At 44.8% G+C, this 70,821-nt stretch overlaps 14 protein-coding genes across 14 annotated transcripts; 6 read left to right on the forward strand and 8 right to left on the reverse strand.

Moving 5' to 3' along the window:
• Window positions 1-11,215: 11,215 nt before the first annotated feature.
• On the reverse strand, window positions 11,216-11,596 carry LOC309543939 (histone H2B 1.1; the record flags this gene model as incomplete). The annotated part of the gene is made up of 1 exon (XM_082276345.1): window positions 11,216-11,596. One exon carries the CDS (start codon window positions 11,594-11,596, stop codon window positions 11,216-11,218), a length of 381 nt encoding a protein of 126 aa, XP_082132471.1.
• A 324-nt stretch (window positions 11,597-11,920) lies between these two features.
• Window positions 11,921-12,313, forward strand: LOC309543943 (histone H2A type 1-like; the record flags this gene model as incomplete). Its single annotated transcript, XM_082276349.1, has 1 exon — window positions 11,921-12,313. The coding sequence occupies one exon, from the start codon at window positions 11,921-11,923 to the stop codon at window positions 12,311-12,313; it is 393 nt and encodes a 130-aa protein (XP_082132475.1).
• A 1,396-nt stretch (window positions 12,314-13,709) lies between these two features.
• LOC309543927 (histone H4) lies at window positions 13,710-14,021 on the reverse strand (the record flags this gene model as incomplete). Its single annotated transcript, XM_082276335.1, has 1 exon — window positions 13,710-14,021. The coding sequence occupies one exon, from the start codon at window positions 14,019-14,021 to the stop codon at window positions 13,710-13,712; it is 312 nt and encodes a 103-aa protein (XP_082132461.1).
• Window positions 14,022-17,372: 3,351 nt separating this feature from the next.
• LOC309543942 (histone H3.2-like) lies at window positions 17,373-17,791 on the forward strand (the record flags this gene model as incomplete). Its single annotated transcript, XM_082276348.1, has 1 exon — window positions 17,373-17,791. Exon 1 carries the CDS (start codon window positions 17,381-17,383, stop codon window positions 17,789-17,791), a length of 411 nt encoding a protein of 136 aa, XP_082132474.1. The 5' UTR covers window positions 17,373-17,380.
• Window positions 17,792-20,775: 2,984 nt separating this feature from the next.
• LOC309543931 (histone H1B-like) lies at window positions 20,776-21,420 on the reverse strand (the record flags this gene model as incomplete). Its single annotated transcript, XM_082276339.1, has 1 exon — window positions 20,776-21,420. The coding sequence occupies one exon, from the start codon at window positions 21,418-21,420 to the stop codon at window positions 20,776-20,778; it is 645 nt and encodes a 214-aa protein (XP_082132465.1).
• A 2,136-nt stretch (window positions 21,421-23,556) lies between these two features.
• Window positions 23,557-23,937, reverse strand: LOC309543934 (histone H2B 1.1; the record flags this gene model as incomplete). Its single annotated transcript, XM_082276342.1, has 1 exon — window positions 23,557-23,937. The coding sequence occupies one exon, from the start codon at window positions 23,935-23,937 to the stop codon at window positions 23,557-23,559; it is 381 nt and encodes a 126-aa protein (XP_082132468.1).
• A 324-nt stretch (window positions 23,938-24,261) lies between these two features.
• Window positions 24,262-24,654, forward strand: LOC309543933 (histone H2A type 1-like; the record flags this gene model as incomplete). The annotated part of the gene is made up of 1 exon (XM_082276341.1): window positions 24,262-24,654. One exon carries the CDS (start codon window positions 24,262-24,264, stop codon window positions 24,652-24,654), a length of 393 nt encoding a protein of 130 aa, XP_082132467.1.
• Window positions 24,655-26,053: 1,399 nt separating this feature from the next.
• LOC309543937 (histone H4) lies at window positions 26,054-26,365 on the reverse strand (the record flags this gene model as incomplete). Its single annotated transcript, XM_082276343.1, has 1 exon — window positions 26,054-26,365. One exon carries the CDS (start codon window positions 26,363-26,365, stop codon window positions 26,054-26,056), a length of 312 nt encoding a protein of 103 aa, XP_082132469.1.
• Window positions 26,366-29,314: 2,949 nt separating this feature from the next.
• LOC309543932 (histone H3.2) lies at window positions 29,315-29,733 on the forward strand (the record flags this gene model as incomplete). The annotated part of the gene is made up of 1 exon (XM_082276340.1): window positions 29,315-29,733. Exon 1 carries the CDS (start codon window positions 29,323-29,325, stop codon window positions 29,731-29,733), a length of 411 nt encoding a protein of 136 aa, XP_082132466.1. The 5' UTR covers window positions 29,315-29,322.
• A 3,182-nt stretch (window positions 29,734-32,915) lies between these two features.
• LOC309543929 (histone H1B-like) lies at window positions 32,916-33,560 on the reverse strand (the record flags this gene model as incomplete). Its single annotated transcript, XM_082276337.1, has 1 exon — window positions 32,916-33,560. The coding sequence occupies one exon, from the start codon at window positions 33,558-33,560 to the stop codon at window positions 32,916-32,918; it is 645 nt and encodes a 214-aa protein (XP_082132463.1).
• Window positions 33,561-64,322: 30,762 nt separating this feature from the next.
• On the reverse strand, window positions 64,323-64,703 carry LOC309543940 (histone H2B 1.1; the record flags this gene model as incomplete). The annotated part of the gene is made up of 1 exon (XM_082276346.1): window positions 64,323-64,703. One exon carries the CDS (start codon window positions 64,701-64,703, stop codon window positions 64,323-64,325), a length of 381 nt encoding a protein of 126 aa, XP_082132472.1.
• A 324-nt stretch (window positions 64,704-65,027) lies between these two features.
• Window positions 65,028-65,420, forward strand: LOC309543941 (histone H2A type 1-like; the record flags this gene model as incomplete). Its single annotated transcript, XM_082276347.1, has 1 exon — window positions 65,028-65,420. One exon carries the CDS (start codon window positions 65,028-65,030, stop codon window positions 65,418-65,420), a length of 393 nt encoding a protein of 130 aa, XP_082132473.1.
• Window positions 65,421-66,811: 1,391 nt separating this feature from the next.
• Window positions 66,812-67,123, reverse strand: LOC309543938 (histone H4; the record flags this gene model as incomplete). The annotated part of the gene is made up of 1 exon (XM_082276344.1): window positions 66,812-67,123. One exon carries the CDS (start codon window positions 67,121-67,123, stop codon window positions 66,812-66,814), a length of 312 nt encoding a protein of 103 aa, XP_082132470.1.
• Window positions 67,124-70,065: 2,942 nt separating this feature from the next.
• On the forward strand, window positions 70,066-70,484 carry LOC309543928 (histone H3.2; the record flags this gene model as incomplete). The annotated part of the gene is made up of 1 exon (XM_082276336.1): window positions 70,066-70,484. The coding sequence occupies exon 1, from the start codon at window positions 70,074-70,076 to the stop codon at window positions 70,482-70,484; it is 411 nt and encodes a 136-aa protein (XP_082132462.1). The 5' UTR covers window positions 70,066-70,073.
• Window positions 70,485-70,821: the final 337 nt, after the last annotated feature.

A 70,821-nucleotide genomic window follows, 5' to 3' on the forward strand; every position in this document is an offset into this window, starting at 1 on the left:
CAGCCAGTCCCTGTAAGGAGACCACATCCTTCCTTCACACATAAATACAATATAAACAAATATAAATAAATAAATATATAGCACGTTGTTCCCTCACCCGGATCACAATAGGAAACCTACAATCAGATCTCCTAAACATGTATATGCCGCACTCACACATTCTTACAATAAAACATCCTCCACAATCTCCCGCCTTACATTGTTACTTTATCTCAAATCACACCATAGATAAAGGCATAAGCTGCCTGATAGGTAAATGACACAAAATATGTACAAAGTATCAGCTACATACAAATCTGATCACAATATCACCTCGGACAGCACACAGTCCTTTATAGAAGTTAGAAGTAGGAAATTGTCCAATAAAGTCATTTGACATGTTTACTAACATCTACATATCTGCATCTACATGCATTTCTTGTTTTGGATAAAATGTCACTTCTCCTGCAGTGAGATAGTCTCGCGGTCCCACTACTGCTTTATTTTTCTCTGTTCTTGTTATTTTGAATTACCTTTTTATTCACAATAAAATATATTGAGGAGAAAAAAAAGGCCTGCATTCTTGCTTATAAGAAAAAACTGACCTGATGGAAGACTGATGGAAGGGGCGGGGTCACAGCCATTCAATGATCTGCAGAGAATTTAATTTACTTAGACACATTGTTAAAATGTTTCCGATTTCTATTTACAAATAAGAGACTGAAATGAAACAACTGTGTTTATTGATTCGTTGTATATATATTTATCTGGCAGTGTCATGATTACTACAGATTTCTACCAGCCCTTTCACTTTTTGTTTATTTTAGGATGTAGGGGGGAATCCGTAACGGCTACATGTCATGTCTGAAAGATGAAACATTAATTATCGGTCAGTTCCCCGATCATATACAGATCTGATAATGAAACATGTAATACTTTATTTCCCATCATATAGAAAGGTAGAGATCTATGAGAGGAGTCATCTCACTATCATGTTCTGTATGTAGCAGTGGAAGGGGGGGGGGGGGTTTCTGCATTCTGAGATCATATGGAAATGCTTTACACTATTCAATAATCTTCCAATTTTATTTCTGTTTATTCCGTACTAATCAATTAATCTGCCTGAAAATAAAGTGTTACAGATATTTATTGGATACATATCTCATCTGATTATCTCAGTTCTCAGTGTGGGATTTGGTGTTATAATGGGACTGGTTATTTGTCTGTAACGTTTTTCACAATTCAAGCGGGAAGATTTGAAAATGGCTAATTCAGATCTGAGCCAATCAGAACTGTGAGCGGTTTCATTATCAGCCTTCATTGGTCAGCGATGTCTTTATGAGGAATCCAAAGAATTGTATTCGGAGATTTTTCTCCATTTTCAGCCCAGAAAAGATTTGTTCCATAGACTTTTTATAGATCTCTATAACAAACTATCTCTATAACAGAGCAAATTCTGTATTCTGATGTGCAAAATCAAACCTTAAAACAGAACAATAATATTTCAACATATATATTTCCTGGAAGTGAAGGGACAGTCCCGGAAAGAGTGATATTTTCTATGAATAATTTTCAGTGTCGGATTAGCCGATCTGAGATGATTGAGCAGATACAATGTTTCACTTTTCTTGCTTCTATCCTCCATTGTGTTGTGGAATAAAAGCTCCTTTTCAAAAAAGTTTTTTTTCAGCAAAAACATGCCCCCCTTCTCCTGGGCACCCAGTTCTTCCATGACATATTTGGGCATTCAACTCACCTCCCAGTCCTGTGCAGCACCCTCAAATCTTCAGAAGTATGAGATGAACCCCAAAAACTTGGAAAGGTGGATCTCACACGTACCAACACAGACTATCCCCCAATTTAACTGATCCCAAAAGGTTTTTGATTAAATAGCGGAATAGAAAATATGATCCAAAAAATTGTATGTATCTCACACGTACACAACCACACTAGGCCCCGATTACTATTGTTTGTACCCCTAAAAGGCTGGATGAGGAGTAGGGGGAGTATGGAACAGGCAGCACCCTCAAATCTTCAGAAGTATGAGATGAACCCCAAAAACTTGGAAAGGTGGATCTCACACGTACCAAAACAGACTATCCCCCAATTTAACTGATCTCCAAAGGTTTTTGATTAAATAGCGGAATAGAAAATATGATCCAAAAAAGTGTATGTATCTCACACGTACACAACCACACTAGGCCCCAATTACTATTGTTTGTACCCCTAAAACGCTGGATGAGGAGTAGGGGGAGTATGGAACAGGCAGCACCCTCAAATCTTCAGAAGTATGAGATGAACCCCAAAAACTTGGAAAGGTGGATCTCACACGTACCAACACAGACTATCCACCAATTTAGGGGAAAAAAATATATAATAGACAGATAGAGGGAGAGCCGAGACTCAGGAGGATTAGCACAATGTATTTTGGGGTGTCATTTTTGCTATGTGCATACTATGTGTTTGAAATATCTTATAAATCAGGGGTCTTCAAACTATGGCCATCCAGTTGTTTAGGAACTACAATTCCCATCATGCCTAGTCATGTCTGTGAATATCAGAGTTTTACAATGCTTCATGGGACATGTAGTTCCGCAACAGCTGGAGGGCCATCGTTTGAGGATCCCTGTTATAAATGAACAACTTTGTGTAAAAAAAATGCACTTTAATTTTCTTTTCATATTTTCCAAAAACTTGAAAAGAAATTACATGTTCAAAAGACTCATTATGCTTAACAGAATATACGTTTGGGTGTTTACTTTGCTAAATGGGGTAATTTTGTGGGCGTTTCATTTGCACTGGTGCTCAAGGGCCTTCTTTTTTTTTTAAACATACATTTTTATTGAAAGTTTTTCAGATAATACAGTAATAACAAAGTATTGGGTAAGGCCGTGATTACATAAACAGAAGCATTAACATCAGCTTCAAATGTGCAAATACAGGAAAAATTGTCAATGAGCAAAAAAAGGCATGTTGAGAGCCCCTAACATAGGGAACCCCCAACCATAATTGCATTATAGGCATACCAGTAAGAGTAGTACCTCAATAAACCATGGGCGAGGGCGGACCTAGAACCCGAACGGAGTGGGAAGATGAAAAGAGGAGTACCTGTCCCCCCCAATGGGAACACACTGTGAACAGGTAGTCCCCAGCGTCGCTTACTGGACAAAGCGGGCTGCCACTACCCGCCCCCTCACTCCGGGGTCCAGGCCGCCAGCGTGTGGTGAGCCCATTACAAAGCAAATGGTGAGCACCATTTACTACTAGCAGACAATTGGAAACCTCAAAACATGCCAGACTTGTTGATTACAATGAGAATCGCCATCGCAGCCTGGAGGGAACTACATAAACACACAAATGTAGGAGATGCCCATTGTAAACAAAGACTACCTATCCGACTACTAGACATCTTGATCCCATGTCTATCTACCCTAAAATGGAAGGACAGTGACATCCACTGGATTGACGACCTCTTTAGCGACATCGACTGAAACCATTTACTTCCCTCACTCAACAATACCAAATCCCTCGTTCGGAACTATAGACTTACACTCGTATCTCCACGTTCCTGACTAAAAACCCACCAGCACCCATCACTATTCCATACCCAGTATACCAGTTCCTCACAACCCCTCCTGGGTCGATAAAAGGCATCACCTTCTTCTATAACATATTCCATGCCAAAAAAAAAAACTTTTCAAAAATGAAATCCCATGATTAAGTGGGAGGGCGACCTCCAACGACCTTTCTCACCACAACAGTGGACCCACACCTTCCGGCACTCGTACGGGGTGTCGAAATGCACCAACCACTGGGAACTGTCGTAGAAAATTCTCTCCCGCTGGTACCTTACACCATATAGGCTGTCTCAATTCTACCCAGCACACTCCCCGCTCTGCTGGCGAGAGTGTGGCCAGGTTGGCAACTTATACCACATCTTGTGGACATGTAAAAACCTTACAAGCTTCTGGAACCAGGTCTTTGGCCTCATCTCCTCTGTAACACAATCGCCCATTAAGCTAAATCCGGCTTTGGCACTCAATACCCTGGCCATCGATCTGCTTCCTAGTAAGGTCAGATGGGTTGTTTCACACATTTTGCTGGCCGCTAGGGCCACCATTACTAGGAGATGGAAAAAAAAAAGAAGCACCAAACCTATTGGAGGTTGTAGCCTCAGTGACACTCACGTTTGAATTTAAGAAATCACTAGCATTACAGTCCCATTCTCTTAGGACACATACCAAACACTGGGAACCATGGATCACTTGGAATGATAAATGAGTGTTAATTGTTTCTGACTATATCTCTCGAATAACAATACCTTGTATTACTTGTTGTTTATGTAAATTTATTTTTTCTGTTGTGTCTTTTGACACCTTGAATGCATTTCTTGTATCTGCTGTTTAAAACCAATAAAAATCTGTTTGGGGAAAAAAAAGAAGTAAGTGTCGGCCATAAAAGGCCCCAAAAATTAGCTCACATGGTTTGAACTGACAGCAAATAACTTAGTATTTGATGGCTAGAGGTACAGTAGGCATGCACAGTATACAGAAGTAAGTGTTGGCCTGTATAGGCTCCAAAAATTAGCTCACATGGGTTTAACTGACAGACCATTGTTAGACCATGTGTCTGTGGTCAGATGTATCTTGGCACCAACACTGTGTGCCAGAGATATATTCACTTGCCGCTGAACATGGCCATACAGCTCTGGAATGCCCTTTTGCGAGAAATATTTCCTGCTTGGGACCTCCCATTGTGTTGTTCCAATGGCCACAAATTTACAAAAGGCCTCCGAGTCCCACAGTTGATATGGCAGTAGTTTGCGGGCTATCAGTTCCGACAAGCCAGCAGTCAAACGTTGGGCAAGAGGGTTATCCGGCATCATTATTTATTTCCGCTCCAACATTTGGACCACAGAAGCCTGCCTTTTTCCAGAACAACGTGATGACGGCATCATGGAAGGGGGAGTGGAGGGCAAATGTGAGGAGAGATGAGAAGGAGAAGGGGCTGGACGATGAGAGCCTGGAGTGTTGCTTTGTGGGTTCTGATGGTGTTGCTCCCACTGGGCTCGGTTATGGGAGTTCAGGTGCCTTCTTAAGGCGGTGGTCCCTAGGTGAGTGTTGGGCTTACCGCGACTTATGCATGGACTACAAAGGCTGCAGATGACAACACTGTTGTCAGCAACGGACACATTAAAAAAAACCCACACTGCGGAGCCATGTGCCGGCGTCCTGCTAATGCCAGATGTGACTGTACATGGTTGATGGCTCACTCCTGATACATTTGCAGTCTGCTTTCTACCTCTTGTGCAATGCAAATTCTGCCTGCCTCTCCTCCCTATCTGCCGGCCCGTCTCCCCCTCTGAACTCCCTTCCTCTTTCTCTCTTGTGGACTCCCACGTGATGTCCATAGGCTCGTCATCATCCACGTCACCTTCCCCACTACTAACATTCAAGATCTCTGAGTAGGCAGCAACAGCGGGGACCAACCTCCTTGGGCTGATCTGGGTACTGTCGTCAGACTGCTGAGTGGCGGCTGTTGCTACCTCCTCTTCCTGATCCAATGCCAACAATGGCTGTGCATCGCAAACGTCTTGTGATGGATTGGAAAATAATTCCAGTGACTCAAATGGAGGGTATGTGGTGGTGGTGTCTTTGGGGGTGCACACAGCAGAGCGTGAAGAGGGTGCAGATAGAGAGGATGAGGAGGGTGCAGAAGAGGAAGGCTGAGTGACCCACTCAACCAAGTCTGGTGTGTCCTTTGCCGTAATTGCACGCGCCTTTTGAAACTTCACAGTTAGGCTCCGGCCTATTGCTCCTGCCCTACCACTACCACCCCTGCATACGTCTCTGTCTCTTCCTCTGCCTGTCATGTTTTTTAATTACCGTGTGACAAAAGTCTCTAGAGAATTGCATTATATCTGGAAAAAGGTAGATAACACCCCACTTCAATATGTGGTATTGGGGTATCTATCACACCAGTTCTACAAATAATTGGCCAGTAACTGTTGTCACTTTGTGTAGCACAGTCAACACAGCAAGAGAGGACAATTTTTTGCAGGACTAAAGTACACTCTTAGAAAAGTATACTGTTAAAAAACACCCCACTTCAATATGTGGTATTGTGGGGCCACTGGTCTATCACACCAGTTGTTGAAAAAAATGGCCAGGGAGTTTATCGCTGTGTGTATCAGACTTAACTCAGCAAAAGAGGCAATATTGTTGCAGGACACAAATGCACTTGTAAAAGTATACTCAGATAACACCCCACTTCAATATGTGGTATTGGGGGGCCACTGGTCTATCACACCAGTTCTACAAATAATTGGCTAGGGAGTTTGTCACTGTGTGTAGTATTGCTGCAGCAATGCTCAGTCAGCACACCTGTCACAATGCTGCACAGTGCACAATACTACTACTAATCCACTATAATATGCTTTCTACAAAGTATATTATACTGTAGATTAACCCCCTCCCCCACCCCCTTTTTAGTGCACTGCACAGCAATACCAAAAAAATTGCAGCCCTTTAAATGACTGTTGTGGACATTAACAGAGCAATTTGTGTCACTGCTGACGATCTCTAACTGCCCCTACAGCACAGACTGGATACCTGCCCCCAATACTAAAGAGACTGTAATAGACCCTATACCGACATTGCAGCACTTTAAATGACTTTTGTGGACATTAACAGAGCGATTTGTGTCACTGCAGATGACGATCTCTAACTGCCCCTACAGCACAGACTGGATAACATGTCCCTATACTGAAGAAAGACTGGACCTATACCGATATACCAGCCCTGAAAAGGACTATTGTGGACATTAACATAGCAATTTGTGTGACTGCAGCCAATCTCTAACTACCCCTAAAGCAACCCCTGGATACCTGTCCCTAACCTGAAAAGAGACTGTAGAAGGCCTATACGGAAATACCAGCCCTGAAAAGGACTTTTGTGGATCTTCACAGTGCTATATGTGTCTAGCAAACTCTCACTGATGAGCACAGCAGACCTCTCCCTACACTGGCAAAAAGAGGAACGTGAAATGGCCGCCAGGTCAGGTCTATTTATAGGGTAGGGGGACTGTCCATGTGCTGAAATGTTTCAATTGGCTGTCCTGTTCCACCTGACGGCTGTGTCATGGGTCAAAGTTCTCCCCAATGTAAACTAATATGGCCGTCGCAAACTACGCCATGTGTTTGCAAATTTGTCGGGTAGCAACCAAGCAAAATTTGCCGTGAACCGACCGCCGGGCGAACCGCAAGGCCATCTCTATTAAGTGGTTAATGTTAGCAGCAATATACTGTTTGAACCAATAATGTGTTAGTTTATAGACAATATTTGAGCAGCAAACACCACTTGTTGAAGATTTCATTGCTTGGTGGGTGAACCTTCTCGAAAGGGGCAAACTTGATCTTTGGACACATTTGTGTGTGTGTGTGTGTGTGTGTGTGTGTGTGTGGGGGGGTGATTTTTGTATAATTTTCAGGTCATTAATCTCTTTTCTTGTGCTTTTCAGGGGTTTTATTGCTCTAGTTGACTAAATTCAAATGTCCATATTTACTCTGTAGCACTTAAAACCCTAACTAAAAAAAAAACAAAAAAAAAAAAACATAAATTATAATACATTTAAAAAAGAGCACTTTTTTTTTTTTATTTTCCCAGCCTTGTTCCCAGAGACTTTAATGACGTTCGTTGTTCAGCTCCGAAGTTATGTGATGTTCGGAAGTTATGGAACGATGGGGGGGTCCAGGATTGGAGATTATATGTAACTTCACCAATAAATGAGCTAAACATTTCAGTGAAACAATTTTCTACTTCTAACTTATATAAAGGACTGTTATCCGAGGTGATATTATTGTAATCAGATTTGTATGTAGCTGATACTTTGTACATATTTTTGTCATTTACATATCAGGCAGCTCATTGATTTAGCTATGTACAATGATCTGTTGCTTATTCATTAAATAGATACAGATAGACAAAGATTTGACTGGGCTGACCGAGTAGATACAATGTTTCGTTTTTCTTGCTTCTATTCCCCATTGTGTTGCGAGTTAAAAGCTCCACGATCTTCCCAAATACAAAGTAACAAATTTATGGCGGGAGATTGTTGAGAATCTGTTATTGTAACAATGTTTGAGTGAGGCATAAAAGTTTAGTAACCTCTGCCACCTTGTGGTCATTCCAGGTACAACACCTCGGTGTGTGCAGTACAAGGATATGAATAGGAAATGGCTAGAAAGTGGAGATGATCTCCGCAAAAAAATATAGAATATATAGAAATAAATTATTATGACTATTATATATTTATTGAAGCCTCACAAACATGTCACCCACATCTCTGTACAAAGAGCAGGACATACGCAGCATTTATTCCTATTCTTAAATAAGGATATATTTTATTAATGTGATAAATTGTATTATTACTGTCAGATGAAGTGCACTCTAAAGGCAAACACTTTGTCTTCTTATCGCACTCAGACTTGTAATACAGGTGAATAGTAATGAGGGGAAATGTGATCACAGGACATCATTCTCTCATCTCTTTTACTTCCAATCTTTTCTATGCTGATCGTCTACTCACCGCTAAACTCCTCCAACCAAAACCATGCACACCTACATAGAGCTCCAATGTCAGAACACATTGTACTCCATATTTCCAGAAATTATTTCCCCAATTTGCTATTAATAGACCACGCCTATGATGGCTCCGAGTTGCTATATTTAAATCTCCCGCCATAATTCTACTGGCCGTTAGGAAGATTCAGCCGCATTATACCGCTAAAGCCGACATTGTAGAAGTTCTATTCATAGATCTGTTCATCTTCCTCCAAAATGACGTCACTTGTGTCGGTTTTCAGCTTTCAAATATTTTCTCCAAAGCGGTAAAATCCTCGAAGATTACTGCCACAAGCCCGCCAAGTAAACCCAATCTTTTTTTTTTTTTTTTTTTTTTTTTTTTTTTAATTACCAAACCCAACGGATCTTCTCAGAGTCACCCACTTCTATCTAAGAAGGAGCCGGACATACATGTGTGGGAGATCTGATTGTATAATTAGACACCGAAAATTGTGATCCGGGTGGGGGGACAATGTGCTATAATGACACCTGTCCGTCCTAACAGCAATTAAGTTTTTTTTTTTTATATGATTTTAAAGTCTAATATAACACATTGAATTGATGTGAGTTTAGATAAGCAGGTGATCTCCTTGGTGTCCATTGCCCTCCATCCTTTAGATTAGACACATTGTTGGGATATGGGACCCATAATCCAATGATAAGGTGCAGAGAACCGTTTGATGGATCAGTAGATGACTCCCGGGTGACATAGTCGGAGCTCAGCACTAACTGCAATACATTTTGCTGTTTTTAAACATATTTGTGATGATCTGATAGAGACAACATTGATTGATTTTCCTTCCACCTATTCTGGAGCTGTTGTAGGGTCAGGAAAATTCGCATTACCCCAATTCTATTTTTCACATTATATGGGGGAGGGGGTGGGACTACAACAATAAATAGAAGACTTTACTTGCACAAGTAATAGAAATGAAGGAAACAGTGAATTGTACAGAAATCCTCTCTTCATCCATTCCCTGTTCATATTTGGCGCTATTCTTCCTTTACTGCGGTTTCCTCTTTCTTCCTTGGAGATTACACAGAAAACATTCATCTGTCACACATCATAACAATTTCATATTTATACAATATTACTGTAAAAAAAAAAAAAAAAAAAAAAAAAAAAAGGCCTGCATTCTTGCTTATAAGAAAAAGCTGACCTGATGGAAGACTGATGGAAGGGGCGGGGTCACAGACATTCAATACTCTGCAGAGAATTTCACTTACTTAGACACATTGTTAACATTTTTCTGATATCTAGTTACAAAAACTGTGTTTATTGATTATTTGTATATATTTATCTGGCAGTGTTGTGATTACTACAGATTTTTACCAGCCCTTTCACTTTTCCTTTATTTTAGGATGTAGGGGGGAAATCCGTAACGGCTACATGTCATGTCTGAAAAATGAAACATTAATTATCGGCCAGTTCCCCGATCATATACAGATCTGATAATGAAACATGTAATACTTTATTTCCAATCACATAGAAAGGTAGAGATCTATGAGAGAAGTAATCTCACTATCATGTTCTGTATGTAGCAGTGTGTGTGTGTGTGTGTGTGTGTGTGTGTGTGTGTGTGGGGGGGGGGGGGGTAGGGATTCTGCATTTTGAACATATGGAAATGTTTTACATTATTCAATAATCTTTCATTTCTATTTCTGTTTATTCCATATTAATCGAATCTGCCTGAAAATAAAGTGTTAAAGATATTTATTGGATAAATATCTCCTCTGATGATCTCAGTGTGGGATTTGGTGTTATAATGGGGTTGATTATTTCTCTGTAACGTTTTCACAATTCAGGCGGGAAATTTGAAAATAGCTATTTCAGATCTGAGCCAATCAGAACTGTGAGCGGTTTCATTATCAGTCTTATTTAGGCAGCGATGTCTTTATGAGGAATCCAAAGAATTTTATTAGGAGATTTATCTCCGTTTTCAGCCTAGAAAATATTTGTTCCGTAGACTTCTCATAGTTCTCTATAACAAACATCCAATAACAGAGCAACTTCTGTATTCTGATGTGCAAAATCAAACCTTAAAACAGGAAAATAATATTTCTACATATATATTTCCTGGAATTGAAGGGACTGTCCGGGAAAGAGTGATATTTTCTATGAATAATTGTCAGTGTCGGATTAGCCGATCTGAGATGACTGAGCAGATATAATGTTTCACTTTTCTTGCTTCTATCCCCCATTGTGTTGCGGAATAAAAGCTTCATGATCTTCCCAGATAAAGGAACAATGTAAGGCGGGAGATTGCGGAGAATCTCTCATTGTAACAATGCAGCAGAGGTGATTAGAGCAGTTGGGTGTGTGCAGTACAAGGCGAGGAATAGGAAATGTATACAGCCAGAAAGGGGAGACGATCTCCGCAATAAAGAAGGATGAGATTAGAAGGTTTTATTCATTCCCCTTCCAGTCTGACCGACCTACTTCTCATCTCAAGATTATTAATGATGCCATTTTAAATTATCCGAAGAGCTAAAACTTGTAAAAGTAATAAATTGTACGATACATAAAAATTGTATGACAGCTCGGTTGTGTAGTATGTGGGTGGCTCTTAGAAGAGCCTTTGTGTGTTGTTGGGGTGATGGATGGGGGAGGGGTATTACTTGGCGCTGGTGTACTTGGTGACGGCCTTGGTGCCCTCGGAGACGGCGTGCTTGGCCAGCTCTCCGGGCAGGAGGAGGCGGACAGCGGTCTGTATCTCCCGGGAGGTGATGGTGGAGCGCTTGTTGTAATGAGCCAGGCGGGAAGCTTCGCCGGCGATGCGCTCGAAGATGTCATTGACGAAGGAGTTCATGATGCTCATGGCCTTGGAGGAGATGCCGGTGTCGGGGTGGACCTGCTTGAGCACCTTGTAGACGTAGATGGCATAACTCTCCTTCCTACTCTTCCTCCGCTTCTTGCCGTCCTTCTTCTGGCTCTTGGTCACGGCTTTCTTGGAGCCCTTCTTGGGCGCCGGGGCGGACTTGGCTGGTTCAGGCATGATAAGGGATAAGAATGTTTTCTCCGCTCTGAGAAGATAAAGTGTACTGGCGCTGCCCTCATGTGCTGCTTATATAGGCTGTCCTATGCAAATGAGCTGCCTTCCTCCTCACTCTTCTATTGAAAGACATGGTCATGTGATGGGGAGTGACGTCATGCTTTCCTTCCTCGTTTACCGATTGGTCTAGATGCAAACCTAGAGAGCATTGGCTGGCTTCAAACGTGGCCAATCATAGAGCGAGACGTCATATCATTCAAAGTATAACAGGAAAGGGAGCGGCTGCAGCCATTCATATCTCTTTGAGAACTCCAATATCACAGAGACATGTCTGGCCGCGGCAAACAAGGAGGAAAGGTTCGGGCTAAGGCCAAGACCCGATCATCCCGGGCTGGTCTGCAGTTCCCAGTCGGTCGTGTTCACCGTCTGCTCAGGAAGGGTAACTATGCCGAGCGGGTTGGGGCCGGAGCTCCCGTTTATCTGGCCGCCGTCCTCGAGTATCTCACCGCTGAGATCCTCGAGCTGGCCGGTAACGCCGCCCGCGACAACAAGAAGACCCGCATCATCCCCCGACACCTCCAGCTGGCAGTCCGCAACGACGAGGAGCTCAACAAGCTGCTCGGGGGCGTCACCATCGCCCAGGGAGGAGTCCTACCCAACATCCAGGCCGTGCTGCTGCCCAAGAAGACCGAGAGCCACAAGGCCGCCAAGACCAAGTAATCACCACCGGTTCATCCACGTCACCCAACACAACGGCTCTTTTCAGAGCCACCCACCCATCCATACATAGAGCTGCATACATCTACATTGTTATTCGGAGATCTAATTGTAACAATGAAAGATTGCATTTATTTTCCAGGTAGGAAATAAAATACTTACTATGACTAGAAGGTGTGATTCCCCATGGGGGGGAACAATGTCTTAGGATGACACGTGGCAGTAATAAGAAATGATGATAGATGTTTATATTGGAACGCTTTCAGTGTCCCTTTTTATAGAGCAATGTCCTCTCATTACAGGGACTCCTCTTCATTCTCCTCCATCCTTTACTTTAAATCATTCTAGAAATAACAATCCCCCCCCCCCTCCTTCACTCTCACCGCAACACAAATATACATTGTCATGTCATCTCTCATGGAATCTCACAGTTCTGATTGCTGCAATCTTCATGTTTCCCGCCACAATTCTCTTTACACTTCCCATCTACCATCACGATAATACAGCAGCTTCTATTGTGGAACATTCATCAACGGTCCCTTTATTTCACAACGATAATCCATACATTGATAAACGTCCGTTTTGTTGTTTGATACTTCAGAGTCCGCCCTGCTGTAGAGATGATTAGAAAGTCACTGAACACGTGACCTCTACTCTGAGAAAGGAGAGGGAGCGCACACTTTCTTTGTACTCATAGGAAAGACATTAGTGGCTGGCTGTGGGATCTCCCACAACTCTGATTGGCCAATATTTCAAATTTCACCCGCCTGAATTGTGTAAATCGTTACACAAAAATCCATTTCTTTTATACCGCCAAATCCGACCCTGAATACTGAGATCAACTTTGATTGGAAAAACATCAACACTTTAATTTCAATCAGATTAGAGAGGGGTGACCGGATTATTACTGACCAAAAAATGTCCTTTATTGCAAGTGCTCGGAATCCACCGCTATACACAGAACACGACAGTCACATGACTTCTACCTTTCTTTATGATGAGAAAATAGAGTAATGATCATCTAGAAATGTCACTGAGCGATATTTATTGTCCCCTTATCACACCCCGAATTTTTCTATAAAGAAATGTGAGGTGACTGGAAATAATGCCTAAGAAAGGGGTTTATCGGTGTCTCAACAAGCTAGCTGAAAAATAATAAAGTGATCTAACGATATTGTAAGCGGAGAGAATATAAACACTAGATCGCTTCGATCTGTTGTATTCCAAGTAAAATAAAGTTGTACAATCGGATTAATATGTGTTTAGCTAAAAAGCTTTCATTCCGACGTGATAAAAGTTGATCTAAGAGAAATAAATGGTTACAGCTCTTTGTAGGAGAAGGTGGGTGGCCCTGAGAAGGACCTTTGTTAAGGTGAAGTGGGTCGGTGGATGTTGGGGTTTAGCCTCCGAATCCGTAGAGAGTGCGGCCCTGGCGTTTGAGCGCATAGACGACATCCATGGCGGTGACGGTCTTCCTCTTGGCGTGCTCGGTGTAGGTGACGGCATCGCGGATGACATTCTCTAGGAAGACTTTAAGCACTCCGCGGGTCTCCTCATAGATGAGACCGGAGATGCGCTTGACACCCCCTCTGCGGGCCAAACGTCGGATGGCGGGTTTGGTGATGCCCTGGATGTTGTCCCGGAGCACCTTCCTGTGGCGCTTAGCGCCTCCTTTCCCCAGACCCTTTCCTCCTTTACCGCGACCAGACATCTCCAAGCTCTTCGTGTATCAGACGAATGTGAAGTAAAAGCACCCAGCCTCGCTTTATATGCAGCATATGCGGACCTGATGGAGAATAAGGGGGAGGGGTTGGAGGAGGGCGCGTCCAGACGTCACAATAAGTCCGCCTCTCTGTGCTCTCAATCATCCAATCCTCAGCAGTTCCGTGATTTGAATTTCCCGCTCGATGATGCTCTTTGTTCAATAGAAAGAACAACATTTCACTCCTTTTGGGTGACCATTGGATGTTACCTGATCATCATTACTGGTGAGGTCATGTCTCTGACGTCACCCAGGATCCTCCAAATAAATGTCCTCACTACATACTCAGACATCGGAATATTCACATTCAGTGAATAAAATATAATAGTATCCTAATATAAAAAAAGAATATATAAAATAATATATTATGAAGTACATAGAAATCGCAAAAATACCATAAAATGCAGCATTTGTAACACCCCCACCCCACCCAAAACGAGACATAATACCTCCCAGCTTTTAGTAGAGTGCAGATCTCCTAGATAAATGACCCCAACCGGAAAAAAGAAAGAAGAATACCAGAGATGTGAGCGCACTCAAATGTCCATACAACTGCCCTCCCCCTTTTTTTTCCATCAATATGGAAACTAAAATTCTTCTAGCCACCCCAACATTTAGACAATAGTCTTATGAAGAATTATCAGTTTTCCAATATTTTCTAGAAATCCATTTCCTTCCCAATAATTATCACAATCGTTTAGCCGACTTTTTATTACATATTTTGACCAGAGAAGACTTCATAGACCATTAACGCTTCCTGCATATAAAGTTCTCCCCTCAATCCATCCTCCTGTTTATAACAGATGTTCTAACACCTTCCACTGGTGACCTTCCTATCCAGATTACTATATAAAGTCCCCACAATGAACGCTCGGCTCTGGGTTCCTTCAGGTCATACACTGCACGGATAGATTGTGACATCTAGAACCCTTTGCTGATCTCTCACAAGTCATGTTCCCCCAGAGTCCTGGAACAGATGAGATGTCACACAATGTATTATGTCTCCAGAATCCCGGATCTCTCATCATCTTCTATTAGAATGGGATAGGACCCTGCACAGCTGCTGCACATAACCAGAGGGGTACAAACCAATTCCATCCCTCAGTGCTCATACACCAACCAATCTCACCACATCATTGCACTGTATCAGTTAATGTGTTATTCTGCAGCAATACACCCTGGATCAAACATGCCCCATTCTCAGCAATCAGATCTTTTAGCCTACTTGTTTAATTAGAAGTGTACCACTGTATAGACAAATTGATCATTCATTACAGATCGATCTTAGATCCACATAAGATGATAGATAGATAGATAGATAGATAGATAGATAGATAGATAGATAGATAGATAGATAGATAGATAGATAGATAGATAGATAGATAGATAGATAGATAGATAGATAGATAGATAGATAGATAGATAGATAGATAGATAGATAGATAGATAGATAGATAGATAGATAGATAGATAGATAGATAGATAGATAGATAGATAGATAGATAGATAGATAGATAGATAGATAGATAGATAGATAGATAGATAGATAGATAGATAGATAGATAGATAGATAGATAGATAGATAGATAGATAGATAGATAGATAGATAGATAGATAGATAGATAGATAGATAGATAGATAGATAGATAGATAGATAGATAGATAGATAGATAGATAGATAGATAGATAGATAGATAGATAGATAGATAGATAGATAGATAGATAGATAGATAGATAGATAGATAGATAGATAGATAGATAGATAGATAGATAGATAGATAGATAGATAGATAGATAGATATAGATAGATAGACCGAAAATCTATCTATCTATGTGTGAAAGGTGCAGTAGCGGCACACCTATTATAATTATTACACAGGGATTTGATTGAAAGGGGAATTCAGCAATAGGTGTTAGGATTTAATACTGATCCACATGGGACATCTAGAAATAATGATCGCACCGAGCGATCCCTCATCTGCCGACTTCTAAAGGTTTTATCTGACACAAAAAAAACATGCAAAATAATCCGATAAATTTTGCAGTCTGGATGCCATTTCCTCAGATCTTCAGCTATGAATTGTAATTCTGTTATCAAACTGCACACACTAATCCGTTTTATTCTGTTCCTATGGATTCGGAAAGGAAGCCATGAAATTACATTGTATCTCTTCACAGATCCCCGCACGGAAGTCATTCCTCTTTTTACCAGCAGGTGTCAGTGTTTCTCCTCCATAGAGAATACATTGGAGCAGTTTAGTTCAATTTCATTCAAATGGATCTGATAGAAAACTTCCTGAGCGCTGATCCATCTGGAAACAATGACACCGACTGATCCCAGATCTGCCCGGAGCAGGGAGGGCAATGCTGGGGGGACGATTCATTGTCTGCTCAGAGATCTGTCCCTCCATGTTAGTACAGAATTGTGCTGGATGGAATAAGCTGTGCAAGTCAACTTTCTACTTGTTATTCACTAAGAACGGAATAATCAGATCAGTGAGATCGGAGGAGGATTTTCTGTCATCTCATTTACTGTATTATGGAGAAAAACTGTCCAATCTCAGATCTTCTAATTCTTACACCGATTAGGAATCTCCGATCTTTTTTTATTTTATATCATATTTCTGATGAATATTTTCTCATTTGGCAGGAAGGAAAACTGATAGAAAGGATCCTCAGCCATTCAATACTCCGAAGAGAATTTCATTTACTTTGTAACTAGAAACCAGCAACATGTTTACAATGTTTCTAAGAGGGGACAGATCTGCTTCTTCAGACATGAAATATTTGTGTTATTGATTCATTGTACATATCTGGCAGTGCCATGATTTCTACCAGTCATTTCACTTTTTTCTTATTCTAGTTTTAATATGAGGAAATCTATAACTGCTACATGTCTGATAGAGGTCAGTTCCATGATCCTACACAGATCTGATAATGAAACATGGAATCCTTTATTTCCCATCATATAGAAAGGTAGAGATCTACCGCCAGTCCATTCTCACAGTCTATGATTCCTAAATCTATAAAGATATGTCTGATGAATGTTTTCTCTTTTTGAGAATAGAGATCGCTTGTATGATGTAAAGTAACTCCCCTCCCCCATCCCACACAAAGATGGTGACTCTACTTACAAAGATAACGTACAGATTTTGGCGGGCATTTTAAAAATGCCGCTTTTTTTAAGAAAACCAATCATTGAAAGGCGTGTGAGTTACTTGTCCAATCGGAAGGCAGTGCTGTGTATAAATGGCTCCGCAGAGCGGCAATGCCTCACATTCACTGTTCCAGCAGAGAGTTGAGTAAAGATGGCGAGAACCAAGCAGACCGCCCGGAAGTCCACCGGAGGGAAAGCTCCCCGCAAGCAGCTGGCCACCAAAGCCGCCCGCAAGAGCGCCCCGGCCACCGGCGGAGTCAAGAAGCCTCACCGCTACAGGCCCGGCACCGTGGCTCTCCGAGAGATCCGCCGCTACCAGAAATCCACCGAGCTGCTCATCCGCAAGCTGCCCTTCCAGCGCCTCGTCCGAGAGATCGCCCAGGACTTCAAGACCGACCTGCGCTTCCAGAGCTCCGCCGTCATGGCTCTGCAAGAGGCTTCAGAGGCTTATCTCGTCGGACTCTTCGAGGACACCAACCTCTGCGCCATCCACGCCAAGAGAGTCACCATCATGCCCAGAGACATACAGCTGGCACGCCGCATCCGCGGAGAGAGGGCATAGAAGGGGAGGGCACCACCACTCCTACTACTACTCCCATCATCCCAACACAAAGGCTCTTTTCAGAGCCACCACATCCTCCTATATACAGAGCTCTATATATATATACTACCTCATCACACCGACTACATGCTGGAAAATACCGGCTACTACATTCCTATACATTCCCCGGGATCACCTTCACCACATCTTTCTTTTCTCTCCCTTCTCTGCGCTCCGAAGCTCAGTGTGGAAGTAAAGCTCACCTCTAATATAATTACACAGAAAACATTCCCATTTCTCATCTAGAAGGGACATCCTTTCTCTTGCCGATTTATTGTAATAAATACAATGGAACTCATCTGTAACACAATTCACACTTCCTCTATATCTTCCCTAATAGATACAATGTTACAATATTTAACGGTAAAACACACTTTCCTAGGAACAGATTAAACAATCTTTGTCTCTTTGGTTCCCATTCTCTCAGGAGACACATAGTTGCATTTTCTAGAAACGTAATAATTTCTTATTTCAAACAATGGAATCGATCTCGAGTCATTAGGAATCGTGCTTAGAGAGCTGATGACCAATCAGCCCATTTAATTTGTGGGGGGAGGGGGGTAAACCTTACACAGTCCACATGGAGATGTCACTATGGGGATCAGGAGGGATTTTTCCTCTATCTCCCCTCCCCCCATACTAGAACTGTGTCATCACAGGAGATCACACACGGACACATTACAGGGAAGAATACATCCGGGATTGGAGAGGAAAACAATTCATCTGTATGGAGATTCATTTTCCTGCCCATCCCTCACTCAGCACTATTGTGTACGGATATGAGGATAGGGGGGGGGATTACGAGCAGTAGTTTCTCTTTACTTATTATCGCACGACGCCCATGTTGGGGTTCCACTGTTACTGCAAATATTTTAAACCATTAAAATATTGGCAGGCAATTGAATATAAATTATATATATCAGCCAATAGGAGCTTTTAGGTAATCATACAGATTTATCTTCTCAAAAAGTTATAACATTCTCAACACAGGAGACTTCCTAATCATTGTAAGATGAGCGGAGGATGAGATCTCCCGATCATTAGAATGATTCTCCTTTAAACTTTTACATTCTAAAACAAGTGAATGATCTAGAAGAGGAAATATTGATCAGCGCCCATCTCTGATGTCTGTGTGCTATTAGATGTGTAGAAGAGATGCGGAGCACTGTGTGCCGTGGGTGTAGGTAGGTATGTGTGGCTCTGTTAGGAGGAGGTGGGTGTAGGTAGGTATGTGTGGCTCTGTTAGGAGGAGGTGGGTGTAGGTATGTGTGGCTCTGTTAGGAGGAGGTGGGTGTAGGTAGGTAGGTGTGGCTCTGTTAGGAGGAGGTGGGTGTAGGTAGGTATGTGTGGCTCTGTTAGGAGGAGGTGGGTGTAGGTAGGTATGTGTGGCTCTGTTAGGAGGAGGTGGGTGTAGGTAGGTATGTGTGGCTCTGTTAGGATGATGTGGGTGTAGGTAGGTATGTGTGGCTCTGTTAGGAGGAGGTGGGTGTAGGTAGGTATGTGTGGCTCAGTTAGGAGGAGGTGGGTGTAGGTAGGTATGTGTGGCTCAGTTAGGAGGAGGTGAGTGTAGGTAGGTATGTGTGGCTCAGTTAGGAGGAGGTGGGTGTAGGTAGGTATGTGTGGCTCTGTTAGGAGGAGGTGGGTGTAGGCAGGTATGTGTAGCTCTGTTAGGAGGAGGTGGGTGTAGGTAGGTATGTGTGGCTCTGTTAGGATGAGGTGAGTGTAGGTAGGTATGTGTAGCTCTGTTAGGATGATGTGGGTGTAGGTAGGTATGTGTGGCTCTGTTAGGATGAGGTGAGTGTAGGTAGGTATGTGTGGCTCTGTTAGGAGGAGGTGGGTGTAGGTAGGTATGTGTGGCTCAGTTAGGAGGAGGTGGGTGTAGGTAGGTATGTGTGGCTCTGTTAGGAGGAGGTGAGTGTAGGTAGGTATGTGTGGCTGTTAGGAGGAGGTGGGTGTAGGTAGGTAGGTGTGGCTCTGTTAGGAGGAGGTGGGTGTAGGTAGGTAGGTGTGGCTCTGTTAGGAGGAGGTGGGTGTAGGTAGGTATGTGTGGCTCTGTTAGGAGGAGGTGGGTGTAGGTAGGTATGTGTGGCTCAGTTAGGAGGAGGTGGGTGTAGGTAGGTATGTGTGGCTCTGTTAGGAGGAGGTGAGTGTAGGTAGGTATGTGTGGCTGTTAGGAGGAGGTGGGTGTAGGTAGGTATGTGTGGCTCTGTTAGGAGGAGGTGGGTGTAGGTAGGTAGGTGTGGCTCTGTTAGGAGGAGGTGGGTGTAGGTAGGTATGTGTGGCTCTGTTAGGATGAGGTGAGTGTAGGTAGGTATGTGTAGCTCTGTTAGGATGATGTGGGTGTAGGTAGGTATGTGTGGCTCTGTTAGGATGAGGTGAGTGTAGGTAGGTATGTGTGGCTCTGTTAGGAGGAGGTGGGTGTAGGTAGGTATGTGTGGCTCAGTTAGGAGGAGGTGGGTGTAGGTAGGTATGTGTGGCTCTGTTAGGAGGAGGTGAGTGTAGGTAGGTATGTGTGGCTCAGTTAGGAGGAGGTGGGTGTAGGTAGGTATGTGTGGCTCTGTTAGGATGATGTGGGTGTAGGTAGGTATGTGTGGCTCTGTTAGGAGGAGGTGGGTGTAGGTAGGTAGGTGTGGCTCTGTTAGGAGGAGGTGGGTGTAGGTAGGTATGTGTGGCTCTGTTAGGAGGAGGTGGGTGTAGGTAGGTATGTGTGGCTCAGTTAGGAGGAGGTGAGTGTAGGTAGGTATGTGTAGCTCTGTTAGGAGGAGGTGGGTGTAGGTAGGTATGTGTGGCTCTGTTAGGAGGAGGTGGGTGTAGGTAGGTATGTGTGGCTCAGTTAGGAGGAGGTGAGTGTAGGTAGGTATGTGTAGCTCTGTTAGGAGGAGGTGGGTGGCTCTGAGAAGAGCCTTTGGGGGGTGTAGATGAAGGAGGCCTCCGGCTGCTTGGATTTATTTCTTCTTCGGAGCGGCCTTCTTGGGCTTGGCTGCTGCCTTGGGTTTGGCCGCCTTCTTAGCCGGACTCTTGGCGGCTTTTTTGGGCTTGGGTGCAGCTTTGGGCTTCTTGGGGCTCTTTGTCACCTTCTTGGCAGCTGCAGCCTTTGCCGGTTTCTTGGGGCTCTTGGCCGACTTCTTGGGGGATTTTACTGCCTTCTTGGGGGACTTGGCCGCCGGTTTCTTAGGGGACTTGGCTGGCTTTTTGGCCGCAGCTGATGGCTTCTTTTTGGGGGCTTTCTTGGCCTTGTCGCCCTCTTGCTGCTTCTTGTTGATCTTGAAGGATCCGGAGGCTCCATGTCCTTTCACCTGGACGAGGCTCCCCTTAGTCACCAGCGCCCTGATGGCGACCTTGAGGCGGTTGTTGTTCTTCTCCACATCGTATCCTGAGGCGGCCAGGAGCTTCTTGAGGGCGGCCAGGGAGACCCCGCTGCGCTCCTTGGAAGCGGCCACGGCTGTGACGATGAGATCGGACACGCTGGGACCGGACGGCTTCTTGCTGCCTTTCTTCCCTCCTCCGGCTGCCGCCTTCTTAGTCGCCTTCTTCTTGGCGGCGGGCTCCGCTGGAGGAGCGGCGGCTGGGGCGCTCTCAGTCTCAGACATGATTCTAGAAAGTCTATTGGACAGATAAACTTCCCCACTCACCTCTTCTGGGATTATATAGTTAAACGTCCTGCACTGCTATTGGTCGGTACACAACAATCCTCCTGCTCTGCTATTGGTTACACATCAGACACGCCCACTCAGTATCATGGAGTAGTTGGAGAATCTTCTCTCTCTTGTTGTGTTTCCCCAGTAGATAGAAAACCGACTTTTATGTGAAATAGAACGCTGTCCGATCTTCATCGGGGACCCGATCTGCTCACTGGACTGTCACTTATCGGGGGTCACTTACAGCTGCCAGGAGCTGCTGAGGAGGCTGAACACAGAGGCTGCAAACACCTCCATCCTCCTGAGTGTGTGTCCCATTCTTCCTTCTATCTTCTTTTCTACACAAATTCTACACAGAAAACAATCTTCTCACATCTCCCTCTAGAATGATCTTCACATTAGATGAGTAAAGAGTGACCAACAGGAAACATTTCCCTCTAATACAGAACTCTGCTCATTTATAGCTGAGTAGAAGGAGCCTGGAAGAAAAACATCAGCCGGTGACATGAGATCCTTGTGTGATGTGATGGGAGAGATTGTTATACATACAAATGTCTCAGCTGATTACACAATGTCATGTTTAATATACAATGCATCATTATCTGCTCACCATGATAAACATGTTTTTATACAAATACTCTGAGTATGTTTATTGTCACATATTGCTGCAAATCTATACTGGCGGCTACTCAGGTATAATGTCATATAGAGGTAAAGAAGTCACTCTGGAAGACCTCCCCTCTATTAAAATGTAATCTGCCCCCCTCCATTCCAAGCACCGCTCTTCTAGTGTTAATCAATTCCGGCTAAACCTGGAAAATATACAGCGCCAAGAAAAAAGCTTTCCATGATCCTAATCACATCAAAAGTCCATGTATCTCATAATTTTTCACATTATATGGGGGAGGGGGTGGGACTACAACAATAAATAGAAGACTTTACTTGCACAAGTAATAGAAATGAAGGAAACAGTGAATTGTACAGAAATCCTCTCTTCATCCATTCCCTGTTCATATTTGGCGCTATTCTTCCTTTACTGCGGTTTCCTCTTTCTTCCTTGGAGATTACACAGAAAACATTCATCTGTCACACATCATAACAATTTCATATTTATACAATATTACTGTAAAAAAAAAAAAAAAAAAAAAAAAAAAGGCCTGCATTCTTGCTTATAAGAAAAAGCTGACCTGATGGAAGACTGATGGAAGGGGCGGGGTCACAGCCATTCAATACTCTGCAGAGAATTTCACTTACTTAGACACATTGTTAACATTTTTCTGATATCTAGTTACAAAAACTGTGTTTATTGATTATTTGTATATATTTATCTGGCAGTGTTGTGATTACTACAGATTTTTACCAGCCCTTTCACTTTTCCTTTATTTTAGGATGTAGGGGGGAAATCCGTAACGGCTACATGTCATGTCTGAAAAATGAAACATTAATTATCGGTCAGTTCCCCGATCATATACAGATCTGATAATGAAACATGTAATACTTTATTTCCAATCACATAGAAAGGTAGAGATCTATGAGAGAAGTAATCTCACTATCATGTTCTGTATGTAGCAGTGTGTGTGTGTGTGTGTGTGTGTGTGTGTGTGTGGGGGGGGGGGGGGGTAGGGATTCTGCATTTTGAACATATGGAAATGTTTTACATTATTCAATAATCTTTCATTTCTATTTCTGTTTATTCCATATTAATCGAATCTGCCTGAAAATAAAGTGTTAAAGATATTTATTGGATAAATATCTCCTCTGATGATCTCAGTGTGGGATTTGGTGTTATAATGGGGTTGATTATTTCTCTGTAACGTTTTCACAATTCAGGCGGGAAATTTGAAAATAGCTATTTCAGATCTGAGCCAATCAGAACTGTGAGCGGTTTCATTATCAGTCTTATTTAGGCAGCGATGTCTTTATGAGGAATCCAAAGAATTTTATTAGGAGATTTATAAGAGCTAAAACTTGTAAAAGTAATAAATTGTACGATACATAAAAATTGTATGACAGCTCGGTTGTGTAGTATGTGGGTGGCTCTTAGAAGAGCCTTTGTGTGTTGTTGGGGTGATGGATGGGGGAGGGGTATTACTTGGCGCTGGTGTACTTGGTGACGGCCTTGGTGCCCTCGGAGACGGCGTGCTTGGCCAGCTCTCCGGGCAGGAGGAGGCGGACAGCGGTCTGTATCTCCCGGGAGGTGATGGTGGAGCGCTTGTTGTAATGAGCCAGGCGGGAAGCTTCGCCGGCGATGCGCTCGAAGATGTCATTGACGAAGGAGTTCATGATGCTCATGGCCTTGGAGGAGATGCCGGTGTCGGGGTGGACCTGCTTGAGCACCTTGTAGACGTAGATGGCATAACTCTCCTTCCTACTCTTCCTCCGCTTCTTGCCGTCCTTCTTCTGGCTCTTGGTCACGGCTTTCTTGGAGCCCTTCTTGGGCGCCGGGGCGGACTTGGCTGGTTCAGGCATGATAAGGGATAAGAATGTTTTCTCCGCTCTGAGAAGATAAAGTGTACTGGCGCTGCCCTCATGTGCTGCTTATATAGGCTGTCCTATGCAAATGAGCTGCCTTCCTCCTCACTCTTCTATTGAAAGACATGGTCATGTGATGGGGAGTGACGTCATGCTTTCCTTCCTCGTTTACCGATTGGTCTAGATGCAAACCTAGAGAGCATTGGCTGGCTTCAAACGTGGCCAATCATAGAGCGAGACGTCATATCATTCAAAGTATAACAGGAAAGGGAGCGGCTGCAGCCATTCATATCTCTTTGAGAACTCCAATATCACAGAGACATGTCTGGCCGCGGCAAACAAGGAGGAAAGGTTCGGGCTAAGGCCAAGACCCGATCATCCCGGGCTGGTCTGCAGTTCCCAGTCGGTCGTGTTCACCGTCTGCTCAGGAAGGGTAACTATGCCGAGCGGGTTGGGGCCGGAGCTCCCGTTTATCTGGCCGCCGTCCTCGAGTATCTCACCGCTGAGATCCTCGAGCTGGCCGGTAACGCCGCCCGCGACAACAAGAAGACCCGCATCATCCCCCGACACCTCCAGCTGGCAGTCCGCAACGACGAGGAGCTCAACAAGCTGCTCGGGGGCGTCACCATCGCCCAGGGAGGAGTCCTGCCCAACATCCAGGCCGTGCTGCTGCCCAAGAAGACCGAGAGCCACAAGGCCGCCAAGACCAAGTAATCACCACCGGTTCATCCACGTCACCCAACACAACGGCTCTTTTCAGAGCCACCCACCCATCCATACATAGAGCTGCATACATCTACATTGTTATTCGGAGATCTAATTGTAACAATGAAAGATTGCATTTATTTTCCAGGTAGGAAATAAAATACTTACTATGACTAGAAGGTGTGATTCCCCATGGGGGGGAACAATGTCTTAGGATGACACGTGGCAGTAATAAGAAATGATGATAGATGTTTATATTGGAACGCTTTCAGTGTCCCTTTTTATAGAGCAATGTCCTCTCATTACAGGGACTCCTCTTCATTCTCCTCCATCCTTTACTTTAAATCATTCTAGAAATAACAATCCCCCCCCCCCCCCTCCTTCACTCTCACCGCAACACAAATATACATTGTCATGTCATCTCTCATGGAATCTCACAGTTCTGATTGCTGCAATCTTCATGTTTCCCGCCACAATTCTCTTTACACTTCCCATCTACCATCACGATAATACAGCAGCTTCTATTGTGGAACATTCATCAACGGTCCCTTTATTTCACAACGATAATCCATACATTGATAAACGTCCGTTTTGTTGTTTGATACTTCAGAGTCCGCCCTGCTGTAGAGATGATTAGAAAGTCACTGAACACGTGACCTCTACTCTGAGAAAGGAGAGGGAGCGCACACTTTCTTTGTACTCATAGGAAAGACATTAGTGGCTGGCTGTGGGATCTCCCACAACTCTGATTGGCCAATATTTCAAATTTCACCCGCCTGAATTGTGTAAATCGTTACACAAAAATCCATTTCTTTTATACCGCCAAATCCGACCCTGAATACTGAGATCAACTTTGATTGGAAAAACATCAACACTTTAATTTCAATCAGATTAGAGAGGGGTGACCGGATTATTACTGACCAAAAAATGTCCTTTATTGCAAGTGCTCGGAATCCACCGCTATACACAGAACACGACAGTCACATGACTTCTACCTTTCTTTATGATGAGAAAATAGAGTAATGATCATCTAGAAATGTCACTGAGCGATATTTATTGTCCCCTTATCACACCCCGAATTTTTCTATAAAGAAATGTGAGGTGACTGGAAATAATGCCTAAGAAAGGGGTTTATCGGTGTCTCAACAAGCTAGCTGAAAAATAATAAAGTGATCTAACGATATTGTAAGCGGAGAGAATATAAACACTAGATCGCTTCGATCTGTTGTATTCCAAGTAAAATAAAGTTGTACAATCGGATTAATATGTGTTTAGCTAAAAAGCTTTCATTCCGACGTGATAAAAGTTGATCTAAGAGAAATAAATGGTTACAGCTCTTTGTAGGAGAAGGTGGGTGGCCCTGAGAAGGACCTTTGTTAAGGTGAAGTGGGTCGGTGGATGTTGGGGTTTAGCCTCCGAATCCGTAGAGAGTGCGGCCCTGGCGTTTGAGCGCATAGACGACATCCATGGCGGTGACGGTCTTCCTCTTGGCGTGCTCGGTGTAGGTGACGGCATCGCGGATGACATTCTCTAGGAAGACTTTAAGCACTCCGCGGGTCTCCTCATAGATGAGACCGGAGATGCGCTTGACACCCCCTCTGCGGGCCAAACGTCGGATGGCGGGTTTGGTGATGCCCTGGATGTTGTCCCGGAGCACCTTCCTGTGGCGCTTAGCGCCTCCTTTCCCCAGACCCTTTCCTCCTTTACCGCGACCAGACATCTCCAAGCTCTTCGTGTATCAGACGAATGTGAAGTAAAAGCACCCAGCCTCGCTTTATATGCAGCATATGCGGACCTGATGGAGAATAAGGGGGAGGGGTTGGAGGAGGGCGCGTCCAGACGTCACAATAAGTCCGCCTCTCTGTGCTCTCAATCATCCAATCCTCAGCAGTTCCGTGATTTGAATTTCCCGCTCGATGATGCTCTTTGTTCAATAGAAAGAACAACATTTCACTCCTTTTGGGTGACCATTGGATGTTACCTGATCATCATTACTGGTGAGGTCATGTCTCTGACGTCACCCAGGATCCTCCAAATAAATGTCCTCACTACATACTCAGACATCGGAATATTCACATTCAGTGAATAAAATATAATAGTATCCTAATATAAAAAAAGAATATATAAAATAATATATTATGAAGTACATAGAAATCGCAAAAATACCATAAAATGCAGCATTTGTAACACCCCCACCCCACCCAAAACGAGACATAATACCTCCCAGCTTTTAGTAGAGTGCAGATCTCCTAGATAAATGACCCCAACCGGAAAAAAGAAAGAAGAATACCAGAGATGTGAGCGCACTCAAATGTCCATACAACTGCCCTCCCCCTTTTTTTTCCATCAATATGGAAACTAAAATTCTTCTAGCCACCCCAACATTTAGACAATAGTCTTATGAAGAATTATCAGTTTTCCAATATTTTCTAGAAATCCATTTCCTTCCCAATAATTATCACAATCGTTTAGCCGACTTTTTATTACATATTTTGACCAGAGAAGACTTCATAGACCATTAACGCTTCCTGCATATAAAGTTCTCCCCTCAATCCATCCTCCTGTTTATAACAGATGTTCTAACACCTTCCACTGGTGACCTTCCTATCCAGATTACTATATAAAGTCCCCACAATGAACGCTCGGCTCTGGGTTCCTTCAGGTCATACACTGCACGGATAGATTGTGACATCTAGAACCCTTTGCTGATCTCTCACAAGTCATGTTCCCCCAGAGTCCTGGAACAGATGAGATGTCACACAATGTATTATGTCTCCAGAATCCCGGATCTCTCATCATCTTCTATTAGAATGGGATAGGACCCTGCACAGCTGCTGCACATAACCAGAGGGGTACAAACCAATTCCATCCCTCAGTGCTCATACACCAACCAATCTCACCACATCATTGCACTGTATCAGTTAATGTGTTATTCTGCAGCAATACACCCTGGATCAAACATGCCCCATTCTCAGCAATCAGATCTTTTAGCCTACTTGTTTAATTAGAAGTGTACCACTGTATAGACAAATTGATCATTCATTACAGATCGATCTTAGATCCACATAAGATGATAGACAGATAGATAGATAGATAGATAGATAGATAGATAGATAGATAGATAGATAGATAGATAGATAGATAGATAGATAGATAGATAGATAGATAGATAGATAGATAGACCGAAAATCTATCTATCTATGTGTGAAAGGTGCAGTAGCGGCACACCTATTATAATTATTACACAGGGATTTGATTGAAAGGGGAATTCAGCAATAGGTGTTAGGATTTAATACTGATCCACATGGGACATCTAGAAATAATGATCGCACCGAGCGATCCCTCATCTGCCGACTTCTAAAGGTTTTATCTGACACAAAAAAAACATGCAAAATAATCCGATAAATTTTGCAGTCTGGATGCCATTTCCTCAGATCTTCAGCTATGAATTGTAATTCTGTTATCAAACTGCACACACTAATCCGTTTTATTCTGTTCCTATGGATTCGGAAAGGAAGCCATGAAATTACATTGTATCTCTTCACAGATCCCCGCACGGAAGTCATTCCTCTTTTTACCAGCAGGTGTCAGTGTTTCTCCTCCATAGAGAATACATTGGAGCAGTTTAGTTCAATTTCATTCAAATGGATCTGATAGAAAACTTCCTGAGCGCTGATCCATCTGGAAACAATGACACCGACTGATCCCAGATCTGCCCGGAGCAGGGAGGGCAATGCTGGGGGGACGATTCATTGTCTGCTCAGAGATCTGTCCCTCCATGTTAGTACAGAATTGTGCTGGATGGAATAAGCTGTGCAAGTCAACTTTCTACTTGTTATTCACTAAGAACGGAATAATCAGATCAGTGAGATCGGAGGAGGATTTTCTGTCATCTCATTTACTGTATTATGGAGAAAAACTGTCCAATCTCAGATCTTCTAATTCTTACACCGATTAGGAATCTCCGATCTTTTTTTATTTTATATCATATTTCTGATGAATATTTTCTCATTTGGCAGGAAGGAAAACTGATAGAAAGGATCCTCAGCCATTCAATACTCCGAAGAGAATTTCATTTACTTTGTAACTAGAAACCAGCAACATGTTTACAATGTTTCTAAGAGGGGACAGATCTGCTTCTTCAGACATGAAATATTTGTGTTATTGATTCATTGTACATATCTGGCAGTGCCATGATTTCTACCAGTCATTTCACTTTTTTCTTATTCTAGTTTTAATATGAGGAAATCTATAACTGCTACATGTCTGATAGAGGTCAGTTCCATGATCCTACACAGATCTGATAATGAAACATGGAATCCTATTTTTCCCATCATATAGAAAGGTAGAGATCTACCGCCAGTCCATTCTCACAGTCTATGATTCCTAAATCTATAAAGATATGTCTGATGAATGTTTTCTCTTTTTGAGAATAGAGATCGCTTGTATGATGTAAAGTAACTCCCCTCCCCCATCCCACACAAAGATGGTGACTCTACTTACAAAGATAACGTACAGATTTTGGCGGGCATTTTAAAAATGCCGCTTTTTTTAAGAAAACCAATCATTGAAAGGCGTGTGAGTTACTTGTCCAATCGGAAGGCAGTGCTGTGTATAAATGGCTCCGCAGAGCGGCAATGCCTCACATTCACTGTTCCAGCAGAGAGTTGAGTAAAGATGGCGAGAACCAAGCAGACCGCCCGGAAGTCCACCGGAGGGAAAGCTCCCCGCAAGCAGCTGGCCACCAAAGCCGCCCGCAAGAGCGCCCCGGCCACCGGCGGAGTCAAGAAGCCTCACCGCTACAGGCCCGGCACCGTGGCTCTCCGAGAGATCCGCCGCTACCAGAAATCCACCGAGCTGCTCATCCGCAAGCTGCCCTTCCAGCGCCTCGTCCGAGAGATCGCCCAGGACTTCAAGACCGACCTGCGCTTCCAGAGCTCCGCCGTCATGGCTCTGCAAGAGGCTTCAGAGGCTTATCTCGTCGGACTCTTCGAGGACACCAACCTCTGCGCCATCCACGCCAAGAGAGTCACCATCATGCCCAAAGACATACAGCTGGCACGCCGCATCCGCGGAGAGAGGGCATAGAAGGGGAGGGCACCACCACTCCTACTACTACTCCCATCATCCCAACACAAAGGCTCTTTTCAGAGCCACCACATCCTCCTATATACAGAGCTCTATATATATATACTACCTCATCACACCGACTACATGCTGGAAAATACCGGCTACTACATTCCTATACATTCCCCGGGATCACCTTCACCACATCTTTCTTTTCTCTCCCTTCTCTGCGCTCCGAAGCTCAGTGTGGAAGTAAAGCTCACCTCTAATATAATTACACAGAAAACATTCCCATTTCTCATCTAGAAGGGACATCCTTTCTCTTGCCGATTTATTGTAATAAATACAATGGAACTCATCTGTAACACAATTCACACTTCCTCTATATCTTCCCTAATAGATACAATGTTACAATATTTAACGGTAAAACACACTTTCCTAGGAACAGATTAAACAATCTTTGTCTCTTTGGTTCCCATTCTCTCAGGAGACACATAGTTGCATTTTCTAGAAACGTAATAATTTCTTATTTCAAACAATGGAATCGATCTCGAGTCATTAGGAATCGTGCTTAGAGAGCTGATGACCAATCAGCCCATTTAATTTGTGGGGGGAGGGGGGTAAACCTTACACAGTCCACATGGAGATGTCACTATGGGGATCAGGAGGGATTTTTCCTCTATCTCCCCTCCCCCCATACTAGAACTGTGTCATCACAGGAGATCACACACGGACACATTACAGGGAAGAATACATCCGGGATTGGAGAGGAAAACAATTCATCTGTATGGAGATTCATTTTCCTGCCCATCCCTCACTCAGCACTATTGTGTACGGATATGAGGATAGGGGGGGGGGGGGGATTACGAGCAGTAGTTTCTCTTTACTTATTATCGCACGACGCCCATGTTGGGGTTCCACTGTTACTGCAAATATTTTAAACCATTAAAATATTGGCAGGCAATTGAATATAAATTATATATATCAGCCAATAGGAGCTTTTAGGTAATCATACAGATTTATCTTCTCAAAAAGTTATAACATTCTCAACACAGGAGACTTCCTAATCATTGTAAGATGAGCGGAGGATGAGATCTCCCGATCATTAGAATGATTCTCCTTTAAACTTTTACATTCTAAAACAAGTGAATGATCTAGAAGAGGAAATATTGATCAGCGCCCATCTCTGATGTCTGTGTGCTATTAGATGTGTAGAAGAGATGCGGAGCACTGTGTGCCGTGGGTGTAGGTAGGTATGTGTGGCTCTGTTAGGAGGAGGTGGGTGTAGGTAGGTATGTGTGGCTCTGTTAGGAGGAGGTGGGTGTAGGTAGGTATGTGTGGCTCTGTTAGGAGGAGGTGGGTGTAGGTATGTGTGGCTCTGTTAGGAGGAGGTGGGTGTAGGTAGGTATGTGTGGCTCAGTTAGGAGGAGGTGGGTGTAGGTAGGTATGTGTGGCTCTGTTAGGATGATGTGGGTGTAGGTAGGTATGTGTGGCTCTGTTAGGAGGAGGTGGGTGTAGGTAGGTATGTGTGGCTCTGTTAGGAGGAGGTGGGTGTAGGTAGGTATGTGTGGCTCTGTTAGGAGGAGGTGGGTGTAGGTAGGTATGTGTGGCTCTGTTAGGATGATGTGGGTGTAGGTAGGTATGTGTGGCTCTGTTAGGAGGAGGTGGGTGTAGGTAGGTATGTGTGGCTCAGTTAGGAGGAGGTGGGTGTAGGTAGGTATGTGTGGCTCAGTTAGGAGGAGGTGAGTGTAGGTAGGTATGTGTGGCTCAGTTAGGAGGAGGTGGGTGTAGGTAGGTATGTGTGGCTCTGTTAGGAGGAGGTGGGTGTAGGCAGGTATGTGTAGCTCTGTTAGGAGGAGGTGGGTGTAGGTAGGTATGTGTGGCTCTGTTAGGATGAGGTGAGTGTAGGTAGGTATGTGTAGCTCTGTTAGGATGATGTGGGTGTAGGTAGGTATGTGTGGCTCTGTTAGGATGAGGTGAGTGTAGGTAGGTATGTGTGGCTCTGTTAGGAGGAGGTGAGTGTAGGTAGGTATGTGTGGCTGTTAGGAGGAGGTGGGTGTAGGTAGGTAGGTGTGGCTCTGTTAGGAGGAGGTGGGTGTAGGTAGGTAGATGTGGCTCTGTTAGGAGGAGGTGGGTGTAGGTAGGTATGTGTGGCTCTGTTAGGAGGAGGTGGGTGTAGGTAGGTATGTGTGGCTCAGTTAGGAGGAGGTGGGTGTAGGTAGGTATGTGTGGCTCTGTTAGGAGGAGGTGAGTGTAGGTAGGTATGTGTGGCTGTTAGGAGGAGGTGGGTGTAGGTAGGTATGTGTGGCTCTGTTAGGAGGAGGTGGGTGTAGGTAGGTAGGTGTGGCTCTGTTAGGAGGAGGTGGGTGTAGGTAGGTATGTGTGGCTCTGTTAGGATGAGGTGAGTGTAGGTAGGTATGTGTAGCTCTGTTAGGATGATGTGGGTGTAGGTAGGTATGTGTGGCTCTGTTAGGATGAGGTGAGTGTAGGTAGGTATGTGTGGCTCTGTTAGGAGGAGGTGGGTGTAGGTAGGTATGTGTGGCTCAGTTAGGAGGAGGTGGGTGTAGGTAGGTATGTGTGGCTCTGTTAGGAGGAGGTGAGTGTAGGTAGGTATGTGTGGCTCAGTTAGGAGGAGGTGGGTGTAGGTAGGTATGTGTGGCTCTGTTAGGATGATGTGGGTGTAGGTAGGTATGTGTGGCTCTGTTAGGAGGAGGTGGGTGTAGGTAGGTAGGTGTGGCTCTGTTAGGAGGAGGTGGGTGTAGGTAGGTATGTGTGGCTCTGTTAGGAGGAGGTGGGTGTAGGTAGGTATGTGTGGCTCAGTTAGGAGGAGGTGGGTGTAGGTAGGTATGTGTGGCTCAGTTAGGAGGAGGTGGGTGTAGGTAGGTATGTGTGGCTCTGTTAGGATGATGTGGGTGTAGGTAGGTATGTGTGGCTGTTAGGATGATGTGGGTGTAGGTAGGTATGTGTGGCTCTGTTAGGATGAGGTGGGTGTAGGTAGGTAGGTGTGGCTCTGTTAGGAGGAGGTGGGTGTAGGTAGGTATGTGTGGCTCTGTTAGGAGGAGGTGGGTGTAGGTAGGTATGTGTGGCTCTGTTAGGAGGAGGTGAGTGTAGGTAGGTATGTGTAGCTCTGTTAGGAGGAGGTGGGTGGCTCTGAGAAGAGCCTTTGGGGGGTGTAGATGAAGGAGGCCTCCGGCTGCTTGGATTTATTTCTTCTTCGGAGCGGCCTTCTTGGGCTTGGCTGCTGCCTTGGGTTTGGCCGCCTTCTTAGCCGGACTCTTGGCGGCTTTTTTGGGCTTGGGTGCAGCTTTGGGCTTCTTGGGGCTCTTTGTCACCTTCTTGGCAGCTGCAGCCTTTGCCGGTTTCTTGGGGCTCTTGGCCGACTTCTTGGGGGATTTTACTGCCTTCTTGGGGGACTTGGCCGCCGGTTTCTTAGGGGACTTGGCTGGCTTTTTGGCCGCAGCTGATGGCTTCTTTTTGGGGGCTTTCTTGGCCTTGTCGCCCTCTTGCTGCTTCTTGTTGATCTTGAAGGATCCGGAGGCTCCATGTCCTTTCACCTGGACGAGGCTCCCCTTAGTCACCAGCGCCCTGATGGCGACCTTGAGGCGGTTGTTGTTCTTCTCCACATCGTATCCTGAGGCGGCCAGGAGCTTCTTGAGGGCGGCCAGGGAGACCCCGCTGCGCTCCTTGGAAGCGGCCACGGCTGTGACGATGAGATCGGACACGCTGGGACCGGACGGCTTCTTGCTGCCTTTCTTCCCTCCTCCGGCTGCCGCCTTCTTAGTCGCCTTCTTCTTGGCGGCGGGCTCCGCTGGAGGAGCGGCGGCTGGGGCGCTCTCAGTCTCAGACATGATTCTAGAAAGTCTATTGGACAGATAAACTTCCCCACTCACCTCTTCTGGGATTATATAGTTAAACGTCCTGCACTGCTATTGGTCGGTACACAACAATCCTCCTGCTCTGCTATTGGTTACACATCAGACACGCCCACTCAGTATCATGGAGTAGTTGGAGAATCTTCTCTCTCTTGTTGTGTTTCCCCAGTAGATAGAAAACCGACTTTTATGTGAAATAGAACGCTGTCCGATCTTCATCGGGGACCCGATCTGCTCACTGGACTGTCACTTATCGGGGGTCACTTACAGCTGCCAGGAGCTGCTGAGGAGGCTGAACACAGAGGCTGCAAACACCTCCATCCTCCTGAGTGTGTGTCCCATTCTTCCTTCTATCTTCTTTTCTACACAAATTCTACACAGAAAACAATCTTCTCACATCTCCCTCTAGAATGATCTTCACATTAGATGAGTAAAGAGTGACCAACAGGAAACATTTCCCTCTAATACAGAACTCTGCTCATTTATAGCTGAGTAGAAGGAGCCTGGAAGAAAAACATCAGCCGGTGACATGAGATCCTTGTGTGATGTGATGGGAGAGATTGTTATACATACAAATGTCTCAGCTGATTACACAATGTCATGTTTAATATACAATGCATCATTATCTGCTCACCATGATAAACATGTTTTTATACAAATACTCTGAGTATGTTTATTGTCACATATTGCTGCAAATCTATACTGGCGGCTACTCAGGTATAATGTCATATAGAGGTAAAGAAGTCACTCTGGAAGACCTCCCCTCTATTAAAATGTAATCTGCCCCCCTCCATTCCAAGCACCGCTCTTCTAGTGTTAATCAATTCCGGCTAATCCGGAAAATATACAGCGCCAAGAAAAAAGCTTTCCATGATCCTAATCACATCAAAAGTCCATGTATCTCATAATTCAACAAATTTCCAAATTTACAGTGAAAGGAGGAAAATAGTCAAATACGATATATTTATCGAAGCATCACAAACGTGTCACCCACATCTCTGTACAAAGAGCCGGACATACGCAGTTTTTATTCCTATTCTTCAAAAAGGATATATTTTATCAATGTGGTCAATTGTATTATTACTGTCAGATGAAGTGCACTCTAAAGGCAAACACTTTGTCTTCTTATCGCACTCAGACTTGTAATGCAGGTGAATAGTAATGAGGGGAAATGTGATCACAGGACATCATTCTCTCATCTCTTTTCATTCCAATCTTTCTATGCTGATCGTCTACGCACCGCTAAACTCATCCAACCAAAACCATGCACACCTACATAGAGCTCCAATGTCAGAACACATTGTACTCCATATTTCCAGAAATTATTTTCCCTCTTGGCTATTAATAGACCACGTCTATGATGGCTCCTAGTTGCTATATTTAAATCTCCCGCCATAATTCTACTGGCCGTTAGGAAGATTCAGCCGCATTATACCGCTAAATCCGACATTGTAGAAGTTCTATTCATAAATCTGTTCATCTTCCTCCAAATGACATCACTTGTGTCGGTTTTCAGCTTCCAAATATTTCCTCCAAAGCGGTAAAATCCTCGAAGATTCCTTCCACAAGCCCGCCAAGTAAACCCAATCAATTATTTTCTATTACCAAACCCAATGGATCTTCTCAGAGCCACCCACTTCTATCTAAGAAGGAGCCGGACATGCATGTTTGGGAGATCTGATTGTATAATTAGACACCGAAGATTGTGATCCGGGTGGGGGTGGGGGTGGGGCAATGTGTTATAATGACACCTGTCTGTCCTAACAGCAATTATGAGTCTCTATGATTTTATTGTCTAATATAACACATTGAATTGATGTGAATTTAGATAAGCAGATGATCTCCTTATAGGGACTGGTTTCCATTGTCCTCCATCCTTTGGATTAGACACATTGCTAGGATATGGGACCCAAATCCAGGTTCAGGATTCAGAGTAAAGCTGGATACACACTATCCAACTTTTGTGGTTAGATTTCCTTCAGATTCACCTTTTCTATGTAGTGCAAGGGCCTGCCAGATTGCATACAAATTGAAAGTGTATAGGTATGACCTCATATTATATGGTTTTGGTAAGTCTGAAGGAAAAAAGTCTTCAGAAAATCTTATAGTGTGTATGGCCCTTTAGACGCTGTGCATGCAGATCTTAATTTATATATATATAATTGTCATTGCAGGTGAGAAGGAAATAGTGAGAGAGGGTCGGAAAGCATTGGATCAGATTCCTCTTTCTGCATTTTGATGAAAATGCATCCAATCAATGGGAGGAAAGGAGAGTAAGAGTATCCAGGAGACACCTTCATACCTCAGAAAGGGACTTTGCCACCTCTCCCTCGTCCTCCTGCACAGTGCTGGATGGAGGGCCCAGTCTGGATCCTCACTGCAAATGGCTTCTGAAAAGATAAGTGTGCCTTTATTTGCAGGTTAAGGAAATCTTAACCAACGGAAATCTGCTGCCATTCTAAACACTGGCCACATACTATGCAATCTTTTTTAAAAATCGTCGGTTAGCTATAAAGTGCCTTTTAGTTTTGTACTAAAGAAAAATGTACAATCGGATCTTTTAGTGTATGTTCAGCTAAAAAGAACCTTCTTTCTCCACAAATTTGTTCTAAAATTGCTAGAAACTCACATAACTCCGGTAGCAATGTATAAATATCAACATAGACAGCCCTTTGTATGAGAAGGTGGGTGGCCCTGAGAAGGACCTTTGTTGGGGTGAAGTGGGTAGGTGTTGGCGTTTATCCTCCGAATCACCAGATATTATTGTCAAAAACGATGTCATATTTATAGAATATTACTCTAAAAAAAGAAATTATATATACGAATAACACCTCTTCCCTGATTAAACCTGAGCGGACCTGATAGGAGACTAATCGAAAGGGGCGTGGCCACAACATATTCGTATTCTGTAGAGAATTTTACGTTCTTAGAACCTTGTAACATTTGGCGGATTGTGTGATACAAAGAGGAAACCGATCTGGTTCTTAAGGCATGAAATAGTTTCTTTATTCATTCATTGTACATATTTATGTGTCATGGTTACTACCAGACATTTCTTGTTATACATATTCTGCTTGTGATATGAGGACAATCTTTCACTGATAAATGTCTGAAAGAGACATAAATTGATGATCAGATCTGTATGTGATGATTTCCCCATCATATATAGAAAAGTAGAGATCTATAATAGAATACATTTCTCTATCATGCTGTGTGTGTAGCAGTGGTGAGATCCTGGATTCTGAGAACATATTGAAGTGTTTTCTCATGGTTTAGTAACAGAGAATCCTTCTGTACGAATGGCATTGGAGTAATAATGGGATTTAGCCGATAAATGTCTCATCTGATGATCTCCTCCGTGTCGGATTTGGCGGTATAAAAGGGCTGAATATTTCTATGTAACGATCTACACAATTCTGGCGGGCAAATTTGAAAACTGCTATTGGAAATCTGAGCCAATCACAGCTGTGGGCGTCTCCTTCATCAGCCAGTAATAATGTCTTCTTATGAGGAATCCAAAGAAATGTATTGTGAGATCTCTCTGTTCTCAGCCCAGAAAATACTTGTTCTGTAGACTTTCCATTGATCTCTATAGCAGGGCGGATTCTGTATTGTGAAATGAAACATCCTGAAATTATTATTTCCAACGTATTTCTTATTCTCGGTTCATGAATCCCCCTGAGTTGATCAATGTTCCCGGTAAGGTCGGCTGAGTGGATCGGAGATGACTGTAACGGTCTATGGAATTCCTGGGATCCATTTATAGGAAGGAATTGGAAAGTTGATCCAATCGCAGTTGTGGGAGATTCCTTCAGATAGGATTTTGTCTTCTGATGAGTGTGAAGGAGGTGATGAGATTTGTGTTCCTTTTCAGTTGGAAGGATTCTTGTTTGGAATGTATAGAATATGTAATCATCCATCAGAAGTAAAGGATGGAGAGCAATGAGGATCAGTCCCTGTAATGTTGTACAATAAGAAGATCCAATCCCATCCCCCAACAACAATGCTGATATATTGTAATGAAAAGAGATGAGAGATTTCCCCTCATTACTATTCACCTGTATTACAAGTCTGAGTGTGAATAAGAAGACAAAGTGTTTGCCTTTAGAGTGCCCTTTTCCTGACAGTAATAATACAATTTATCACATTAATAAAGAATGAGAGAAACATGTATTGTGGTCGTACTGTTTATTTTTTTTTGTTTTTTTTATAAAAGAGAAGGAAAACTTTTCAATAAAATGATATTTGAAAAAAAAAAAAAAAAAAAGAATGAGACAAAAAAAAAAACACATATGTGGGGCTCTTTGTATGGTTGGGTGGAAATACATTCTCCTAAAGACTCTTCTAAGCCGATATTTCTACTATCACAGCTCTCATCCCATCCCCATGCACTATAACATTCACTAACTTTCATTGTATGCACATTTGGTAATAATAAATATATTAAATCACTCATCACGATCAGAAAATGACATTCCTGCTAGGAAAAAAAAAAATAATAATGATGAACAAATGTGTAGACACACACTTAAAGGGGGTTGAAACAATCAGATTTTTTTAAATGGTTTGATCCAATGATTTTTATGTATTTCCTTTGGAGCCGCATTTATTGTCTTTGTTCTACGATTACAGCGTAAAAAAATAAATCATCCTGTTGCTGTTTGATGAAATGGCCGCACGGTGGCAGTGTTGTGTTGATCTTTTGTGCCAGTATTTCCCCTAAATACTGTAACTGTCCGATCAGAGCAATATGGAGCTCAGTATTAGAATTGAGGTATGTTTGGGGGAATAAAAAAAAAGAATTAAGGTTTTTTTTTTTTTTTTTTTTTTTTTTTTTTTTTTTTATGACATTAAAGTCATTTATTTTTATTGTACGTTTGTGATTTCTGCCTCTTTCATGCCTCAGCTGTGTCCTCTCCTCTGCAGGGCTCTGGATGCCTCCAGATTTTCTTCTAGTCGCATCCTGATTCTCTCTGGATCGTGGAGATCATCTCCACATTCTGACTGTATATATTCCTCTATTCTACTGCACACGCACCAAAGTGTTATACCCCGACTGACCACTAGGTGTCAGCACTGAGTGAACATTTATGCTGCACTCAGAAACATTGTTACAATTTTAAATCACCCACCTTACATTGTTACTTTATATGAAATCACAACCTGGAAAAGATACAAGAGTAGACTAGAGAATACCCCAGGAAGAATGAAGAACAAGAGGACACTTCTCTTTCTCCTAGGCAGTCTCTGTACACTAGAGCAGAAGATTATAACTGAAACAATCCATGTAAGAGAACACCACAAAGCCAGCAAATATAAGGGCCTTCTGGAGTAAAGAGAATCTGCATGTATTCACTGGGGCACAGAATTCTGGTCAGTACTCACAATGTTTTAGGGTCAGCGGTTGCCTCCTTCCAATTTTCAACGGGCACTCTTTAGTCAGGGAGAAACCAAGCTCACAATACTACAAGAGGATAGAGAGGGGGGGGGGGGGATAGAGACAGGAAGGAGAGGAGTGAACAGAGTGGACACATCAATATGTGCAGAGATGTATAGTAACGAAGTAGAACTACTTAAGTACTGTACTTAAGTACCGAAATGCGGTATCTGTACTTTCCTAGAGTAGAATTTTTTTCTCCTACTTCTACTTTTACTTCACTACATTTTTTTGATGATTTCGATACTTCTACTCAAGTATTTTTTTTTTGTGCTGCATAGTTACTAGTTACTTTAAAAAAAATTACCACTGCCAAAACAGTAGATGGCAGGTTGCATAAAGCTCAAAAAAATATGTATAATGTCATTTGTAAATCAGCGCATACGAAAATAAAGGCTGTGTATAATAAAAGCTGCTATACCAAATCTTTCCAATAAAAAGAAAATATGAAACAAACAAATAAATGGTGCTACAGCGCTTAAAGTGCATCAAGAAACTACTAACAAACACAGGTTAATCATTTGAATAAATCATTTGAAATAATAAAAACAATATGATGTTCAAACTTTTGACTTATTTCTTTAATAACTACATAACACAGTACTTGTACTTCTACTTTCAGTACTTGAGTAGAATTTTTTTTTCAAAACTACTGGTACTTTTTACTTTTAGTACTTAAGTAGCAAATTTTTGGAAAAAACTACTTGCAATACTTAAGTAAAAAAAATGTTGAATACTTTAGTACTTCTACTTAAGTAACTTTTTCTGCGAGCACTTCCACTTCTACTCAAGTAATTTTTTGATCGAGCACTTGTACTTTTACTCAAGTAGAAATTTCGAGTACTTTATACAAGTCTGAATATGTGCCCCAAAGATGGGGCACTATTCATTTCACTAACACAAGTGATGGAGCACTATTCCTCTCACTAACACTAGTGATGGAGGCCAGGGCCGGTACAAGGGGTGGGCGGCAGGGTCGGCTGCCCTGGGCGTCGTTAGCATGGGAGGTGGAGGGGGCGCTGCCAAGAGTGTTTCTGTGGCTATTAGTTGAGAGGAGAGAGCGGGATGTACTCTCTCTCTTCTCGCCAGGCTTCACACTGACTCCTATCACTGTAGCGGTCGTCAGATCGGGACTTCGGCTTTTCCTTCTCATCTTCATATGTCAGAGCGGAGGAGGAGCGGAGGAGGAGCCTAGGAGAAGACATTTCCTAAACCTTTGCACGGACAGCTGGGCTAGCGGAGAGATGCGGCTTCAGAAGGGGAAGAAGATTGCGGCTCAGGAATGACACTGGATGTCAGATCGGGACTATACAGAGTTTGTTACCCGCCCCCTTTCCACATTTTTTGCTGGGAGGAGAGGGGATAACAAACTCTGTATAGTCCCGATCTGACATCCAGTGTCATTCCTGAGCCGCAATCTTCTCCCCTTCTGCAGCCGCATCTCTCCGTGCAAAGCTTGAGGAATTGTCTTCTCCTAGGCTCCTCCTCCGCTCTGACATATGAAGATGAGAAGGAGCCAGTCAGAAGAGGAGGATCACAGATTGATGTGCCGCGCTGTATCTGAGGTCTGGAGGAAAGGGTGAACTGTCTGCACCGGGGGCACAAATCTTATCCTGTCACCTCTCAAATTCCACCATCTCAGCACAATCCCCCCCCCCCCTCTCCCATATCGATCCCACCATGAAGTAATCATCTCCTCCCCACCCCTCCTAGTACAAATTCTCTTATTCCCCCCCCCCCAGGACAATCCCCCCAAAATTATTTGTACTAGGAGGGGTGGGGAGAAGATGATTACTTCTAGGTGGGATCGATATGGGGGGGGGGGGATGTGCTGGGATGGGGAATTTGAGAGATGACAAGATAAGATTTCTTCTAGCAGGGAAATTGGGGGGAGGGTGCTGGGGGGGGGGTGAGGATTTGTGCCAGGAGGGGGGACTTGGGGATTGTCTTTGAAGAGATTATTGGGATGGGGTGGGGGGATTTGTGCCAGAACAGGAAGTCTTGGGGCTGTTAAAAAGGGGTATTTGGGGGGGGGGGTTGTGCCAGTAGGAATGATGGGGGGATTTGTGCTAGGGGGAAATTAAGACTTGTTCTAGAAGGGGAACATTTGGGGGGTACTAGGAGGGTGATTTAGGGAGATGGGGGGGGGAGGATTTGTGCCAGGAGGGGGGGACTTATGCGGTGGGGTTGGGGGAAGAGGATTTGTGCCAGGAGGGGGGATATGTGCTGGGTAGATGGGGGAAGAGGGTTTGTGCTAGGAGGGGGGATTTGTGCTGCTGGGATGGGGGGGGGGGAGAGGATTTGTGCCAGGAGGGGGGATTTTTGCTGTGTGGATGGAGGGAAGAGAATTTGTGCCAGGAGGGATATTTGTGCTGTGGGAAGGGGGGGGGGCAGAGGATTTGTGCCAGGAGGGGGTATTTTTGCTGTGGGGATGGAGGGAAGAGGATTTGTGCCAGGAGGGGGGATTTGTGCTGGGGGGATGGGGGGGATTTGGGCTAAGAGGGTATTTGGGAGGTTTGGCTAGAAGAGGTGATGGGGTATTTGTGCCAGGATGGGGAGTTTTTGGGCTGTTAGAAATGGGAAAGGGGGGGATTTATGCTAGTAGGGATGATTGGGGGTATTTGTGCTAGAGGGGAAATTTGGGGGTAGGATTTGTGCTAGGAGGGGGAATTTGGTGGGATGTGCTAGGAGGAGGAATTTGAGGGGTTTGTGCTGGGGGGATGGGGGAAGAGGATTTGTGCTAAGAGGGGGGATTTGTGCTAGGATGGGGGATTTGGTGGGATGGGCTAGGAGGAGGAATTTGGGGGGTTTGTGCTGGGGGGATGGGGAAGAGGATTTGTGCTAGGAGGGGGGATTCGTGCAAGAAGGTAAAACATTTTTTTTGGAGGGGGGGGGGGATTTGGGGGAGAGGATTTGTGCTAGTAGGAAAATTGATAGGTATTTGTGTTAGGAGGGGACATTTGGGGGAGGAGAAGATTTGTGCTGGGAGGGGGGATTTGGAGAGGGGAGAATTTGTGTTTGGAGGGGAAATTTGAGGGGTGAGAATGTGCGCTAACAGAGCTTTTTTGAGTAGCGATAGTTGTGCTAGCAGGGAACATTTGGGAAGAGAGAGGCTTTGAGCTTAGAGAGGATGGGGGGAAAGATTTGTGCAGGGAGGGGGATTTCAGCAGGGAGAGATGTGTACTGGGAGGAGGGAGGATATTTGTTTGTGGAAATATTTGGCTTGGAAAGGGAATATCTGCTTAGGGCTAAGTGTGCCAATTAGTGCTCAATTCTCTTTTTTATATTGCTAAAACATTATGTTCCTACATCTTGGGGGGGGCGCAGTTTGGTGTCTTCGCCCTGGGCGCTGGATGGCCTTGTCCCGGCTCTGATGGAGGCACTATTCCTTTCATTGATACCAATGATGGGACACTATTCCTCCTACTGATACCAATGATCGGACACTATTCCTCTCATTGATACCAATGATGGGGCATTATTCCTCCCATTGATGTCAATGATGGGGCACTATTCCTCACACTGATACCAATGATGGGGCACTATTCCTCCTGCTGAGACCAAGAATAGAGTACTATTCCTCCCACTGATGTCAATGATGGGGCACTATTCCTCCCACCGATAGCAATGATGGGACACTATTCCTCCTGCTGAGACCAAGAATAGAGTACTATTCCTCCCACTGATGCCAATGACGGGGCACTATTCCTTTCATTGATACCAATGATAGGACACTATTCCTCCCACTGATACCAATGATGGGGCACTATTGCTCTCATTGATACCAATGATGTGGCACTATTTCCTTCCACTCCACTGATACCAATGATGGGGCACTATTTCCCCCACTGATACCAATGATGGGACACTATTCCTCCCACTGATGCCAATGATGGGACACTATTCCTCCCACTGATACCAATGATGGGGCTCTATTCCTCCCACTGACAACAATGATGGGACACTATTCCTCCCACCTACACCAATGATGGGGCACTATTCCTCCAACTGATAAAAATAATGGGGCACTATTCCTGCCACTGATACCAATGATGGGGCACTATTTCTCCCACTAATACCAATGATGGGGTACTGTTCCTCCCACTAATACCAGTGATAGGGCAAGATTCATCCCATGATAGCAATGATGGGGCACTATTCCTCCCACTGATGCCAATAACGTGGCACTATTCCTCTCACTAACAACAAGGATGGTTCGCTATTCCTCTCGCTGATGCCAATGATAGGAACACTATTCCTGCCCCTGATACCAACGATAGGACACTATTTCTCTCACTGTCAATACTAATGATGGGACACTATTCCTCCCACTGATGCCAATGATGGGGCACTAAACCTCCCACCCACACCAATGATGGAGTACTGTTCTTCTCTCTGATACCAGTGATGGCGCAATAGTCTCCCTCCTACATACTACAGATTCTATGTAATTTGATTTACTCCCATTGACCATCAAGCCTAAGGCAGTGTTTATTTTCAGAGTTGCCAGAGGATTTTCTACTCTTACTGGCCACAATCTAGCCATCTAAAGTCTGAAGGACTTTACATTAGATTACACCACATTGTACAACCCACTACCACCTAGCAGAAAGTACTAAACACAGTTTACCTGAGTACAGTTGTTGCACCTATGTCTGTGTAAACAGCCTGCTAGCACCCATAGATGGCACAAGCGATTACATTCCAGGACCAACAGGCAGGGTATAAAAGAATATTTTTAGAACCAGCAGATAGTATAGGAGGCCAGGCTCCACAACTAAGAAACACCTCATTGTGTACTTTTGGGCCCTTTCCTTACTTTCTTTAGCCCTTCACTTGAACTGCCATTGTTAGCCCTTCACTTGTAGTTTCATGTCAGGACTGCAAATGATAACAGCCAGTCTTAAGATGTAAAATAACAACAGAATACATGCGCAAAACTAGAAAGCTGTCACCAAGATCACCATGTGCTTGAGCTCCAGTCCACTTGAGTGTTAAACTTATTTTTAAATTACAAGAATTCCCAATTCCCAGATTTATTGATTATGAATGAATCATTCTGTTTATTTAGTTATTGTGTTAACTCTGACATCATTCTTCACTTTAAAACTCATAAATCTTATAGCAGAACTCATAAATGTCTGTTTGATGTCCTTGTTTCTGAGAAAGTATATAATGGGGTTGCATATATGTGGTACATAGGAGTATACACAAAGGACAAACATGCTAAAGTCTGCATTAAAAACCAGGTTGAACTCGTTGGCCAGGAACACAAACACCCCGGAAAACCGTCAGGCCCAGGGGCCTTGGTGGGATGTAATCCCTTAATCGCCTGTAGTACCTCCGATTCCGCGATCTGCTCATTCATGAGATCGACGTGGGACTGTAACAGCGAGGGCAGATTCAGGTCGGCAAAAAATGAGTCGGCTAGTCTCCGATCGTAGGTCGTTGGAGCCCGGTAAAGTTTGGAATAGAACCTTGTGAATTCAGATGTAAGCAGGGTAGGATTGCGAGAGAGGACCCCCTGTCCGCAACCGTAACCTGGGTAGGGCAGCCGTAAAGGGGCGAGGGGCCAGCTTCCGCGCCAATAGAGTGGTAGGCCTATCTCCCATAGTATAGTATCTATGACGGGACCACCGAAGGTACTTCTCCGCTTGGGTCGTGAGAATCAAATTCAGCGCCAGCCTGGCCACATCAATTTTGTGTCTAATATCTACGTGGGGGTGTGTCCGTTGCTCAAGGAGTAGTGCACTCAGTGTTTGCTCTTGCGCTCTTATTGTGCTCTCCCGGGTACGTTTTAGTCTAGCCGCTATCCGAATCAATTTACCGCGAATAGTAGCCTTATGGACCGCCCAGGTAATGGTTGGGGACGTATCACCCGGCCTATTTTCCTGGAAAAACTGTTTAATATCTAGTTCAATTTCCCCCAGGACCCCAGGGTCATTAAGTAAAGCCGCGTTAAGCCGCCACGGAGAAGGACCCTGAGTGGACCACAAAGCCGAAAACGGCACTAATACCGGTGAATGATCGGACCAAGAAGTCGCCAGAATCTGTGCAGAGCACACGCATGAGGCAAGGGCAGAGCTGGCAAACACGTGATCTATGCGAGAGTAGGTACCATGGACATGAGAAAAATGTGTGTAGTCTCTCTGAGTCGGTTTATATTCCCTCCACAGGTCCAGCAAATCCCAGTCGTGAAGAAGTCGGGCCAATTTGGAACCGCTCTTCGGTGCATGTCTATACCTGGGCACGCCCCGGACGGACTTGTCCAGTGTATTCTCTAGAGGGAGGTTGCTATTCCCCCCTAGGATCACCCTGCCCTGCACTTTGGGAAGCAACGTGAGCAGAATATCCTGAAAAAATGCTATCTGACCTGTGTTAGGGGTATAATAAGAGACACAAGAGACCAGTTGATCATGAACAAGGCCCACCACCATGAGGTACCGACCCTCTCTATCCCCAACCACCGTGACCGGAGTAAATTGGACCCCACGAGAAAAACAGATAGCTACTCCCCGCTTCTTGTCCTGACCCGAGGATAGATAAAATTGGGGATAATGAGCCGAGAGGTATTTAGGCGCAGAAGTTTTAGAAAAATGAGTTTCCTGCAACAGCAAAATGTCCGCTTTCTGGCGTTTGTATTGTAGGAAGGCCTTGGTGCGCTTCAGTGGAGAATTAAAGCCCTGCACATTATGTGATATCAGTGTGAATCTAGAGGAACCCGGGGGTGACATGGTGGTTTGGCAGTGCACTCTTACCTGGTCGCAGCGTAGTAAGTCCCAGCTTGGCAAAATTCAACATCCCTCCGTCCGGGGAGTCTGGGAGCAGCAGCACGGGGCTAGCACACAGAGCCTGGGTCCAAGAGAAGGAAAAAGAAAGTTAGAGAAAGAATAGGAGAGGGCAGGAGGATTTACCCCCCATGCCGATAAGGCACTAATGCAATACACAATAGAAAGTACTTGGGAATTGTGTTCCCCCAGTTCCCAAACCTGAGGCATGTGTCGTGAGGTTGCCCCCATCACAAGAGGAGGGCAAGTTCACAGGAGTGGCACACGGTAACATCCCGATCAACAATCCGAAAAACATATAAAGGCAGGGAGTCAAGGCGGCGCCGCCGGGATTGACAGGGAAGGGAATCAACATTTCAACGAACATAAGTCAGGTAAAATAGAAAAGCTTGGACAAGCAAAAGTAATCCTGGCTACATTTCAGGTCTTGCGCCCCTACCTGCCCCCTTGCTGCCCAGCGGAGGGGGTGCCTCGATGTGACCACACCGGGGATAGCGGGCGATCAGGCTGGGCAGCCGATGGTGACTGTGGAGAACGCGGTTCTCTGGACAAGATGCCTAGTTTCAGAAGCAAATCCTCTCCGGCATGGAAAATGGTGAATGAGTGGTTCTTGCCGTTGAAAGTAAATGACAGCCGAAAGGGGAAGGACCAACGATATTTGATATGATTGTCCATCAAACATTGAAGCAAAGGCTTAAGAGTGCGGCTCTTCTGCACTGTGGAAGGGGCAAGGTCCGTGAACAGCTGTATTGGGGAGCCAAGCAGAGTGAGGTCCCGGCAGTTCCTGGCCGCTGACATCATCTTCTCCTTAACTTTGTAGTAGTGCGGCTTTAAAATGATGTCACGGGGAAGACCATCCGGCCGCGGTGCAGTCAGGGCCCTCTGCACCCTGTCCACTTCCATTTGATGTGGAGAAATGTCCGGAATCAAGTCTCTCATAAGGTCCTGGACTGCCGTTTCCAGGTCTTGGTGCGTCTCAGGAAGACCCCTTATGCGCACATTATAACGGCCCGATCCGTTTTCCAGATCCTCAATTTTGAAATAGGCCTCCTCCAACCGTTCATGAAGCTCAGGCACTAATTTAGTATTCTGATTGACCTGGAGCAGAGAGCCATCCACCTTGCTTTTAATAGTGTCAAGTCTTGCCCCAAAACTCTGAAGATCCTGTTTGATATCAGTCGTGATGATGGAACTTGCTTTGGACAGTTCCTGCTGGAGCATTGTGGAAAACCTTGCTAATAACACTGCATCACCCGAAAAGGGGCCTGGGGGGGGGGGGGGGCGCCAGATTATCTCCCGTGGGGCTAGGCTGGCTGGACAGTGAATCCACCATTTCAGCCATGTTCCGGTCCATCGAGGAGCCCGGGGAGCCTGACATTTTCGGGGGTGGTGGGAGGGTAGCTGGTAACTCACCCCGGCGCCCGGAGATCTCCCGGATGCCCCCGATGCCTGTGAGGAGAAGGGGTCACCCATGTCCTCCACTGAGGGGGAATCGGCTGCCAAGTTGGGAGATGCTGGAGTGGGAGGCCGTTCCAGGGCCGCGTCCCGACCGCACGGAGTGCTCTGCTTGCCCCTCGCCATCTTTGGGGAGGGAGTTTTCCCGGAGGAGATAGGCCGCAGTCCATCCCTCTGGTTGCCGCGCTTGTAGGGCCTTTTCCTGGGCAGTCCACCCGATCCCCGCCGCATGACCACCTCACGAACCTTCCAGGAGAGAGCCCAGCCACCACTTAGCCTCCCGCCGCTGTATTTAGCTGGATTGTCTGTGGTGATGTGCGGAGCGCGACTAGAAAATGTCCGTTCTCGTGCCCGCGCTCATGCACACTGTACATGCCCCCTTTCAATGTAGTGACCAGCATACATGCCCCTCAATGTAGTGACCAGCATGCCCCCTTTCAATGCAGCGTGCGTGCCCCCTTCAAAGCAGACAGTACTGTACTGGGCTAGTGGGCTGGCAAGTGGCAATGGATGGAGAATGGTGCTGGATGGTAGAGTGCTGGGTGAGGTTCATGCATGGCTGCACTGTGCACAGTGGTGGGTATGGGAGGGGGGGGGGGGTGTCCGTTGCTGACACCAGTGTTGCCATCTGCAGCCTTTGCAGTCAATGCATAAGTCGCGGTAAGCCCAACACTCACCTAGGGACAACCGCCTTAAGAAGGCACCTGAAATCCCATCACCAAGCCCAGTGGGAGCCAAACTGTCAGAACCCATAAAGCCACACTCCATGCTCTCACCGTCCAGCCTCTTCTCCTTCTCCTCCTCCTTCTACTTCTCCTCACAGTTGTCTAACACTCAACCTTCCATGATGCTGTCGTCACGTTGTTCTGGAAAAAGGCAGGCTTCTGTGGCTCAAATGTTGGAGCGTAAAAAAAAAGATGTCCGTTCAACCCATGTGAGCTCATGTTTGCGGCCTAAACAGCCCGCCACCAACTTGTGTGTACTGTGAACGCCTACTGTACCTCTAGCCATCATATACTACGTTCTTTACTGTCAGTTCAACCCATGTGAGCTCATGTTTGTAATGCCGAGACTGCAGCAGAAGAGGGAGCAGGATGAGCCAGAGACGTTTCTTGGTTTTGAAGGTGTCTACTCCACTGCAGCTCGTGCTTTGCACTTAGATGCCTGATCATGCAGGTTGTGCTCAGGTTGAGAAGGTTTATGCCTCGCTTCAGGCTCTGATTGCACAGGGTGCAAACCACTCGTGTCCTGTCATCAGCACATTTTCTAAAGAACTTCCACGCTAGAGAACTCCTTTGAGCTGACTTTGGTGCGCTCGTTCCCTTGCTGCGTTGGGCAGTAGCAGGCGTAGTGTCTAGGGCACGGGCGCTCCGCTTCTGCACCCTGCTCCCTCTTCTGCTGTGCTGGTGGCTCTGTGCGACCACCGCCTCTTCCTCCAAACTACTCAGGTCACCTGCATGATGTTCATTCCATTTCATTCCATGTGGGGTCGAGGACCTCATCGTCCTCCACATCATCTTCCACCCAGTCTTCACCCCTGCCCTCCTTGCCGGTCTCCACAATGCTGAACGCCGCAGCAGTTGGCACCTGCGTTTCAACATCATCGGAGACGTGCTGCGATGGTCCTTGCATGTACTCATCTTGAGAAATGAGTGGTTGGGCATCGCTGCACTCAATCTCTTCCACTTCTGGGGCAGGGCTAGGTGGATGGCCCTGGGAAACCCTGCTGACAGAGTCCTCAAAAAGAAGAAGAGACTGCTGTATGGCTTGGGGCTCAGACTGCTTGCCTGATTTGCAAGGGGGTGAGGTGAAAGACAGTTGGACATTGGCTGCAGGTGCCAACTCTGACCTTTCTGCAGTAGACTGGGTGGGAGACAATGTGAAGGAACTGAAGGCACTGTCAGCAGCAAACCAATCTACTATCGCCTCTCTGTGTTCTGGCCTCATCACTTCTAGAGGCGTATGATGCCCTACCAAATACTGATGCAGGTTTTGTCGCCTACTAACACTTGAGGAAGGTGTTTCACTTGTGCGTGTAGCTTGCACAGATCGACCACATCCTCTCCTTGCAACAGGAGCTCTACCAGCAGCACCACGACCCAGGCCACGGCCCCTATTTGACGGTCTCCTCATATTTCTGTAATTTATGATCTTGCCCTAGAAAGGTGTTTATTGAATAGCGGAACAAAACAACAACAGTATTGCACGGGTGTATATGTCAAATATGCAAACTATGCCGCAATTTAATGTTTTTTTACCCCAAAAGGGTGTATATTGAATAGCGGAATAGAAAAAAAGGATAAAAAAACGGTGTATCTCACACGTACAAACACAGACTAGGCCCCGATTAAAATTTTTTGTACCCTAAAGGGAGGATGAGGAAGAGGAGTAGGAGGAGTTGGGGACAGGAGGCAAACTGAAGCGCCCTGCAATCCTTGGCGGTGGAAGGAGATGCGAAAAACAAATTTAAAAGGTGTATCTCACACGTACTGATACAGACTATGCCGTAATTTAATTGTCTTGTTCAAACGTTTTATTAAGGTTTACAGGTGAAAAGAAGCGTCAGAAGAACAATGAACAGAAGAATAAATACAACAATGTGCAGAATAACATAGTGTTACAGAAACCACAAATACAAAACCCAACTGTAAATACAGGCGGTTGCAAAAGCAAGCCGCAAGTAACCAGGATGAGAGGAGGTGGGGCTGTCGTCGCCGGCACACAGGCACCCCGTAAAGGGAACAAGCTGTGCCCGCGCTGGGCGATGCGACCTCCCGCCCGCTATTACGTAGATAGAGGCGGCTCCGAGACTCATATACATACAAAGTAAAATATTATTGAGAAAAGAGAGCGACAAAAGTGAAGCCAACAACTATAGTGGTAAAAACAGGGGTTACATATTCAGATTGAAAAACATAGACAGGAATTGTGGTGAGTGCAAAAGCATAACCATGCCATTGAGGCACATCACGTCTAGGACGCATTTAGTAAACACATGAGTGCAAAAAAAAAAAAAAGAAGCACCAAACCTATTGGAGGTTGTAGCCTCAGTGACACTCACGTTTGAATTTAAGAAATCACTAGCATTACAGTGCCATTCTCTTAGGACACATACCAAACACTGGGAACCATGGATCACTTGGAATGATAAATGAGTGTTAATTGTTTCTGACTATATCTCTCGAATAACAATACCTTGTATTACTTGTTGTTTATGTAAATTTTTTTTTTCTGTTGTGTCTTTTGACACCTTGAATGCATTTCTTGTATCTGCTGTTTAAAACCAATAAAAATCTGTTTGGGAAAAAAAAAAGAAGTAAGTGTCGGCCATAAAAGGCCCCAAAAATTAGCCCACATGGGTTTAACTGACAGCAAAGAACTTAGTATTTGATGGCTAGAGGTACAGTAGGCATTCACAGTATACAGAAGTAAGTGTCGGCCTGTATAGGCTCCAAAAAAATTAGCTCACATGGTTTGAACTGACAGCAAATAACTTAGTATGTGATGGCTAGAGGTACAGTAGGCATGCACAGTATACAGAAGTAAGTGTTGGCCTGTATAGGCTCCAAAAATTAGCTCACATGGGTTTAACTGACAGACCATTGTTAGACCATGTGTCTGTGGTCAGATGTATCTTGGCACCAACACTGTGTGCCAGAGATATATTCACTTGCCGCTGAACATGGCCATACAGCTCTGGAATGCCCTTTTGCGAGAAATATTTCCTGCTTGGGACCTCCCATTGTGTTGTTCCAATGGCCACAAATTTACAAAAGGCCTCCGAGTCCCACAGTTGATATGGCAGTAGTTTGCGGGCTATCAGTTCCGACAAGCCAGCAGTCAAACGTTGGGCAAGAGGGTTATCCGGCATCATTATTTATTTCCGCTCCAACATTTGGACCACAGAAGCCTGCCTTTTTCCAGAACAACGTGATGACGGCATCATGGAAGGGGGAGTGGAGGGCAAATGTGAGGAGAGATGAGAAGGAGAAGGGGCTGGACGATGAGAGCCTGGAGTGTTGCTTTGTGGGTTCTGATGGTGTTGCTCCCACTGGGCTCGGTTATGGGAGTTCAGGTGCCTTCTTAAGGCGGTGGTCCCTAGGTGAGTGTTGGGCTTACCGCGACTTATGCATGGACTGCAAAGGCTGCAGATGACAACACTGTTGTCAGCAACGGACACATTAAAAAAAACCCACACTGCGGAGCCATGTGCCGGCGTCCTGCTAATGCCAGATGTGACTGTACATGGTTGATGGCTCACTCCTGATACATTTGCAGTCTGCTTTCTACCTCTTGTGCAATGCAAATTCTGCCTGCCTCTCCTCCCTATCTGCCGGCCCGTCTCCCCCTCTGAACTCCCTTCCTCTTTCTCTCTTGTGGACTCCCACGTGATGTCCATAGGCTCGTCATCATCCACGTCACCTTCCCCACTACTAACATTCAAGATCTCTGAGTAGGCAGCAACAGCGGGGACCAACCTCCTTGGGCTGATCTGGGTACTGTCGTCAGACTGCTGAGTGGCGGCTGTTGCTACCTCCTCTTCCTGATCCAATGCCAACAATGGCTGTGCATCGCAAACGTCTTGTGATGGATTGGAAAATAATTCCAGTGACTCAAATGGAGGGTATGTGGTGGTGGTGTCTTTGGGGGTGCACACAGCAGAGCGTGAAGAGGGTGCAGATAGAGAGGATGAGGAGGGTGCAGAAGAGGAAGGCTGAGTGACCCACTCAACCAAGTCTGGTGCGTCCTTTGCCGTAATTGCACGCGCCTTTTGAAACTTCACAGTTAGGCTCCGGCCTATTGCTCCTGCCCTACCACTACCACCCCTGCATACGTCTCTGTCTCTTCCTCTGCCTGTCATGTTTTTTAATTACCGTGTGACAAAAGTCTCTAGAGAATTGCATTATATCTGGAAAAAGGTAGATAACACCCCACTTCAATATGTGGTATTGGGGTATCTATCACACCAGTTCTACAAATAATTGGCCAGTAACTGTTGTCACTTTGTGTAGCACAGTCAACACAGCAAGAGAGGACAATTTTTTGCAGGACTAAAGTACACTCTTAGAAAAGTATACTGTTAAAAAACACCCCACTTCAATATGTGGTATTGCGGGGCCACTGGTCTATCACACCAGTTGTTGAAAAAAATGGCCAGGGAGTTTATCGCTGTGTGTATCAGACTTAACTCAGCAAAAGAGGCAATATTGTTGCAGGACACAAATGCACTTGTAAAAGTATACTCAGATAACACCCCACTTCAATATGTGGTATTGGGGGGCCACTGGTCTATCACACCAGTTCTACAAATAATTGGCTAGGGAGTTTGTCACTGTGTGTAGTATTGCTGCAGCAATGCTCAGTCAGCACACCTGTCACAATGCTGCACAGTGCACAATACTACTACTAATCCACTATAATATGCTTTCTACAAAGTATATTATACTGTAGATTAACCCCCTCCCCCATCCCCTTTTTAGTGCACTGCACAGCAATACCAAAAAAATTGCAGCCCTTTAAATGACTGTTGTGGACATTAACAGAGCAATTTGTGTCACTGCTGACGATCTCTAACTGCCCCTACAGCACAGACTGGATACTTGCCCCCAATACTAAAGAGACTGTAATAGACCCTATACCGACATTGCAGCACTTTAAATGACTTTTGTGGACATTAACAGAGCGATTTGTGTCACTGCAGATGACGATCTCTAACTGCCCCTACAGCACAGACTGGATAACATGTCCCTATACTGAAGAAAGACTGGACCTATACCGATATACCAGCCCTGAAAAGGACTATTGTGGACATTAACATAGCAATTTGTGTGACTGCAGCCAATCTCTAACTACCCCTAAAGCAACCCCTGGATACCTGTCCCTAACCTGAAAAGAGACTGTAGAAGGCCTATACGGAAATACCAGCCCTGAAAAGGACTTTTGTGGATCTTCACAGTGCTATATGTGTCTAGCAAACTCTCACTGATGAGCACAGCAGACCTCTCCCTACACTGGCAAAAAGAGGAACGTGAAATGGCCGCCAGGTCAGGTCTATTTATAGGGTAGGGGGACTGTCCATGTGCTGAAATGTTTCAATTGGCTGTCCTGTTCCACCTGACGGCTGTGTCATGGGTCAAAGTTCTCCCCAATGTAAACTAATATGGCCGTCGCAAACTACGCCATGTGTTTGCAAATTTGTCGGGTAGCAACCAAGCAAAATTTGCCGTGAACCGACCGCCGGGCGAACCGCAAGGCCATCTCTATTAAGTGGTTAATGTTAGCAGCAATATACTGTTTGAACCAATAATGTGTTAGTTTATAGACAATATTTGAGCAGCAAACACCACTTGTTGAAGATTTCATTGCTTGGTGGGTGAACCTTCTCGAAAGGGGCAAACTTGATCTTTGGACACATTTGTGTGTGTGTGTGTGTGTGTGGGGGTGGGGGGTGATTTTTGTATAATTTTCAGGTCATTAATCTCTTTTCTTGTGCTTTTCAGGGGTTTTATTGCTCTAGTTGACTAAATTCAAATGTCCATATTTACTCTGTAGCACTTAAAACCCTAACTAAAAAAAAAAACAAAAAAAAAAAAAAAAACATAAATTATAATACATTTAAAAAAGAGCACTTTTTATTTTTTTATTTTCCCAGCCTTGTTCCCAGAGACTTTAATGACGTTCGTTGTTCAGCTCCGAAGTTATGTGATGTTCGGAAGTTATGGAACGATGGGGGGGTCCAGGATTGGAGATTATATGTAACTTCACCAATAAATGAGCTAAACATTTCAGTGAAACAATTTTCTACTTCTAACTTATATAAAGGACTGTTATCCGAGGTGATATTATTGTAATCAGATTTGTATGTAGCTGATACTTTGTACATATTTTTGTCATTTACATATCAGGCAGCTCATTGATTTAGCTATGTACAATGATCTGTTGCTTATTCATTAAATAGATACAGATAGACAAAGATTTGACTGGGCTGACCGAGTAGATACAATGTTTCGTTTTTCTTGCTTCTATTCCCCATTGTGTTGCGAGTTAAAAGCTCCACGATCTTCCCAAATACAAAGTAACAAATTTATGGCGGGAGATTGTTGAGAATCTGTTATTGTAACAATGTTTGAGTGAGGCATAAAAGTTTAGTAACCGAGTGCGCATGCGCGGCTGCTCCGTCATGGCAGCTTAGCCCGGAGCTCCGCGCCTCCCCGGTCTCATTCAGGCACCAGCGCCGGCATCGGAGCGCACGAAGCCCCGCAATCGGCACTGATAGCTGCTCCTTCCTCCAGCGGTTCACCCTTGGATGTCGGCGGGTCCCCGGAGCGAGGTCTCCCGCCGTCTAATCTTCTTGTCCCCGGAGCGGGACACAGCCAAGATGGCGACCGCGCCTTCTCTTCCCTCAGAGGACGGAGGCACACAGGAGGTAGGGGACATGCCAGCTTGCCCTATGGACACCCCCTCAGCCTCCCCCGATCCCTGGCCATCCCCAGTGACCCCTGCATACCTGCCACAGCCCCCATTACTATCACCAGCCTCCACTGAATCCCTCCTCAGCAGACACCTTGCACAGACCCCAGGGATCATGGGGCTGCATTCACCAGAGGCCCTGGCTTTCCCTCACCAACCAGGCCTCACCTCCCCAGGACAGTTTCCGGACATCACACTGTTGATGACTAGGTTCTCGGAGATGCTAGCTGCCGGCCTGGCCCATAATGCCTCACAAATCACGGGATCCATTAAGGCGGAACTCCAGAACCTTGGCACCCGGATTGAAGCAATTGAGAGCACTGTGGATCAGACTGTCGCAAGGGCCAATCAAAACACAGCATGCATCCAGACTATCCAAGATCAACTAGACACAGCGCTTAGTAAGCTGGATGATATGGAAAACAGAAGCAGACGCCTAAATTTTAGGGTCAGAGGGATCCCAGAAACCATCACGGACATTCCTACCACAATTAAAGCTTTTATTAGGGATCTCATTCCGAACATTTCGGACCATCGCCTGGAGCTCGACCGGGCTCACAGGGCCCTACAACCGCCCCGCAAAGATGGCCTTCCCAGAGATGTTATCGTCAAACCCCACTTCTATGGGGTTAAAGAGGAGCTCATGAAAGTGAGTAGGGGTAGGGAGGACCTATCCATCCAGGGTCACAAGATTCAACTCTTCGCCGACCTCTCCCCCTTCACTATTCAACGCCGAAGAGCTCTAAAGCCGCTTACACAAGCTCTTTCTGCCCGGGCGCTGAAATATTGGTGGTCTTTCCCCTTCCGGCTGAACTTTCAATTCCAGAACAAGACGTACAACTTCACCAACTTCCAGGAGGGTGAAGGCATGCTCCTGCATCTGGGTATCATCACCAGGGATCCTGCCCCGTCCACTTCCAGGAGAGAATCTTCCAAGCGACCCCCTCCGATCAGCCCTGTCTCCTCAGTTTGGAACAAGCAGCAAACGAAGCGTCACCGTGATGTCCAGCCTCCCTGATATCTGCATTGCTCCTCTGGAATCTTCTTTCTTCAGTCGTCGAAGTTCGTCCTTCCTCGCCTGATGGGGGTCCGAGATGATCCCTGCCTCCATTTTTTGGCCCCCCTTTTTGGGTCTGTTTCCGGACTGTTTTGTTCCCTTTTTCCAGCGAACTATTTATTTTACAATTTTTGATCTGACTTACCTCCTCTATTTTCTTCACGCTGGTCAGGTTCTTTTTGAATACTGGGACTGTAATTACTGCTTAATCTGTTGTCGTTAAGCTTGCAGCTCCCCCCCTCCCCAGTACCCCCTCCCCCCCTTATTTTTATCCCCCCCCCCTTTTTTCTTTTTTTTCTTTTTTTTCCCTGCCTACCTTCCCCTCCCCATGTTGTCCTTTTCCCCTGTCCCCCCTAGACCTAACCTCCTATTGATGCTTTTGGGGCAACTCCCCATTTTCTACACCTAGGGGTGATTTTCGTGCTCGAATTTTGCTATCTTTTGTTGATTTTTTTTATGAGGGTGCCGGGCTGGTGCCCTATGGCCGGAGAGGCTTTAATGTGCCTCCTCCTGTCGGACGTTAGATGATTTCATCTGGCCTCCCTCAGGAATGTGCCCTGACTGGTTCAGGACGCATCCTTACACGTGATGAGGAGCTGCGGGTCCTTCCTGCGGCTTTCTCATCCCTTGGCAAGTCTTTGGACTTGCTACTTTCTTCTTCCTCTGTTGTCTTCTTTTTTCTCTTTTTCTCCCTTTACTGGTGTCTTTTTCTTCCCCTTAGGTTCCTGCGGTCCTTCTGGTTCCCTGTTGCTCCTGACAAGCCTGCTACTGCTGTGAATAGTCTCCTCCGGGGATGTTCTCGGGATCCCGCCGGATCACCTACTTCAGCGTGCCTCCTCCCCGCGCAACATGCAGCCTAATGTGAGTACGGTCTCTTCTCTACAGGTGGCATCACACAACACCCAGGGCTTAAATTCACCTGTTAAGCGTAGGAAGGCATTCCAACATTACCATTCCCAAGGATTGGGGGTTCTCCTGCTTCAGGAGACTCACTTCCCGGAATCCTACCAACCGACATATGTCCACCATAAATACCCCTTGTTTTATCTTGCCAATGCCCCCTCCAAACAGAGAGGGGTGGCCATATTTTTTGCTAAATCCCTTTCCTTCTCGCACCTGCACACCGTAAGGGACCCCCAGGGCCGATTTATTCTGGTCAAGGGCCACATACAAGGAGTGTTATACACATTTATTTCTTACTATGCCCCTAACAAGGGTCAGGCGAAATTCCTCTCCGAGATGTTTCTCCTTCTCTCTCCCCACTTTGAGGGCCGCGTTCTCATTGGAGGGGATTCTAACTTAGCCCTCGACTGCTCCCTTGATAAATCCCAATCCTCCGGTGGTCGGCTTCGCCGACCTTCGAAGCAGAGCCTTCGGGTGGCTAGATCGCTCCATGCATTGGGTCTGATTGATATTTGGCGGGAGTTGAACCCATCTACTCGGGATTACACACATTTCTCGGCCCCTCATCATACGTTTGCGCGGATTGACCACATTTTCATCCCCACGACGGATATCCCTTCTGCCCAGAAGTCTAAAATTAGAGAAGTCCCTTGGTCGGACCATTCCATGGTCACTCTTCAGCTCTCCTGCTCCCTATTTCCCCGAGGCCCCTCTCCATGGAGAATTAATGAATCTATTCTGAGCGATCCGGCTAGATGCTCCATGATAGACACCGTGCTTCGCGAATACTTCACGCTTAATGATCTCCCAGACACATCCCCTACTACCTTATGGGGGGCCCATAAGGCTGTCCTGCGAGGCTACCTCATCCAGCTGGGGGCGAAAATTAAAAAGGAAAGTCTAGTTGATATCACCCGCTTAGAGACAGAATATATTCGCCTCCGTAGAGCCCACAAGCGCTCCCCTAATCCCTCCTCTCTTGCCGAACTGGATGCGATTAAATTGTCACTTAACCTGGCCCTAACTTCCAGGGCCGAAAAGGCCCTGCGCTGGCAAGGGGCTCGCGCTTATGCTTTTAGAGATAAAATGGGTACAAAATTGGCATCGAAGCTCTCCCCAAAGTTTCGGGCGATTTCCATGCCCAAAATAAAATCCCCCGCTGGTGTTCTTTCGAGCAACCCTACATCCATCATGGATTCCTTCCACTCCTTCTATTCCCAACTTTATGCGGCCCCCACCCCCCATAAGGGGGACGATCCTGACTCGTTCCTAGACAACGTGCCTCTCCCCCGCCTCACGGATACGCATAGATCCCTTTTGGAATCCCCTGTTGACGAACGGGAGGTGCTGGAAGTGATCAAGTCCCTTCGACCCAATTCCACCCCAGGTCCTGACGGTTTTTCCAATTCCTATTACAAGACATTTGCGTCGGTCCTATCTCCTTATCTGGTCAGGTTCTTCAATGCCCTCAGGGGCGGAGCTCGCCTGGATGAAGCCTCTAATAAAGCTTACATTTCGGTTATCCCCAAGCCGGGGAAGGATCCCTCCGATGTGGGCAATTACAGACCAATATCTCTCATTAATAATGATTTAAAGATATTGACCAAAATTTATGCTAATCGCTTATCCAGCTTTATTGCCAAATACATTCATAAGGATCAGGTGGGGTTCATTCCGGGTAGGCAGGGACCTGACCAGATAAGGAGGGTTGTTGATGTCATCTCGCTGCTAAATTCAGGGTGGGACGGAGGCCCTTCCCAACCTGGTTTTCTCCTGTCATTGGACCTACAAAAGGCCTTTGACTCCCTTTCATGGCCGTTCCTCTTCCGTACCCTCGAACGATGGGGTTTTGGTCCCTCTTTCATCACTACACTACGAGCCCTTTACTCCCAGCCGGCAGCTCAGGTCAGAATGCAGGGATACTATTCTGCAGACATCCGGATCCGGAGGGGAACGAGACAGGGATGCCCCCTCTCCCCGCTCCTTTTCGCTGTTGCCCTTGAATCTCTTGCTTCAGCGATCCGTCTTCACCCTGATATACATGGCATACAATGCGGGTCCGAGTTCCACAAATGCGCGTTGTTCGCGGATGATATAATGCTCTTTGTTACGTCCCCATTGATCTCTCTTCCCAATATTGTTTCCCTCTTGGACACCTTTGGGGCGGCTTCTGGCTTGCGAGTAAACATGACTAAGTCGCTGGCCCTTAATATCACTCTCCCTGGGCCACTGGTGGATCGTCTGAAAGACCATTTCCCCTTCTCCTGGCAATCGAATTCTATTCCTTACCTTGGAGTCTCCTTGACTCCCACTATAGACAAACTCTATTCGACCAACTATCCGCCCCTGATACAACGACTAAAACGGGATCTCTCTGACTGGTCTCGCTGTCACATTTCCTGGTTAGGGAGAGTCAATGCGGTTAAGATGACACTCTTGCCACGTATTCTTTATTTTTTCCGGTCGCTCCCAATCCCGGTGCGGAAATCCCACATTAAAAACTTACAAGGACACATCTTTAAATTTATCTGGGGAACGAAGGGATATAGAATTAATAGACTTACGCTTCTACGCTCCCGGAAACAGGGGGGCTTAGGAGTTCCGGACCTTTGGAAATATTATCTGGCAGCACAGCTGACTCAGTTTTCCGTCATTTATTCCAGAGGGGGGAAGCCTGACTGGTACTTTATGGAACGCCAAGCAGTCCCTCGACACACCATTGACTACCTGCTTTGGAGACCTGCTCGAGCCCGCCCCCCGGTGCTGGCCCCTACTCTTTCACATTCTTTATCCATCTGTGATCGCATACACAAAACGCATAAAGTTACTTCGCCTTGGGCTCCCCTCACTCACCTATTCCATAATCCGGCCTTCCCTCCAGGTGAAAACATAGGGGCATTTAAATGGTGGACTGACAAAGGCATGTACAGAATTGGCCACTTTTTGGATAGCTCGGGTCCTATCACTCTTTCTCATTGTACCACAAAGTTGAAGATGCCGCCTGTAGAGAAATTCCGTCTTACCCAAATTTCGCACTTTATTAACTCTCTTAGGTCCAAATTCTCTGAACCCCTACGGGTAACACCTTATGAACAGTGGTGTGCTAAAATTTCTGATGTCAAGGGGGGAATCTCCCTCATTTACGCTCTACTGAACGATGCACAAACCAAATCTGTCTATATGTTTAAATGGGAGCAGGACCTCAAATTAGACTGGGACCTCTCTGACTGGCACGCTAATGTTGGGCGCTCTTTCCGGGGTATTCATAATATTGGCCTCATGGAAGCTAATCTTAAAGTTATTTTGAGGTGGTACATGGTGCCGGCCAGATTGGCCACCATCTTTCCCTCCACATCCCCTACCTGCTTCCGGGGATGTGACCTGGCTGGCACCATTCTCCACATCTTTTGGGAATGCCCCAAAATCAGGTCGTTTTGGCAGCGCATTTACGGCATTGTTCGTCGGATTTCTGGTCTCACGTTGCATCCATCTCCTGCTCAAGCCCTGTTGAGCCAACGCATCCCTAAGCTCCCTAAACACACCCAATCCCTCATTTTCTACATCTTCCTTGGTGCCAAGATGGCGATAGCCAGGCAGTGGAAGATGCCTTCGGTTCCACTCCACTTGGCTAAGTGTAAGATTTCGTGGATAATGGCACAGGAGAAGATGTATAGTATCCTGGACGACTCCAGAGAGAAGTTTGAAAGTATCTGGGAACCCTGGGCAGCATACATGAATGTTAGTATTTGATGTTTTCTTTGCACTGGACTGTGGGGTAACAATTATTTCCTTTTCCCTCCCATTACCCTTTTACCAATATGTCTCACAGTGTCTTCAGGAACTGGTCCGCAGGAACCTCCGTCCCCCCTTTTTGCATTCCCTTCTCTTTTCTTTCTTCTTTCTTCGTATGCTGTCTGCCTTCTTTCTTCTCTCTTTTTCTTTTTCCTATCCTTTGCCTGTTCAACTCTTGGTTTTACTGTACTTATAGCCAACTGTTGACAATCCGAATTGTTTAGGACTCTAGGAAGTGATTTGGAGACTATGTTTTTTTATTTCGGTGGAGCTTTCATCGTACCTTTACACACCTGAAGTTGGGGCCCCGTGCCTCTTTCATCTAGGGTTGGTAGATGGCATTCTTGTAGGTTGTTCTCCCTTGCAGTTTATTTATTTATTTTTTTTTTTTTTTTTTGGGTCACTATACGATTTTGCAGTTCACACGTGGTGAGACTCCTCCGAGACACAGTTTGCTCCCTTTAGGGGTGTCTTGGGTGGGGGCTCCCTACGGTTTTGGGGGCTATCCCCTGCACTTACTAGATGGTGACCACTTTTTGTTCTCTTATAGCATGTAGGTTTGTCTACTTTTCTCATGACTTAACCCTAGATGTTTTCATAGCATTGAGGGCTGGGTATCCACCTGCTACAGTTGACCTCCATTTTTCAACCATTATTTGTTGTAAAATAGCCTTCACTATTGTATCACTTCCATTGTTATTTGTCTTTGTTACTCTCTAATAAAATTTATTGAAATTAAAAAAAAAAAAAAAAAAAAAAAAAAAAAAAAAAAAGTTTAGTAACCTCTGCCACCTTGTGGTCATTCCAGGTACAACACCTCGGTGTGTGCAGTACAAGGAGATGAATAGGAAATGGCTAGAAAGTGGAGATGATCTCCGCAAAAAAATATAGAATATATAGAAATAAATTATTATGACTATTATATATTTATTGAAGCCTCACAAACATGTCACCCACATCTCTGTACAAAGAGCCGGACATACGCAGCATTTATTCCTATTCTTAAATAAGGATATATTTTATTAATGTGATAAATTGTATTATTACTGTCAGATGAAGTGCACTCTAAAGGCAAACACTTTGTCTTCTTATCGCACTCAGACTTGTAATGCAGGTGAATAGTAATGAGGGGAAATGTGATCACAGGACATCATTCTCTCATCTCTTTTACTTCCAATCTTTTCTATGCTGATCGTCTACTCCCCGCTAAACTCATCCAACCAAAACCATGCACACCTACATAGAGCTCCAATGTCAGAACACATTGTACTCCATATTTCCAGAAATTATTTCCCCAATTTGCTATTAATAGACCACGCCTATGATGGCTCCGAGTTGCTATATTTAAATCTCCCGCCATAATTCTACTGGCCGTTAGGAAGATTCAGCCGCATTATACCGCTAAAGCCGACATTGTAGAAGTTCTATTCATAGATCTGTTCATCTTCCTCCAAAATGACGTCACTTGTGTCGGTTTTCAGCTTCCAAATATTTCCTCCAAAGCGGTAAAATCCTCGAAGATTACTGCCACAAGCCCGCCAAGTAAACCCAATCATTTTTTTTTTTTTTTTTTTTTTTTAATTACCAAACCCAACGGATCTTCTCAGAGTCACCCACTTCTATCTAAGAAGGAGCCGGACATACATGTGTGGGAGATCTGATTGTATAATTAGACACCGAAAATTGTGATCCGGGTGGGGGGACAATGTGCTATAATGACACCTGTCCGTCCTAACAGCAATTAAGTTTTTTTTTTTTTTCATATGATTTTAAAGTCTAATATAACACATTGAATTGATGTGAGTTTAGATAAGCAGGTGATCTCCTTGGTGTCCATTGCCCTCCATCCTTTAGATTAGACACATTGTTGGGATATGGGACCCATAATCCAATGATAAGGTGCAGAGAACCGTTTGATGGATCAGTAGATGACTCCGGGGTGACATAGTCGGAGCTCAGCACTAACTGCAATACATTTTGCTGTTTTTAAACATATTTGTGATGATCTAATAGAGACAACATTGATTGATTTTCCTTCCACCTATTCTGGAGCTGTTGTAGGGTCAGGAAAATTCGCATTACCCTAATTCTATTTTTCACATTATATGGGGGAGGGGGTGGGACTACAACAATAAATAGAAGACTTTACTTGCACAAGTAATAGAAATGAAGGAAACAGTGAATTGTACAGAAATCCTCTCTTCATCCATTCCCTGTTCATATTTGGCGCTATTCTTCCTTTACTGCGGTTTCCTCGTTCTTCCTTGGAGATTACACAGAAAACATTCATCTGTCACACATCATAACAATTTCATATTTATACAATATTACTGTAAAAAAAAAAAAAAAAAAAAGGCCTGCATTCTTGCTTATAAGAAAAAGCTGACCTGATGGAAGACTGATGGAAGGGGCGGGGTCACAGCCATTCAATACTCTGCAGAGAATTTCACTTACTTAGACACATTGTTAACATTTTTCTGATATCTAGTTACAAAAACTGTGTTTATTGATTATTTGTATATATTTATCTGGCAGTGTTGTGATTACTACAGATTTTTACCAGCCCTTTCACTTTTCCTTTATTTTAGGATGTAGGGGGGAAATCCGTAACGGCTACATGTCATGTCTGAAAAATGAAACATTAATTATCGGCCAGTTCCCCGATCATATACAGATCTGATAATGAAACATGTAATACTTTATTTCCAATCACATAGAAAGGTAGAGATCTATGAGAGAAGTAATCTCACTATCATGTTCTGTATGTAGCAGTGTGTGTGTGTGTGTGTGTGGGGGGGGGGGGGGGTAGGGATTCTGCATTTTGAACATATGGAAATGTTTTACATTATTCAATAATCTTTCATTTCTATTTCTGTTTATTCCATATTAATCGAATCTGCCTGAAAATAAAGTGTTAAAGATGTTTATCGGATAAATATCTCCTCTGATGATCTCAGTGTGGGATTTGGTGTTATAATGGGGTTGATTATTTCTCTGTAACGTTTTCACAATTCAGGCGGGAAATTTGAAAATAGCTATTTCAGATCTGAGCCAATCAGAACTGTGAGCGGTTTCATTATCAGTCTTATTTAGGCAGGGATGTCTTTATGAGGAATCCAAAGAATTTTATTAGGAGATTTATCTCCGTTTTCAGCCTAGAAAATATTTGTTCCGTAGACTTCTCATAGTTCTCTATAACAAACATCCAATAACAGAGCAACTTCTGTATTCTGATGTGCAAAATCAAACCTTAAAACAGAACAATAATATTTCTACATATATATTTCCTGGAATTGAAGGGACTGTCCGGGAAAGAGTGATATTTTCTATGAATAATTGTCAGTGTCGGATTAGCCGATCTGAGATGACTGAGCAGATATAATGTTTCACTTTTCTTGCTTCTATCCCCCATTGTGTTGCGGAATAAAAGCTTCACGATCTTCCCAGATAAAGGAACAATGTAAGGCGGGAGATTGCGGAGAATCTCTCATTGTAACAATGCAGCAGAGGTGATTAGAGCAGTTGGGTGTGTGCAGTACAAGGCGAGGAATAGGAAATGTATAGAGCCAGAAAGGGGAGACGATCTCTGCAATAAAGAAGGATGAGATTAGAAGGTTTTATTCATTCCCCTTCCAGTCTGACCGACCTACTTCTCATCTCAAGATTATTAATGATGCTATTTTGAGTTCATTTTAAATTATCCGAAGAGCTAAAACTTGTAAAAGTAATAAATTGTACGATACATAAAAATTGTATGACAGCTCGGTTGTTTAGTATGTGGGTGGCTCTTAGAAGAGCCTTTGTGTGTTGTTGGGGTGATGGATGGGGGAGGGGTATTACTTGGCGCTGGTGTACTTGGTGACAGCCTTGGTGCCCTCGGAGACGGCGTGCTTGGCCAGCTCTCCGGGCAGGAGGAGGCGGACAGCGGTCTGTATCTCCCGGGAGGTGATGGTGGAGCGCTTGTTGTAATGAGCCAGGCGGGAAGCTTCGCCGGCGATGCGCTCGAAGATGTCATTGACGAAGGAGTTCATGATGCTCATGGCCTTGGAGGAGATGCCGGTGTCGGGGTGGACCTGCTTGAGCACCTTGTAGACGTAGATGGCATAACTCTCCTTCCTGCTCTTCCTCCGCTTCTTGCCGTCCTTCTTCTGGCTCTTGGTCACGGCTTTCTTGGAGCCCTTCTTGGGCGCAGGGGCGGACTTGGCTGGTTCAGGCATGATAAGGGATAAGAATGTTTTCTCCGCTCTGAGAAGATAAAGTGTACTGGCGCTGCCCTCATGTGCTGCTTATATAGGCTGTCCTATGCAAATGAGCTGCCTTCCTCCTCACTCTTCTATTGGAAGACATGGTCATGTGATGGGGAGTGACGTCATGCTTTCCTTCCTCGTTTACCGATTGGTCTAGATGCAAACCTAGAGAGCATTGGCTGGCTTCAAACGTGGCCAATCATAGAGCGAGACGTCATATCATTCAAAGTATAACAGGAAAGGGAGCGGCTGCAGCCATTCATATCTCTTTGAGAACTCCAATATCACAGAGACATGTCTGGCCGCGGCAAACAAGGAGGAAAGGTTCGGGCTAAGGCCAAGACCCGATCATCCCGGGCTGGTCTGCAGTTCCCAGTCGGTCGTGTTCACCGTCTGCTCAGGAAGGGTAACTATGCCGAGCGGGTTGGGGCCGGAGCTCCCGTTTATCTGGCCGCCGTCCTCGAGTATCTCACCGCTGAGATCCTCGAGCTGGCCGGTAACGCCGCCCGCGACAACAAGAAGACCCGCATCATCCCCCGACACCTCCAGCTGGCAGTCCGCAACGACGAGGAGCTCAACAAGCTGCTCGGGGGCGTCACCATCGCCCAGGGAGGAGTCCTACCCAACATCCAGGCCGTGCTGCTGCCCAAGAAGACCGAGAGCCACAAGGCCGCCAAGACCAAGTAATCCCCACCGGTTCATCCACGTCACCCAACACAACGGCTCTTTTAAGAGCCACCCACCCATCCATACATAGAGCTGCATACATCTACATTGTTATTCGGAGATCTAATTGTAACAATGAAAGATTGCATTTATTTTCCAGGTAGGAAATAAAATACTTACTATGACTAGAAGGTGTGATTCCCCATGGGGGGGAACAATGTCTTAGGATGACACGTGGCAGTAATAAGAAATGATGATAGATGTTTATATTGGAACGCTTTCAGTGTCCCTTTTTATAGAGCAATGTCCTCTCATTACAGGGACTCCTCTTCATTCTCCTCCATCCTTTACTTCTCATCATCACAAATCATTCTAGAAATAACAATCCCCCCCCCCCCTCCTCCTTCACTCTCACCGCAACACAAATATACATTGTCATGTCATCTCTCATGGAATCTCACAGTTCTGATTGCTGCAATCTTCATGTTTCCCGCCACAATTCTCTTTACACTTCCCATCTACCATCACGATAATACAGCAGCTTCTATTGTGGAACATTCATCAACGGTCCCTTTATTTCACAACGATAATCCATACATTGATAAACGTCCGTTTTGTTGTTTGATACTTCAGAGTCCGCCCTGCTGTAGAGATGATTAGAAAGTCACTGAACACGTGACCTCTACTCTGAGAAAGGAGAGGGAGCGCACACTTTCTTTGTACTCATAGGAAAGACATTAGTGGCTGGCTGTGGGATCTCCCACAACTCTGATTGGCCAATATTTCAAATTTCACCCGCCTGAATTGTGTAAATCGTTACACAAAAATCCATTTCTTTTATACCGCCAAATCCGACCCTGAATACTGAGATCAGCAGAGGAGAACTTTGATTGGAAAAACATCAACACTTTAATTTCAATCAGATTAGAGAGGGGTGACCGGATTATTACTGACCAAAAAATGTCCTTTATTGCAAGTGCTCGGAATCCACCGCTATACACAGAACACGACAGTCACATGACTTCTACCTTTCTTTATGATGAGAAAATAGAGTAATGATCATCTAGAAATGTCACTGAGCGATATTTATTGTCCCCTTATCACACCCCGAATTTTTCTATAAAGAAATGTGAGGTGACTGGAAATAATGCCTAAGAAAGGGGTTTATCGGTGTCTCAACAAGCTAGCTGAAAAATAATAAAGTGATCTAACGATATTGTAAGCGGAGAGAATATAAACACTAGATCGCTTCGATCTGTTGTATTCCAAGTGTGTTTAGCTAAAAAGCTTTCATTCCGACATGATAAAAGTTGATCTAAGAGAAATAAATGGTTACAGCTCTTTGTAGGAGAAGGTGGGTGGCCCTGAGAAGGACCTTTGTTGGGGTGAAGTGGGTCGGTGGATGTTGGGGTTTAGCCTCCGAATCCGTAGAGAGTGCGGCCCTGGCGTTTGAGCGCATAGACGACATCCATGGCGGTGACGGTCTTCCTCTTGGCGTGCTCGGTGTAGGTGACGGCATCGCGGATGACATTCTCTAGGAAGACTTTGAGCACTCCGCGGGTCTCCTCATAGATGAGACCGGAGATGCGCTTGACACCCCCTCTGCGGGCCAAACGTCGGATGGCGGGTTTGGTGATGCCCTGGATGTTGTCCCGGAGCACCTTCCTGTGGCGCTTAGCGCCTCCTTTCCCCAGACCCTTTCCTCCTTTACCGCGACCAGACATCTCCAAGCTCTTCGTGTATCAGACGAATGTGAAGTAAAAGCACCCAGCCTCGCTTTATATGCAGCATAGGCGGACCTGATGGAGAATAAGGGGGAGGGGTTGGAGGAGGGCGCGTCCAGACGTCACAATAAGTCCGCCTCTCTGTGCTCTCAATCATCCAATCCTCAGCAGTTCCGTGATTTGAATTTCCCGCTCGATGATGCTCTTTGTTCAATAGAAAGAACAACATTTCACTCCTTTTGGGTGACCATTGGATGTTACCTGATCATCATTACTGGTGAGGTCATGTCTCTGACGTCACCCAGGATCCTCCAAATAAATGTCCTCACTACATACTCAGACATCGGAATATTCACATTCAGTGAATAAAATATAATAGTATCCTAATATAAAAAAAGAATATATAAAATAATATATTATGAAGTACATAGAAATCGCAAAAATACCATAAAATGCAGCATTTGTAACACCCCCACCCCACCCAAAACGAGACATAATACCTCCCAGCTTTTAGTAGAGTGCAGATCTCCTAGATAAATGACCCCAACCGGAAAAAAGAAAGAAGAATACCAGAGATGTGAGCGCACTCAAATGTCCATACAACTGCCCTCCCCCTTTTTTTTTCCATCAATATGGAAACTAAAATTCTTCCAACCACCCCAACATTTAGACAATTGTCTTATGAAGAATTATCAGTTTTCCAATATTTTCTAGAAATCCATTTCCTTCCCAATAATTATCACAATCGTTTAGCCGACTTTTTATTACATATTTTGACCAGAGAAGACTTCATAGACCATTAACGCTTCCTGCATATAAAGTTCTCCCCTCAATCCATCCTCCTGTTTATAACAGATGTTCTAACACCTTCCACTGGTGACCTTCCTATCCAGATTACTATATAAAGTCCCCACAATGAACGCTCGGCTCTGGGTTCCTTCCGGTCATACACTGCACGGATAGATTGTGACATCTAGAACCCTTTGCTGATCTCTCACAAGTCATGTTCCCCCAGAGTCCTGGAACAGATGAGATGTCACACAATGTATTATGTCTCCAGAATCCCGGATCTCTCATCATCTTCTATTAGAATGGGATAGGACCCTGCACAGCTGCTGCACATAACCAGAGGGGTACAAACCAATTCCATCCCTCAGTGCTCATACACCAACCAATCTCACCACATCATTGCACTGTATCAGTTAATGTGTTATTCTGCAGCAATACACCCTGGATCAAACATGCCCCATTCTCAGCAATCAGATCTTTTAGCCTACTTGTTTAATTAGAGGTGTACCACTGTATAGACAAATTGATCATTCATTACAGATCGATCTTAGATCCACATAAGATGATAGACAGATAGATAGATAGATAGATAGATAGATAGATAGATAGATAGATAGATAGATAGATAGATAGATAGATAGATAGATAGATAGATAGATAGATAGACCGAAAATCTATCTATCTATGTGTGAAAGGTGCAGTAGCGGCACACCTATTATAATTATTACACAGGGATTTGATTGAAAGGGGAATTCAGCAATAGGTGTTAGGATTTAATACTGATCCACATGGGACATCTAGAAATAATGATCGCACCGAGCGATCCCTCATCTGCCGACTTCTAAAGGTTTTATCTGACACAAAAAAAACATGCAAAATAATCCGATAAATTTTGCAGTCTGGATGCCATTTCCTCAGATCTTCAGCTATGAATTGTAATTCTGTTATCAAACTGCACACACTTATCCGTTTTATTCTGTTCCTATGGATTCGGAAAGGAAGCCATGAAATTACATTGTATCTCTTCACAGATCCCCGCACGGAAGTCATTCCTCTTTTTACCAGCAGGTGTCAGTGTTTCTCCTCCATAGAGAATACATTGGAGCAGTTTAGTTCAATTTCATTCAAATGGATCTGATAGAAAACTTCCTGAGCGCTGATCCATCTGGAAACAATGACACCGACTGATCCCAGATCTGCCCGGAGCAGGGAGGGCAATGCTGGGGGGACGATTCATTGTCTGCTCAGAGATCTGTCCCTCCATGTTAGTACAGAATTGTGCTGGATGGAATAAGCTGTGCAAGTCAACTTTCTACTTGTTATTCACTAAGAACGGAATAATCAGATCAGTGAGATCGGAGGAGGATTTTCTGTCATCTCATTTACTGTATTATGGAGAAAAACTGTCCAATCTCAGATCTTCTAATTCTTACACCGATTAGGAATCTCCGATCTTTTTTTATTTTATATCATATTTCTGATGAATATTTTCTCATTTGGCAGGAAGGAAAACTGATAGAAAGGATCCTCAGCCATTCAATACTCCGAAGAGAATTTCATTTACTTTGTAACTAGAAACCAGCAACATGTTTACAATGTTTCTAAGAGGGGACAGATCTGCTTCTTCAGACATGAAATATTTGTGTTATTGATTCATTGTACATATCTGGCAGTGCCATGATTTCTACCAGTCATTTCACTTTTTTCTTATTCTAGTTTTAATATGAGGAAATCTATAACTGCTACATGTCTGATAGAGGTCAGTTCCATGATCCTACACAGATCTGATAATGAAACATGGAATCCTTTATTTCCCATCATATAGAAAGGTAGAGATCTACCGCCAGTCCATTCTCACAGTCTATAATTCCTAAATCTATAAAGATATGTCTGATGAATGTTTTCTCTTTTTGAGAATAGAGATCGCTTGTATGATGTAAAGTAACTCCCCTCCCCCATCCCACACAAAGATGGTGACTCTACTTACAAAGATAACGTGCAGATTTTGGCGGGCATTTTAAAAATGCCGCTTTTTTTAAGAAAACCAATCATTGAAAGGCGTGTGAGTTACTTGTCCAATCGGAAGGCAGTGCTGTGTATAAATGGCTCCGCAGAGCGGCAATGCCTCACATTCACTGTTCCAGCAGAGAGTTGAGTAAAGATGGCGAGAACCAAGCAGACCGCCCGGAAGTCCACCGGAGGGAAAGCTCCCCGCAAGCAGCTGGCCACCAAAGCCGCCCGCAAGAGCGCCCCGGCCACCGGCGGAGTCAAGAAGCCTCACCGCTACAGGCCCGGCACCGTGGCTCTCCGAGAGATCCGCCGCTACCAGAAATCCACCGAGCTGCTCATCCGCAAGCTGCCCTTCCAGCGCCTCGTCCGAGAGATCGCCCAGGACTTCAAGACCGACCTGCGCTTCCAGAGCTCCGCCGTCATGGCTCTGCAAGAGGCTTCAGAGGCTTATCTCGTCGGACTCTTCGAGGACACCAACCTCTGCGCCATCCACGCCAAGAGAGTCACCATCATGCCCAAAGACATACAGCTGGCACGCCGCATCCGCGGAGAGAGGGCATAGAAGGGAAGGGCACCACCACTCCTACTACTACTCCCATCATCCCAACACAAAGGCTCTTTTCAGAGCCACCACATCCTCCTATATACAGAGCTCTATATATATATACTACCTCATCACACCGACTACATGCTGGAAAATACCGGCTACTACATTCCCCGGGATCACCTTCACCACATCTTTCTTTTCTCTCCCTTCTCTGCGCTCCGAAGCTCAGTGTGGAAGTAAAGCTCACCTCTAATATAATTACACAGAAAACATTCACATTTCTCATCTAGAAGGGACATCCTTTCTCTTGCCGATTTATTGTAATAAATACAATGGAACTCATCTGTAACAC

The sequence above is a fragment of the Pelophylax lessonae genome (assembly GCF_965119305.1).
Source record: "Pelophylax lessonae genome assembly, contig: HAP1_SCAFFOLD_524, whole genome shotgun sequence".
Taxonomy (NCBI): domain Eukaryota; kingdom Metazoa; phylum Chordata; class Amphibia; order Anura; family Ranidae; genus Pelophylax; species Pelophylax lessonae.